The sequence below is a fragment of the Gossypium hirsutum genome, chromosome A01, assembly GCF_007990345.1.
Source record: "Gossypium hirsutum isolate 1008001.06 chromosome A01, Gossypium_hirsutum_v2.1, whole genome shotgun sequence".
Classification (NCBI taxonomy): Eukaryota; Viridiplantae; Streptophyta; class Magnoliopsida; order Malvales; family Malvaceae; genus Gossypium; species Gossypium hirsutum.
Window position 1 is genome coordinate 48,933,366 of NC_053424.1, and position 72,089 is coordinate 49,005,454.

Genomic DNA, 72,089 nt, shown 5'->3' on the forward strand with positions numbered 1-72,089 from the left:
TTTGAGCTTCGATTTGGTTAATTGCATGTGAATTTAGTTAATAGGACTTATGTGTGACACTTTGAAATGTGATGGGTTAATCTATAAGGATCTATTAGTGCATGTTATGAAAATAATGGGTTTGCATGTCGAATTTCCACCTATGACAAGTAGTGGCCGGCCATGCTATGGGTTAAAATGTATTATAAACATTTTATGTTAGTGTTTTATGTTAGAAATAATAAAATAAAGAACATGGGTAATAAAATAATAGTGGTTAGTAGGGGAGAAACAAAAAAATTAGCTAGGTTGCTCCTCCATTGCCGTGAATTGAAGGAAGAAGAAGAGGGGAAGTTCGGCCAAGGTGGTTCTTTAGATTAAGGTATGTTCAATGTTGCTTTTAGAGGTTTACACATCCTTTGGAGGGTTAGCCTACTTCTATTTATCTCATGGATGAAATTGGAGTTGTTGGAGAGTTAGGATTCGGCTAAGAGGCTTCAAAATTTTAGTTGATGCCTTGATACTACTAGCATGTTAGCTATATAGATGTGTTAAGTTACTTGAAATGTTAGATAAATTTGAACTCCCTACCAAATTCTTTAGGCAACCCATGTTAGAAATTTCGGTATTGAGATGTCTAGATCTTTCGGCCATTGTAGCTATGGAGGAATAAAGTTTTTGTTTCTTGTTAAATTGGATGAATCTTGTTGTATGAGTGCTTGAACAAACTATGATTAAATGGATGCATAGATTCAAAGTGGGAAGAATTGGCTATTATATTTGATGCTAATGCCGAATATGAAGATGATGAACTTGAATAAATAATATTCAGCTAGCATGATAAGTTATGAAATATTAAGTAGATGATATAATTGATTGGTGAAGTGGCTAATAGGGATTTTTAATGAAATTATGCCAAGGCCGAATGTATCATGAAGTAAATAAAAATGCTAAATGTGCATTATGTGCTTATATGTGTATTCGGCCAGGGAAGTTTGATATGAAGCTTTGATAGGTTTGAGAGATGGATGACCGAATGAGCTATAGGTTATGTATGGATGAATTTTATGCATATGTGTGTGTGTGGCATTAGTAGTTAATGGCATTCGGCATTGTTTAATTAAAATTAGAAATGAATGCTTGAAAGTTAAATAGGTCGCTCTAATGACCAAATATGCTAAAAGCTAATATATGGACAAATGATACGAATGAATTGGTTTTTTGAAATGTATATGGTTGTCGTATGTATGTATTTGATTGAGAAGTAAATTTGTTTGATTTAGCTCAAGAGCTTAGAGGATCAAAGATGGATAAGGGCAAGGAAAAAGTGATCGAATAGCCGTTGAAATCGTTCGACAACATCCGAGGTAAGTCTTTGAGTAATGAAATTTAGCTCACAATTTAATAAGGCAATTATTTGTCTATGAGCATAATAATTAACTTGTGACTTGACGATTCTACTTGAATTACATGGTAAAATAAATAAGTAAGGTATTTACTTGTAGCCGAATGGTTATAGAAATCTTGTGGATTAACGAAAAGGGATTATGTTATTTGTGTGGGATTAATGAATCGATCGATGTATGGTTAGTAAACATGCTGTAATTGTATTCGAGTATCAGGAATGATATCCAGATGTGATATGATATATATATGCATATACGTGTGAATGCTAATCGGGGTCTGAATCCGAGCTTGGTCTCGAAGGGCTTTTGAGCCAGTGCTAATAACTGAACTTAGTTTCAAAGGGCTTTTTAGAGCCAGTGTCATAACCGGACTTAGTTCCGAAGGGCCTTCGAGCCAGTAGTCTAATCCGAGCTTGGTCTCGAAGGGCTTTTGAGCCGGTGCTAAGAGTCGGACTTTATTTCGAAGGATGTTGCACCAGCATAATATTTGAGGGTGAAAACCCGTAAGTGTTCTTACGAGAAATCATATAATACATGCTGGAATAATTTTAATCACATGCGCTACTTACTGTAAGACAACCAGGTAAGTAATTTACCCTTGTTGAGAATGTGAATATACTTCAATTATGACTTTGAAATTCGATGGGAATGCTTAGCACATTATTTAAATCATCCGAACGTTTATGATCTGATTATGATGTATGAGTTCCGAATATGAGAGTTCAATGTCATAGTTATGAATGTGTGTGCATATGCATGAAATGGACAGGGACATTTGAGATGAGAGCATTCGGTTGTGGATTGGAGTTGGCCGGATAAATTGGTTTTTGTGATATTAATGATAAAAGTGATATCTCGGTTATGTTTCTATTCGGCCAAGGGATGAACAAATAAACTTGATATTATTATGCCATTCCTTTAAATGATTTCATTGCTTAAAACTTACTAAGCATCGAAATGCTTATTCTTTGCTTTAATTCTCTGTTTTATAGATTTTGCTCTTCAGCTATCGGACTCGGGATTGTCAAAGTCGAAGTCGTCCACACTATCTAAGCCACTTTTTGGTACTCTTTTAGTTCAATTTTGAAAAACGGCATGTATAGGGCTGACCCTTGTTGTTAATTAAGTACCCTTTTGTAATGTGTATTCGTATAGCCATGCGAAAATGGCTCGTATATTTCAAAGTATAACATTATGGTCTTGTGATATGGTTATTAAGTGGTGTGGAAATGTTTGGTAATGACTAGCCATTGGAATGGCCAATCATGGTCCTATTGGTGCTACGTACGTCATGGCTAATCGGGATTACCCTTGATAATAATGTATGTCAATTTGCTAGTTGATTCATGGAAAACTATGAAATAGGTGAAATCTGCCTTAAAATAGATGCTGACAGCAGTAGTGATGTGAGTTTTAAAAATCACTAAAAATAGTAGAAATGTAATTAAATAATGAATAAATTATGTAAACGAACCTTGATGAGTCTATTTTCATATGGAAGAAGCGAAACGACCATATGAGCCGTATTTTATGAGATGTTTAAGTTTTTGTGAAACAGGGCCAAAACGACTACTGAATCCCCTGTTCTGATTTTGAAAATTTACCCTAAATTAACCAGAGACAATTAGAAGTCATGATTCATATTTATAGATTCCTTTTTGAGTCTAGTTTCATTAGAAACAAACGGCATAAGTATTGAAGCTCTGTACAGGGAGATATCTAAGTCGTAATGCATGAAGGTCAGAATAGTCGAACCCTGAAACAGGAGAGACTTTAACTAATAAACTGTACTAATTGGCTAGACCAAAAATTCTAGAAAAAAATTTGTAGATGGACATATAAGTCTAGTTTCAGGGAAAATTTACGGAATCAGTTTTCAAGTTTTGGAACTCGAGATATGATTTTTAAGGTGACAGTGACGCAGTTAACCAGCTTGTCTGGAAATTTTAAAATGCACTGTGTAAGTAAATGAATTAAGTCCGTTAGCACCTCGTGTTTGACTCCGGCAACGGTCTCGAGTACGGGGTGTTACAACATGTCTGAGACATGCATCGGCCAAATTATGAGAGCCAGTGTAAGACCATCTCTGGGATATGGCATCAGCATTGAGACGAGTGCTAGTGTAAGACCATCTCTGGGATATGGCATCAGCATTGAGACGAGTGCTAGTGTAAGACATGTCTAGCACATGCATCGGCCTCGAGATGTAAGCCAGTGTAAGACATGTCTGGGACATGCATCGGCTACGAGATGTGTCAGTGTAAGACCATTTCTGGGATATGGCATCGACACAAATATGCAAGAGCTTCTGTAAAACCATGTCTAGGACATGGCATCGGCACTTGCACCCATGTTTGAGGCTAAAAAAGTATCTGATAATGTCCCAAATGGTTCAACGGTGAAAGTATGATTTCAAGTTAACAAGGAAAGTATAATCGTATTGTGAGTGGTACAGGTACCTATATGATATGTATGAAATGTGAGCTCAATATATTCTATATGAGGTGCATTGAATATTGTTGAGTAAGTTTTGCTTATGCCACTTGTGTATTATGATGCTTATTGATGGATAATAAAGTTATGTTATATATTTATTTATGTGAAACTTACTAAGCTTTATGCTTACTCCCTCTCCTTTTTCATTTTCTTATAGTGCCACCTATCTAGCTTAAGGACCAAAGGAAGTTAGAGATATCGATCACACTATCAATTGAAGTTTTTGGTATAGTTTGATTTATATTTTTGAATATGACATGTATAGGGCTTAGACTTTACTAATTTTTGCGTAATTGAGAACTGGCCAAATGTGTTGGCTTGGGTTGGAAACCCTTTATTTTGTATTAAGCCTTGAATGATGGTTATTATTCATTTTGATTTATATACAAAGATGTTATTTTCATGGATGAGTAAAATGCAAAAATGGAATGTTATTTATTGTGGTTGATTTGGTTGTATGAGATAGCTTTATATTGGTTTTGGTTGCCATTTAGCAGGTTGTGTAAATAAGGGTGGCTAAAAGGCTTGGTAAATAGCCTTATATTGTCTACACAGGTAGACACACGGATGTGTGTCTAGGTCGTGTGACACACACGGTTTGCCTTATGGGCATGTAGTCCGGCTGTGTGTCCCCTGCACGTAACAATTTCCAGTCAGTATTTATGACAGTAAACACACGAGCAGAGACACAGCCGTGTGTCTCAGCTGTGTGAGGAGCACAGCCTAGCACATGGGTGTGTGCCTTGGCCGTGTGACATTTTGAGGATGCTGACGTCAGAAACAGAATGTCCATATTTTTACACATGGGCTAGGACACAGGCCAGGGACAAGAGCGTCTGCCAGGCCGTGTAAAAACCCCTGTAGGTGTGCATTTATAATTAATGCTACACGGGCGTGTACCCTGTTCTAAAGCCAAATTTTCTATAAATGGTTTAAGGATTCGGGTTGATCCCGAATATTTTTTAATGGTCGATTTGGGGCTCATAGGCCCATAATAAGAAGTTTAGAGTAGAAATTGAAAAGTTCTTAAGTGGACCAAGTCTTTGATGACTTGGGAACGTTTATGTACATGAGATCGAATTAGGTAATGCCTTGTATTTCACTTCGGCGTGGGTTACGAGTATGGGGTGTTACATTTAGTAGTATCAGAGCTATGGTTTAGTCTGTTCTAGGACTAACCTAGCGAGAGTACGAGTCTAGCTATACATGCCATAACTGTATATTGATAGTGTGACGATTTCTGACGATTATAAACTGTATTTTCATATAGTAAATGGATCCTGATAAAGCTAGGGCAGACGACATGGAGAGTAACGCGCCGACTCCCGCTGAAGGGACCATGCCAGTTGAGAGTGAGCCCATGGCTATGGGCCAATACGGAGGGGCTAGAAAAGCCTATCTCCAAATGATGGACGCTTGGTACACGGAGTTCGTTCGTGCGAATCTGAACACTCCACCTCCCCTATCTCCTCCGGTTCCTCAGTATGCCCCTATAGCTCCGCAAGGCGCGGACTTGATTAGAAGAGAGAAGCCATTGGTAGACAAGATTAAAAAGCAATGGGTTGAGGAATTCCGGGCTAACTTAGATGACGACCCAGAGAAAGTAGAGTTTTGGTTAGAGAATGTCATCAGGGTATTTGATGAACTGTCGTGTACGCCTGAAGAGTGCGTAAAATGACAGTATCGCTCTTACGAGATTCGGCTTACTAATGGTGGAACACTTTCGTGTCTATGGTATCAAGAGAGAGAGTAACTCGATAATTCTTCCAGGAAGAGTTTCAAAAGAAGTATATTAGCCAGAGGTTTATAGACCAGAAAAGGAAGAAATTTCTAGAGTTGAAGTAAGGTTATAATAATATGACGGAGTATGAACGTGAATTTGTAAAACTCAGCAAGTATACGCGAGAGTGCGTATCCACAAAAGCTACCATGTGCAAAAGGTTTGAAGATGGTTTAAATGAGGATATCTGAGTATTTGTTAGCATTTTAGAGCTAAGAGAATTTGTGGTGCTCGTTGAAAGAGCATGCAAGGCAAAAGAATTGGTTAAAGAGGGGAGAAAGGCAGCTATTGAGTCACAGGATTCGAGAAAAAGACAAATAGGGAAATCGCATCAGTCCTCATCTAAGAAATCTAAAGAATTCTCTACTCGATCGAATGCTTCGGTGGGGTTCACGAATAGGATCAAGAACCAGTAGAACATGGCCTCTAGAGCCTAGGCCACCTCTAACACGAGTGTCGACAGTGCTCGACCAAATAAGCCAGAATGTTCGCAATGTGGTAAACGCCACTGCGACGAGTGCCGATGTAAAGAAAAAGGGTACTTCAAATGTGGGTCACTGGACCACTTCATTCGAGACTATCCTGAAATGGAAGAAAGAAAGAGAAAACAAGAAGTGAATGCGAGTAGTACTCTATTGAAGAGTAGACCACAAAAGAACTCTTAAAGTGGGGCTACTAGCAGAGGTGCGCCAAGAGATGCGGCAGTAAGGTCTGAGGGCAGAGTCTCTGCAAGAACTTATGCTATTCATGCCTGTGAAGAGGTAAAGTCTCTTGACGTGATCACGGGTACCTTTTCTATCCATGATATATCTGTTGTTGCTTTAATTGACTCAGGGTATACTTACTCTTATATTTGTATGGAATTAGTACCTCGTATGAACATGATAATAGAGTCCATTGAGTTTGTGGTAAGAGTATCCAACCCTTTACGTAGACATATGCTAGTGGATCAAGTATGTAGGAATTCTCCTTTAACAATTAGAGATTATTGTTTTCCGGCTAACTTGATGTTATTGTTGTTTAATGAATTCGATGTAATCCTTGGGATGGATTGGTTGACTTCTCATAGTGTTGTAGTGGATTGTGGGAGAAAAGTGATTGAGTTGAAATGTGAAAACGGGAATATTCTTCGAGTTGGACCAGATGAGTCGGATAATTTGCCTGTAATAGCATCGTCTTTGACTGCTGAGAAATATTTGAAGAAAGGATATGAGGCTTATCTCACTTTTGTGCTTAATATTCAAGTATCTGAATTGAATATAGAATCAGTACCAGTGGTTTGTGAGTTTACAGACGTGTTTCCGGAGGAATTACCTAGATTACCTTCAGTGAGGGAAGTTGAGTTTGGAATCAAGTTGGTCCCTAGTACGGCACCCATCTTGATTGCTCCGTATAAGATGGCTCCTACAGAGTTAAAAGAGTTGAAAACTCAACTACAAAAGTTAACTGACAAGGGCTTTGCGAGACCAACATTTTCTACGTAAGGTGCTCCGGTGCTCTTTGTGAAAAAGAAAGATGGGTTGATGAGGTTATGTATCGACTATAGACAGCTCAATAAGGTAACGGTGAAAAACAAGTATCCTTTGCTGAGGATTGATGACATGTTTGATGAGTTAAAGGGAGCCACAGTATTTTCCAAGATTGACCTGAGGTCAGAATACTACCAGTTAAGGGTAAAAGAGCAAGATGTATCAAAGACTGCGTTTCGGAAAATATATGGGCATTATGAGTTCCTTGTCATGCCCTTTGGTTTGACTAATGCCTCGACAGTGTTTATGGATTTGATGAATCGCATTTTTCGGCTGTATCTGGATAAGTTCATGGTAGTCTTTATCGACAATATATTGATTTACTCGCGTGATGAGAGTGAGCACGCGAAGCATTTGAGGACTGTATTACAGATTCTGAGAGACAAACAGTTGTACGCCAAGTTCAATAAGAGCAAATTCTGGCTTAAGGAGGTTGGATTTCTAAGACACATTGTGTCGGGTGATGGGATTAGAGTAGACCTAAGTAAAGTCTCGGCTATTGTTGAATGGAAACCGCCGAAGAATGTGTGACAGCCCTAATTTGGCCCTAGTCGGAAAGTGGTTTCAGGATCATAAAACCGAGTCCCAAAAATAATCAAATGTTATATTATGTGTTTATTTCATGTGAAAGTGCATGTGTGAAAATCCCATGCTTTGATTCTGCCATTTGTGAGTGAAAATTATGAAATAGGACTTATGTGAAAATTTTTGAAAATGCTATAGGCTAATATGTAGTGGCCTAATAAATAGTAGTGCAAAATAGGATGATTTGCATGTCAAACTCCCCATTTTATGTGTAGTGACCGGCCATGGTGTTAATGGTAGACAACATGTGCAAATTTTTTTATTGAAGTTATGGCATAAGTATGGCAAAAATAATATATGTTATTTTGTGTCATAAAATGTTTAGTAATAGAATAACAAAAAGGAAGAAAAGGAAGGTTTTTGTTCATTCTTGTTCATGAAAGCTGAAAATAGAAGAGAAAGGAGAGGAAAAGAGCTCTTGAATGTTCGGTCTCTTGGGGAAGAAAAATCTAAGGTAAGTTCATGGTAGTTTGCTTCTATCTTGATGTTCATGAGTTCTTCTTGATTTTACCCTAACTCATGAAGCATATTCTGATTTTTGGTTGTGTTGTGAGCATTCGGTCATGAATTAAAATGAAGGAAATGGTTGTTGTTTCATGTCCTTTTGATGAAAAATGGAAGATAGGTCCAAGCAAATGAGCATGCATGTGCCTTAGATGCTAAGGGAAAAATCGGCTAACATTTTGTGCTTTAAAATGATGAAATGAAGATTATGCTTAAGTAAAATTATAGATATGTGATGATTGATTGGTGATATGCATGTTTAAATAACATGCATGCAAGGTATGTGTGAAAGAGTGATTTGGTAATAAATCTGTTTGGGACAGCAACAGTAATGTGATTTTGGAAAATCACCATAAATTGTGGGAGATGAGTTAGAATCTGAATAAATTATGTAATTAAAGCTTAATGAGTCTAGTTTCTTATAAAAGAAACCGTGTAAGCAAAAGAATTTTCGATAATAAGATATTTGAAGTGATGTGGGACAGGGTCAGAATGACTTCTAGATCCTCTGTTCTATTTTTATAAAATCATTATAAATTGTACAAAAATTTTCATAAGATGAAATTTATATTCTTAAACTCCTTAATGAGTCTAGTTTCAAATGAAATAAACGAGAACATATTTTTAGTTCTGTACAATGAGAAATTTGATTCGTAGTGAGGAGTGGTCAGATTAGTCAAACAGTGAAACAGGGGAAACTTTAAGAAAAATCTGGTATTGATTGGCCAAACCTAAAATTATGAAAATTTTATGGATGAAATATATATGAGTCTATCTTCAGGTAAAATTAACGACACTTTATTTGGAGTTTCGTAGCTCCAGTTATAAATGATTTAGTGACTATTGCTCAGGAAGAGAGCTTGCAGTGAAATTATGATTATGTGGTAAACATTGACAAAAATTTGTTAATGAGTTGCTTATTGATTTCTTATAAGCTTACTATGATCAGTAGGTGTGAAAGTCAAATATATATATGAATATATTATATTTTGAAAGTAATGCTCGAATAGTCGAATAATGACTAGTTTAAAATCTTTGAATTTAAGCTCAAGAGCATAGAGGGGCAAAATTCGGATAAGGGAAAAGAGAAAGTAATCGAATAGCCGTTGTAATCGTTTGGAAACATTCAAGGTAAGTTCTTAAGTGTTTAAGCTTGATTCCTTTTTATATGCTCAAGAGTTAAATTAATATGGAAAAGGGAATGCAAATTTTATTTAGTTAATGTGCCGAATATGTAATGATTTAAGGCTATAAGCCGATTATGGCTATTATGCTTAAGTTGAATTGGATTTGGAAATTTGATGCACTAAATGAGTGTTACAATGAATAAACTGTGCCGTTTATGTGCTGGTGGAGATATCACAATTTGTGATTATTAAATGCCTAAAGGAAACCATGATGTGTATAAAATTATTATTATTAGTCCTTTGTGTTAGCCGAATATGGCTTGGCACTAAAGTGATTAAATGTGAACTTTGATGAGGTAAACTATTAAAAGTGTGGTGCTATAAGACTATGGGCTAATACGATATGTGGATTCGTTTCGTAAAGTAAATTATTAAGGTATGTGATATCTACTTATGCATGTTAAATCGATTGGAATTGAATCATGAATGTGAATTGCGAAGCATAGGTAAAATGCCTATGACATATATGTGAGTAAGGGTAAAACCATCGTAAATTATCGATAAGGATGGGCTATGTGCGGAACCATCTTATAATTGCTAATTTGAAAGGTTGTGTGTAAATCAGTGAGCAATATGTATATATTAGATGAATCGTGATCTTTTGGTTCTACTTGAATTAAGTTGTGCGATAAATAATTTATGTATATGACTTATAGTCGAATGGTCACTATGGGTTAAGTTTGAATGGTGAAATGGATATGTGATATTTATGAATGACTTTTGAACCTAAATGTAAACGATGGTGTTCATATGGAGCTTATACCCGAATGTTGCAAATGACTACGAATGTGATATGTTGAATGAGATGTATTAATATATGATTAAATATGCATGATATTTGATGTGTATTCGGGTTAAATCCCGCAGGCTTCGTGCTGGTATTATATCTGGGATAAATCCCACAAGCCTAGTGCTGGTATTATATTCGAGCCTTCGTGCCTAGCAGGCTTAGTGCCGGTGATGTGTATTCGGGCCTTCGTGCCTAGCAGGCTTAGTGCCGGTGATGTGTATTCAGGCCTTCGTGCCTAGTAGGCTTCGTGCCGGTGATGTGTATTCTGGCCTTCGTGCCTAGCAGGCGTAATGCCGGTGAAATGATATGTTATGTGAATTCGGTGTTCCTTGTAAGATAAGGGTTTAGCCGAATGTTAAAGATGAAATGATAGTGTATTGTATCATGCTTATATGGCCTAATGGCAAGTATAACATGTTGGTAAAAATGCAATATGCTTTTATAATCGAATGATAAGTTTGAAATGAACGAGAGTGAAGTGTTATGCATAAGCTATCAAATGCTAAGTGCGAAAATGAGATGAAAGAAAAGTGTTTGAGATGTATAATTATATACGTTTGAATGATGTTAGTACTTAATTGATATGAATATGTTATATGGAACTTGTTGACTTGATTATTCGGGCCTTTGAGCTTAGCAAACTATAATGCCGGTGAGATACTATTCGGGCCTTCGAGCCTAGCAGGCTATAATACCGGTGAACTGATATCGGGCCTCGAGCCTAACAGGCGAAATACCGGTGATTTGAGAAAAGTCCATGACTAAGGTACCTCGTGTTAGGTTGACAAATGAATACATTCAGTACGTTAAGTGGGCCAGGTACGCATTATGTACTCATATGTGAGTTTGATCTGCAATGAATCATAAGCGTGCATTGTGATACATACGTGAATAAATGTTATAACTATATCTATGATCATGATACACTGGGTCAGGGTGTGAAAGTATGTGAAAGTATTCGATTTAATTATGTTATACGAATTCAGATTAAGTGTGATAAGAATGCTGAACGTGCATTTTATGTTTGTGTGTATTCGGCCAGATGGCAATATACCTAGAATATGGCCACTTAAGAAATTGAATAATCGAAGTATAATTGCATTTATTTGTTTGCATTGCTTAAGACTTACTAAGCTTATGAAAGCTTACTCCGTTGTTACATTCCTCTGTTTTATAGATTGTTGACTTCGGTTACCTGCTCAGGTTGGAGTTCGCCGGAGATATTATCACACTGTCGAGCTCATGCTATTGGTGTAAGTAAATCCTAGTATTTTGAGTCTATGGCATGTATAGGGTTTTAATATTGAGTATGTGATATTATAATTTAGCCAAAGGTGTTGGCTAGTGATGTTTTGGGCCTCGTAAGCCCATATATGGGACAGATTGCACGTGAAAAGAAAAGTTTTAAATTGATTGAAATTTTTCGGCACTGTTTTTGTGTGATTGACTGAGTTTAAGTCGGGCAACACCTCGAACCCTGTTCTGGTGAGGGATACGGGCGAGGGGTGTTACAAAATGTGACTAAGGTCCGAAGCTTTTTGGGTTTGGTCGGATAATATAGGCGGTTTGTAAATGGATTTTCTATGATAGCTACTTCGATGACGAGACTGCTGCAAAAAGATGTCAAGTTCGAATGGACAGAAAAGTACCAACCGAGTTTCGAGTAATTAAAGGCTTTGTTGACCAAAGCCGCAGTGTAAGTACAACTGGAGTCGGGTAAGGAATTTGTGATATATAGTGACGCCTCCTTGAATTTTTTGGGGTGCATGCTTATGCAATAAGGCAAGGTTATCGCCTATGCCTCAGGACAGCTGAAACAACATAAGAAAAATTACCTGACACATAATTTAGAGTTGGCCGCCATCGTGTTCGCATTGAAGATTTGGAGGCACCATTTGTATGGCGAGATATGCCAAGTATTCATTGATCACAAAAGTCTCAAGTATTTAATGACGTAGAATGAATTGAATCTACAACAACGAAGGTGGCTAGAGCTAATAAAGGATTATGAGCTGATAATTGACTATCACTCGGGAAAGGCGAATGTAGTCACTGACGCTTTGAGTAGAAATTCATTGTTTGCCTTAAGAGCCATAAATCCTAAGTTGACGGTATCTAATGATGGTTTAATTCTAGCAGAGTTGGGAGCTAGACCGATATTTCTCCAAGAGGTCCGTGAAGCTCAGAAAGGAGTTGCAAGTGAAGATGGCTCAATGCGAGACGGGAAAAGAATTTTAATTTCGTATTAGTACCGAGGGGTGTATAATGTTCAGAGATAGAGTTTGTGTACCCAAGAACAATGAACTTATTCAAGAGATTTAGAGTTTGTGTACCCAAGAACAATAAACTTATTCAAGAGATTCTGCGAGAGGCAAGTAGTAGTTGTTTGTCAGTCTACCCGGGCAGTGTAAAAATGTACCACAACCTAAAGAAAATGTACTGGTAGTCAAGGATGAAAAGATATATTTCAGAGTTTGTTTCCAAGTGTCTTGTATGTCAGGAAGTGAAGGCTGAACACCAAGTACCTTCGGGTCTACTTCAGCCTATACTGGTCCATGAGTGGAAGTGGAATCGGATCACTATGGATTTTATGATGGGTTTGCCGATAACCCCGAAGAAAAATGATGTTGTTTGGGTTGTTGTGGATAGGTTAACAAAGTCAACCCATTTTATACCAGTGCGTACCGACTACTCTCTTGAGAGATTGGCTGAATTGTACGTTTCCGAGATTGTGAGACTACACAGGGTGCCCTTGTCGATTGTTTCAGATAGGGATCATAGATTTACCTCGAAATTTTGGAAAAAGTTACAAGAGGCTTTAAAAACAAAGTTGAGTTTTAGCACAACATTTCACCCATAAACAAACGGCCAGTTGAAAATAGTGATTCACATTTTAGAAGACATGTTACGGTGTTGTGTTCTTAAGTTTCAAGGCAGTTGGGAAAGGTACTTGCCGTTGGTTGAATTCGCCTACAACAATAGTTATCAGACAAGTCTAAAAATGGTGCCTTATGAAGCTTTGTATGGGCGAAAATGTCAAACGCCCTTATTTTGGACTGAGCTCAAAGAGAGTCAAATTCATGGGGTTGATTTAATCAAAGAGACTGAAGAAAAAGTTAAAGTGATTCGTGACTGTTTAAAGGTCGAATAGACAGAAATCCTACGTGGATTTGAAACGAAAGGAAATTGAGTTTCAAGTCGGCGATAAGGTGTTTTTGAAAGTATCTCCGTGGAGGAAAGTCCTCAGATTTGGTAGAAGAGGCAAGTTGAGTCCTCGTTTCATAGGACCTTATGAGGTTATCAAGAGAGTATGACCTGTTGCCTATCGATTAGCTTTGCCACCAGAATTGGAAAAGATTTACAACGTATTTCATGTGTCCATGCTACACTGATATAGATCAGACCCTTCACACATGATTGCACTGACAAAGGTTGAGATTTATCCAGACATGACTTATGGCGAAGAACCAGTCAAGATATTGGCTCGGGAAGTCAAACAGTTAAGAAATAAGAGTATTGCACTCGTGAAAGTTTTGTGGCATAGACATGGAGTCGAGGAAGCCACATTGGAACCCGAGGAGACTATGAGAGATTAGTATTCAAACTTATTCACTAGTAAGATTTTCGGGGACGAAAATCCCTAAAGGGGGAGAAATGTAATAGTCTGATTTAGGACCTAGTCAGAATAGTGGTCTCGGGACCACAAATCTAGAGTTGAATAAATTATTTTATAATTTCTTAGATGTTATAGCATGTTTTTAGGAGTGCATGAAAAATTTCGTGAGTTAATTGTGATGTTTGTAAGCCCGATTGTGAAGGACTAAATAACATCAAATGCAAAAGTCTTATTTTGATTTCTAAAAGTGACAAATAGCTAGAGAACCTAAATTGGGGGTCTTTAAAGGGCAATTAGGCCCTTTAGGGAGGCATGGCTGGCCATAGGAGACAAGGGTAGTCAAATTTTCAAAATTTGGTAGGTTAGGTGGCTTATTTTGACTAAAATAGGAGAAATTAAAAGAGAGACGATATCATCCTTTTTTTCATCTTCTTTTTCTACCGAAAATTAGCCATTGAAGGTGGTTTGACAGCTTAAAAATTTCAGCAACTTTAAGCCTTCACAAGTAAGTGATTTTCCAACCCTTTATTGAATATTTTTGTACTTTTGATACCCTTAAAGCATGAGCTTTCAAATGAGGGTACTATTTTGCAAAATTATTAAGAGTGTAGGGTTTTGTCATAAAGGGGTTTGTAATGCTTGCTAAGTTTTTATGGAAGAAAATAAGTCTTAGGTGTATTATGAACAATTTTTGTGAAAGGTGTCAATATAAAAACACCTAAAAGGACTATATTGCATAAGTTGTAAAATAGATGTTAAGTATATGAAATAGTGGGAATTTGGAGTTGCTATAGAAGTAAAAAGGATTCGAATAGGCTTAAGATGCGAAGAAATTCGATAAAAATCGATTTTTAGGCTTAAGGGTAAAATGGTAATTTTGTAAAAGTTTAGGGGTGAATTGGTCATTTTACCCAATTATGAATTGTAGAGTGCCTAGATTGATAAAATGACTAAATAAGTGCATTTTGTTATTATAGATCAATAAATACCGAATCCAAACCTAGACCGGAGGAAAGCCAAGCAAAGCGACTAAATCGACTAGTCACTACATTTTGTAATCCGAAGTAAGTTGTATGTAAATAATACAACTGCATTGATAATATATGCGTTTGAATTGCATTGAAATTATTATAGTATGAATTGCTTGATTTTGGAAATAAGAGAATATGATGAGAATAGAGATAGTAGAATTCCCGAATGAACCTTAGGAAATAAATCGGATATTCATGCCATGACGTTTGGGTCACTTGCGTGAGATAGTGTAAGACATGTTTGGGACATACATCGGCCACATTATGAGAGCCAGTGTAAGACCATGTCTGGGATATGGCATTGGCATTGAAACGAGTGCTAGTGTAAGACATGCCTGGGACATGCACCGGCTACGAGATGTGTCAGTGTAAGACCATGTCTGGGACATGGCATCGGTACAGATATGCTAGAGCTTGTGTAAGACCATGTTTGGGACATGGCATTGACACCTGCACCCATGTTTAAGGCTAAATGAGTATCCAATAATGTCCAAAATGGTTCAACGGTGAAAGTATGATTTCAAGTTAATAAGGAAAGTATAACCGAGTTGTGAATGGTACAAGTACCTATATGATATGTATGAAATGTGAGATCAATATATGCTATATGAGGTGTATTGAATATTGATGAGTAAGTTTTGCTTATGCCACTTCTGTATTATGATGCTTGTTGATGGTTAAAAAAGTTATGTTGTATATTTATTTAGGTGCAACTTACTAAGCTTTATACTTACTCCCTCTCTTCTTTCATTTTCTTATAGTACTGCCTATCTAGTTCAAGGACCAAAGGAAGTCAGAGATATCGATTACACTATCAATCGAAGTTTTCGGTATAGTTTGATTTATATTTTTGAATATGGCATGTATAGGGCTTAGACTTTACTAATTTTTGTGTCATTAAGAACTAGCCAAATGTGTTGGCTTGGGTTGGAAACCCTTCATTTTGTATTAAACCTTGAATGATAGTTATTATTCATTTTGATTTATATGCAAATATGTTATTTTCATGGATGAGTAAAATGCACAAATGGAATGTTATTTATTGTGGCTGATTTGGTTGTATGAGATAACCTTATATTGATTTTGGTTGCCATTAAGCAGGTTGTGTAAATAAGGGTGGCTAAAAGGCTTGGTAAATAGCATTATATTGTCCACACGGGTGTGTGTCTAGGCCGTGTGTGACACGCGGTCTGCCTTATGGACTTGTGGTTCGGCCGTGTGTCCCTTGCACATAAAAATTTCAAGTCAGTATGCATGATAGTAAGCACACGGATAGAGACACGACCGTGTAGGGAACACGGCCTAGCACATGGGCGTATGCCTTGGCCGTGTGACATTTTGGGGATGCTGACATCAGAAATAGAATGTCCATGTTTTTGCACACCGGCTAGGACATGGGCGTGTCATGGCCGTGTGAAGGACACGGGCCAGGGACACAGGCGTGTGCCAGGCCATGTGAAAACCTCTATAGGTGTGCATTTAGAATTAATGGCTACACGGGCATGTGCCTTGTTCCAGAGCCAAATTTTCTATAGATGGTTTAAGGACCCGGGTTGATCCCGAATAGTTTTCAATGGTTGATTTGGGGCTCGTAGGCCCATAATAAGAAGTTTAAAGTAGAAATTGAAAAGTTCTTAAGTAGACCAATTCTTGACGACTTGGGGAATGTTTATGTACATGAGATCGAATTAGGTAATGCCTCGTATTCTGCTCCGACATGGGTTAAGTAGACAATACACACGTTAGCAAACATATAACTAATTATAAATAAACACATGAAATAAAATATAAAAAGAACTATTTATAATTAATTTATCAAATACGAAAATTAAATAAAACCATAACAAAAGAAGAAATTGAAATAAACAAGAATCGAGATTTTACAAAACATTGAGGCCTATGAAAGACAATTTCCTTAAAACAGATTCGGTCGCTCCTCCGGTACTTGAAGAAACGTTGGTTGAATGTTTCTCAGGATACAACAACAACAGTGATCAAAGTAGTAGCACCTCTACAACAATCAACGAACGAACTTTGCTTTTTTCTATCACTGGAACGTTTGAAAAAAATACGGAGAGGAAAAGGAAGAGTTTTGAGAGTAAAAGAGTCTCAGTGTGAGAGAGTATGAATGTGTAAAATTGTACAGAGTACACAGCCTTTTATAGGCATTTAAGATGGTGGAAAATTTGGAAATAACCAAAAAAATCTGCCATTAAAGAGCCAAAAGATCAATTTGATTTAAAAATTAAATCAAATCAGATAATGCCCATATATAAGCAGATTATGTCTGCTGAGGAAAATAAATTCGAGTTGGGCTTAAAATATCTGTAGGTTGATTTGGGCTCAATTAGTCCAAACATTTCGTGTCACCCACGTCATGCAAATGCGCCTCAACCTCGTCAGGTTTGGGCCTACACCCACTTGAGCGCGAAGCAAGGTTATAAGCTTAGTCATTCAATTATTTTTTAAGAGGGTTTACATATATAAACCTGTCTCACACTTTGGTATTTAACCAATGTGGGATCTAAGCCTTCATTTTTTCTCAACAATATTTTCAAGTAGCTTACTTTGAGCATCAATTTCTCATTCATCACTTAACCATTTTGAGCATATGATATACCATAGTAAAGGTTTCATGGATTAGAATAAGAAACCATAATTTTATGATTCTACTCTCTATCTTTACCTATTGAGAATATGCCTCAAATTTTCCATAAAAATGTAATTTTTCCAACAACCTTGTTTGCTCAAAAGATCCACTAATGTGCATTGAGAGCATTCCCCTAATGTGGGCTATTCCCTTACCATAAAGGTTTTGGTTTAGATTGCAAATGATTTATAGATCAATGAAAAGGGCATATGTAAGTCGATAATGATGAATAGTGAATCAATGAGGTGAGGACTTTTTCAATGATAGGGCTATGTATGAAATGAGATTAGTTAAGGTTTGGTAGTAAGAGAATGGTGAAGATAATAAAGTTGTGGGATATATGGAGTTTTGGAATAATTCATTGTTAGCATACATTTCTTTTCACTTTTCTTATGGTAAATAAAAAATACGAAGTAGAGAAGAAGGAGATTAAGTTGGACAAGACGAATTAGGTGGCGCTTATGTAGCAAATTTAACATTCCACATCACCTTTCCATTAAAGGTGTAATACTTGTTAACGAATAAGTGACCATGTATAACCTAATAATGCTAGTGACCAAAGCATAACATTTCATAATTAAGTGGCAAAAAAAAAACTCTAATGATTGAGTGACCTAACCTAAAATATTTGACAAAAAAAAGCTACAATAAATATCTAAATTTATAGGTTTATATCAAGATTTAATCTCTAAATTATACTTGTTTCCTACTTTTGTACCTAAAGTTTTTTTTTTTTGTCCCTTTTTGGTATTTAAACAACTATTTTCTAACAGTTTTGTGTTAAAAAAGTTAAAGGTGTTTAAAAAAGGTGATACATCTAATAAACGAGACCATGCCATGTGTTTAACTTTTTCCTATATAATTAATGACATGGCCATTACCTGATGTTGTGGTTGTTGGTCATTAACTGATTGTTTACCAATGTTGATTGGCATTGATCGACATTGATCGCTTACCGATTTAATATGTTTCTTAAAAATGGAATTTTTAGAATTTTTACATTTTTTTTCTTTTTGAATTATTTTTATTTTATATAATTTATATTATAAAAATATTTTTAAATTTCAATAAATTTTTAATTTAATATTTTTATATTTTATATAAAATTTTTAGGATTATATATTATAAATAATTTTGAATATAATAAATTTTTTATAATTTTATATATTTTTTAAAGTTTCACTATCACAAATATAGCATAAGTTATATGTCGAGCTATTACAAAGAAAAATCAAACCACTATTGAATTAAAAAAAAAGATTTAAACTATTACAAAGCATAACAAACGAAGAATAGGAAAAAAAAAAGACAAAAACTCATCCATAGCATACACATACATACATGTTGCGAGTAAATAGCACACATGGTAATTACAAATGGTAGCACGTGTGCCTAGATACTCAAAGACATCTTCTTAATCAAAAACACCAAAACTTGACTGTTAATTTTATATATTTTTTAGATATTATATATTTTAAAATCTTTTAATAGATGCTATGTCATCAATTACCATATGGCATATTCTAATTAGTTAGGTGTATTACCTATTTTTTATAATAATATTAAGTTTTTGAATGAAAAACTTCAAGGAAATAATAATTTAAATACTAAAATGAAAAAAAAAAGGTTTTGATACCATAATTAAAAATATATATATAATTCAAAGGCTAAAGGCCGAATTTATATAATTAACTGCAAATCCATTTGACCACTTCTAGAAGCCATTTACTTATTCTAGAAATTCACATATAAATCGTGCTAACTATAATATTTTTTATTATTAATGTTTGTTTTTCCTTTTACATAAACTTTCCTGGAAAGCAAATATAATAACGCAAATAAATAAATATATTTCTAAGTGACGCGATATTACATTATACAACACCAATCATACATATTTTATATAATCAACAAATGATGACATTGAATTTTTAAAACAAAATTTAAATTTAAATTTTGCAGACCATATTATTAAGAAATACAATTACAAACCTTAAGTAAGTATCGTAAAACGGACATTAAAAATATAAAATAAATACAACAACATATATGAAAATTTTGAATTTTGGAATAATTCTTTAAATTTCAAAATATTTTATTTTTTTAATTATATTTTTTAATTAAGTTTTAACTATGATTTCATTGCAATTAATATAATAAAATTTTAAACAAAAAATTTAAAATTAAGATTTTTACACAAATCATAAAATAATATAATTGCAGGCAATAATGAAATATAATAATATTTTTTAATTATTATATAAACATCGTTTAAATATAAAGATTTATATATATAAACCTTTAAAAATCTAATCATTAAGTTTAAAATTTTATGGATATATTATATTCAAAATATTACAAAACATACTATATTTCAAAATAATTTATATAAATAGTAAACATGTGCTTGGTATGGGTAAAGAAAATCCTTAAAAAATATATAAAACAATAAAAATATTATATTATATTATATTGTATTAATTTATGTAAATGTTTTTTGGGGTATCAAATTTATAGAAATGTTAAGGTTTGAGAAAGGCAATTTGGCTTGCGTGTTTCTTCTTTAATATATAATCTAAAATTTTGGGTTGAACTTTCGTACAGACGAGTTTTTTGACATCGAATTGAAAGCAACGTGGAGCTTTTATTATTATTAGTTTTTAATGGTACGTAACTTTACTACTTTAATCTTTTGTAAATTAATATATATATAACATATTTAATGTAACTAATATTTAAAATAAATAATATTTAGAAATAAAAAATTAAAAATAATATAAAATTAAGTATGAAAGATATTTACATTAAATTAATAAACACATTTAATAATAGTGATTAAAATTAATTACCAATATCTTATATGGTAATTCTTTTTACTTTTTAAAAAATCTCTTTCATCCGTTTACGATGTCAAGTATAATAATAATAAGGTAATTTCTTTTTTTAAAAAAAGTACTTGCTTTGCATGGAATATGCAACTTATAAAAAAATAAATTAAAATGATTTTACATACATGTGTTATTGTCGTTCGAAATTTTTTATTTTTAAGATACTTATGCTACTAATGAATGCTATTTATAGATTTAAATTTTAAGGGATAAATCCCGAAATTATATATAAACTATAATTTAATGTGCAATCGTATAATGAATTTTGATTTTCTGTAATTTTATACATTAAATTTTGATTTGATCCAATTCTTGTAAATTATTAATAAAAATTATTGATATAACATCATTTTATGTTTATATATTGCATACATAAATAATTATATTTACCTAATATAAAAATAAATTGATGTATTTATTTCTTGAAATGTGTATATTAAATCAAAATTATTTCAAGTATACATTTGAACCACAATTAGAGTTTCACATGTATAATTGCACAAAATTAAGGTTCATGTATACAATTGCATATTAAATCAATGTTCATGTATAATTCTGAGATTTATCCCAAATTTTAATTTTAATTGATATACTCCAACACTAATTAAGTGATAATTAAAAGATAAAATCAATCTCTATTTATATACTTAGACTTCTATTCAAGTTATAATTTTATGTTATAACAAAGGGGCTTTTTCTTACAATTTTTTAAATAAAATGAAATTCAAAATGAAATTAAAGAAAGATAAGTTTTTGGCCCGCCTATAATCTATAATATAGAAAAAATTCGCTAAATTTATCGTACAAACTTTTCATTGATCTATTTTTTTTCATTGGGACTCAATCCAAATCACGATGTCATTTTCTTGTTCCTAAATGGGTTTCATCAATTTTTTACTCAATTCTTCTAGGTTTATGCTCTACTCCGAGTAAAGATCCGCTCGATTTTGGTTTGCGCATATAGGACAAATGACCCAATACCACATATTTAACTATGATTTCGTTTCTTTTTTTTATTTTAATTTAATTCCTTTTTAAACTTATTTTTAAATAGAGTTATAACTAATAATTCTAAATTAAATTATAAGTATTTTAAATGTGAATTTAGTAATACGATAAAAAATAAAGAATATTCTTGTTAGTTCAAAAGTTTTTTCAAACTCATACTTTTATACATGTTATAGATATGATGTTTGATAGTTTTATTATCATTTGATTTATGCTTATTTGTATAAGTTTTAATTTTTTTTAACCACTAACTTCTAATGCCACGTGTGTTGCACATGATTTTAAATATTTTTTAGTTCATTAAATAATATATTTTTATAATATCAAATATATATTTGAGCTAAGTAAATGAGGATTAATTTAATTTATACTAAATGCCAAATAGTTTTGAAAAATAAGTGAGAAAATAAATTAATGTTTTAAAATTTATGAAAAAAAAATTGAATTAACATATAAAACTATTAAAACAAAATACAAATCATATATACTATAGCAATACAAGGTTAAAAAAAATAATGTTCACATTACTGTTTTTTTGACACATGACACATGACACTCTATATTTGATGCACTTATTTGCAATTTAGGTAAATTACTCTTTTACTCCTTACATTTTAACTTTTATTTCATGGCTTTTGTTTAATTTTTTTAATATTTTATTTAATTGAATTAAAATTAATGTTATAATATTAAAATTAATGAATAATAAATTGTTAAGCTTAAAATATAGTTAAAAAAAAGACATACATATTAATAACATTTATCAAATTAAATTTATATTTTTCAAATATAATAAGAGCTATTATTTTAATTGATTAAATTAGAGTAAAGATAAATATAAATTTTTAAAAACATAATATTAAAAATTTTAATATTAAAATAAATATATAAAATAAATAATTTGTAAGAAATTAATTATAATGCTATTTAAATTATATTATATTAATATTAGTATTCCATGATTATTTTTTGTATTATTTTAATATTAAATATTTTTAAAATTAAATAACGTTAACATAATCTATTCTAAATTAGTTAAATAGTTTTTAAAAATATTTTATAATTACATTAAATTTCAGTTTATTGATTTTTTTAAGAAGTTCATTAAAAATTATAAAAAAACTAATATTATAAAAATATTATAAATTTAATATACACAACTAACCAATACAAATTAGTTGAAAAAGTAAATACAAAAAATATTTATACTAAATTAATGATCACATTTAATAATATATATTTTTAAAATTTGACTTTATTTTCAAAACAAATCCAAAAAGACTTTTCACTTGCACCAAATAAAAAATTGATAAATAAAAAACACATTTAAGATTATTTGTTTTGCACATTATAAACAACTTACATTTGAACTTACCAGGTAAAATTAGTGACAATTGAAGTGTCAAGGACTAATCGGCAGTTTTCTCCTTTCTTTGATTATCTATCTTGATTTATACCGTAATTCATTTCAAATTATCAACCTCAATTACTTGATAACAACCCATTCTTTGCATATGACAATTTAATTTCATTTTTATAATTTCACTAAAGTTTTACATTTTATTTAATTTAGTTCCTAAAACTAAAATAACAATAACTTTTACATTTGAGCTTCGTTTTACAAACCTATTTCAATTTCATCCTTCTAAGACTCTCTACAGTCCATAATTATAGAAATTTCATATCAATTTTGTAATATTTTCATTTTAGTCTCTATACTCATAACTAACAAATTTCACTTTGAAATTTAGTCATTAATCATATCTAAGCTTACAATCAAATCATTTAATATCAAAAGCTTCAAGAACCATAATATTTCAAAAACTTTAGCAATTTTACGATTCAATACCTAAATTAACTAAATCAAATTTTCAAAACCTCAAAAACATAAAATTTACCAAAAACGTAACTCAAAATTACTTACATGCATAAGTCGAATGCTTGGAATATTTGAAGCTTTTTCCTCCCTCTTCAATGGTGATGAAACGGTGGAAGAAGATAAGAAGGAAGAAAATTCTCTTTCTTTCCACTTTTGTTTCTTTTGTTTATTATTATTAATTCTTAATTTTTAACCAATTTTCATAACAAAATAAGGCCAAAATTTATGTCTTAATCGCCCATGCCATAACATTAGGGTCTATTTGCCACATAAACCCTTGAACAATTTCTTTTTAAGCCATTTAATTACAAAATTTCAGTAATGATTAATTTTTATAATTTTTACGATTTAATCTTTATAACCTAATTAATTATTCAACCAATAAAATTTTCAGACTGAAAATCAATATAACATTATAATAAGCTCGTGAATATAAAATAATAATATTTATTGACTTGATCATCAAAAAACAGGATTCTAAAATTGTCATTTCTGGTATCATTAAAAATGAATTGGTACATTAAGAGCACAATTTATCTCTATAGAATGTAATTTCTTTGTCTTCATTCAGAGCTTTTTCTTGGAAAGCCACCACTTCTACCTTGAAACCATTCTGTAGTATAAGATTTCGGAAGTAGCGAATAAGTCATTTAGTGAATAGGTATATTATTTTTATTCCACCTAACGTCAAGAATTTTTTGAATTACGTTAAAAACCTTTGAGTGTCCAGTTATCAAGTCTTGATCTTCATGATAAAAAATTGTTTCTTTATTATTATTATTATTATTATTATTTTATCATTGAGTCTTAATTATCAAGTCTTACTTCCCTGAAAAATTCAATCATATACACTGTGTGAACTTTAACAGAAAATTAATTTTGTCCTATCATGTTTCACTAACTAATAAATCCATGAGTTTTCTTGCTTTCAGTTTAATGGGGTCTTTTTTTCCATTAACCCTAAACCCTTTCCAATCTAGGTCCAACATCGTTTTTCCAAAGCTTCTTTTGCTTTCAACCACAAAAATGTTAGAAGCAAATCTAGTTTCGGCTACCTTCAATAACATCACATTTGAATATCTATTGAAAATAGATTGTGACAAGTTATGGTCTAGGATAAAGTAGTTCACTTCACGCACCTCATCCGCCAAATCATTCACCCATCTGCATTCCGAATAGTGAGATGATTGATCAAAATACTCACAGATAGTTTTTAATGTCAAGTTCAAGCAATCAACAACTCAAGGAGTCCAAAAAATATGAGGAAATTTTTATTCAATTAACGTTCCTGTACTTTTGAAATCGGATAGATTTGCACGACATTTTGTGGTGTGATTTTTTCGATGCCCTGGATGAACAAGCTTGCTATATATTCCGCCATCTTTAATTTTGTCACTTGAATCAACAGCCATGATAAACATTGCACCACCCAAAGAAGCCGCCATTATGTTAATTAGAGGCCTTTGTTGAAGATCAGACCGGCCATTAGAACATATAGAAGTTCTTTTGCTCCATGTGTCTCGTATAGGTTCAAGAAGCCTATCAACAGATGCCCTCTCTTGAGTTCATAACGGCATCCGAAGTCGATCAAATGTAAGAGGTACATAGTTGGCTAAATTAGAATTTGCTAACTTTTGAGCCCAACTTCGAAATCAATGATATTTTACAAAATTGAAAGGTATGGGACTGGTGTAAAATGCTTGACCCCAATCCTTATCTGCTACATTGAAAACCAACTCCAAAGCTCCTTTCCTTTTCTTAGGCGGAACTAGATTAGACCGTTGGGGAAGTGACATGTAATATGTTTTCTATTTTGATGTTACGATTATATTTGCTTTCTTCCGTTCAGCACTTTCATGTTCTCTTCTAAGCTCTCGAAGTATTTCATTATTAACACCATTTTTTAACCCTAGTCATAGCTGTTGGCAATTGGCCCACTGTTATTTTGTCAAATAAATGGGCTGGATCTGCATTTAAAAAAAAAAAAAAAAACTCCCTCATTGACAAGAAAAACCCTAGGAACTAAAAGTAAACTCACGAGAAGATCTTCTTATCTCTTACTGCCGATTACCGTTGGGGGCTTTCCCCATCAGTTTTTCTTTTCTTTTCCTCCAGCAACTACTTTATCAGAGGTTGTAGACGATCGCCGACGCCGCTGCCACCGCCGTGTATCTTCTTCCTTTCTTTTTCCTTTCGATTTCGCCGGATCTGATCCGTGTCCAGTGTCGGATCGTGTCGAACTGTATAGTCCGGGTGCCGGAGGTGACGAGGATGGAAGGTATTGGAAATGGAATACCAACCGGGGACAAAATCATATTGAGGGGCTTGAAATTTCATGGTTTCCATGGAGTAAAGCCTGAAGAGAAAAAACTGGGTCAGAAGTTCTTGGTGGATGTAGATGCTTGGATGGATCTTCGGAAAGCCGGTGAATCTGACAACTTATCGGACACCCTTAGTTACACCGATATTTACCGGTGAGTAACCGAAAAGACATTGAATTGAATCTTTTAGCTTATGTTTTGGTTTTAATTAGAATTTTGGCGACTTTTATGTAATAGGATAGTGAAGGAAGTTGTGGAAGGGCCATCTCATGATCTTTTGGAATCAGTGGCTCAAATGATTGCATCAAAAACCTTCACAAATCACTCTCAAATATCTGCAGTTCGAGTAAAGGTTGGGAAGCCTCATGTTGCTGTTCATGGCTGTCTCGACTACCTTGGAGTTGAGATTATCAGATATAGAACCATCGATGCGCCTAACTGACCTGAATATATATCATCCTTTGAGCAGTCCGTCACGTGGATGTGGTAACAGATCATCTTTCATCCATGCTTGGTACCTCAGGTTTCTCATTCACTTAAATTAATGTATTTGTGTTTTTTCTTCTTCATGTTTGTTTATAGTGTAATGGAATGTGTCCGAGTTGTGACCGTATTGAAGTTCGATGCCTATGGTCGTATTTAATATCGTATTACTTTTTTTTTTTTAATTTATGAAATACTCCTTTTACATAAAAGAAAAGACTGTATATGAGTTATTTTTTTTTAGATATTACGGTGATTTTTATATGAATATATTGACAATATAGATTGTTAAAATATCAATTTTTTTTTCAATTATCTCTATCTATAATGGGAATATGAAATTGGTATCAACAATATGATATCTCCATGATCTATTTAAGACTTGAATTTTATTGTTACTAGAATATGCCCTCACTTCGCTTCGGGTAAATGAAGTAAAATTTAGATTAATTTGTAATATATGTAACAAATTATATGGAACACAAAACAATTTAAAACATGAAAAAAGTATATAAAATAATTAAAACACGGGGTATCATGAAAAGTTCATGACACAAATATTAAGCTTATTAAAATCTATGTAAGGTGAAATAAGGAATATATGGAAACACTCACGTATGATAATATTTGGGTGCAAATCTTAAGATATGTTTCAAATTTAAAAGGAGTATGTATCCTGAGTTATATGTATAGCTATTAACTACTTAGGGAACTATACCTTATAAATAAACTTATAAATAAAAAAGAACCGTTTCCAAATGAGAGAAGTAGAAATAAACCGCAACCGTCAGCATTGTTTAAACTAATTTTAATTCATAAAATATATTTTATATTTATCATTTGAATTCATTTACTTAATAAAAATAAATTTGATTTCTATAATAAATTTCAAACTCAATTCATTGTCTAAATTTGAATTAAGAATTTTCAAATTAAATCTTAATTAGGCCTAAGAAATCTCAAGACGGAAGCATGAAGTATGTCTTTATTGGTGGGACCCTTCTTCGCAGTTGTCCTAAGAACCCACCCAACATCACGTATTTTGCGGTTCAAGAAGAAGAGATATCAAAGAGATGTAATTTCGATTTTATTGCTGAGTGGGGTTCATTTATTTTGCTTTTGGGGGATCTCAAATCAAGTGGCTTTTTGCATTTTTATCAAGATCAAGATAGAGAGAGCCATTGGAGGTTGAGGAAGTGAAGTTTACGTTTCATTGAGATCTGCAGCATTTTCGTTTTGGGTTGCTGGGTTTTTACTTTTCTGATTCTGGCTTCTTCCCAGAATTCTGATTGGACAACAAAGTTTTGGTTTCATTCTCATTCAGCTTCATGTAAGTTGACCTTCTTTGATTTCAGGCTTATTTGTCTTTGGCTCAAATTCTGCACATTGTCCCTTACAGCTGCATATGCATATGCATTTGCATTTTCATTTGTTTAACATCGTAAAAATCGTGAAGTTCTTAATCGAATTGGTTTTTATTCGCAAGGTTAGTTTCTCCTCCAAGTGCTTAAGAGGGAGCTGAATACTGTTTATTTACAGAGGTAAATATGGAAAAGAAAAATGCAATCTCTCGATACAGAGAGAGGCTGGACAAGACATTGTCTTGTACTGAACTGACTGATCCCGAAATGCTTAAAACCCTAGTCAAGAATCAGATTTTATGATATGCACAGGATGAGAAAGAAGGTTAATAGCATTTAAACTGCAATTGATATGGGTCCTTTAGTCCCTCTATGCACATTTTCTTTTAATTTTTCTTTGGCCGACAGATTTTAGTGAAGATTTACTGGGCAATAGGGCTCGGGCTTGGGAAGTATCGAATCTTCTAGACATGTTAAGGAGTACTTGTATTGATGATCGTAACGTTTCAAAATCCAGTGAAACATCACATGGTGAATGGAAAGTATGGTCTATTAGATGGACACTCTGTGGTTCTCTTGTATAAATTTCTCTGAAAATGCCTTATCAACTTGTTTTGACAGTTGAAGCACGATAATGAAGAGTTCCGTGTTATGTACCGTGAAGGACCTCATGGCACTCCGTTTCATACATTACTTGTTGAAGGCTATGTCGATGGGCCTTTGGATGTCTGTAAGTTCAGCTCATACTTTAATTACTTTATCAATTTAATCCAAAATTATGAGAACAAAGATTATGCAATTAATTTAAGACTTTTCAATACCGGTCATAAATGTATAAAACAACTTTTAAACCAGCTGTTTGCTTCGTTGTAGGTTTATGTATCTCTTGGGAGTCAGCTCTCTACAAGAAATGGTAAGAATTGTTATTTTCCACTTAATTCGAGTGCAGAATCGACATTTTCTTTCTTTATATCCTTGGTTTAACTAATATGATCTATCATGTTTCCAAATTATGTACACTTTTATCAATTTTACTTTCGGATCCGATCCTAAACCATGACGCACGCGTGGTATTCTTTTTACTTTTTCCCAGGTGGCCTCAGTCTAGTTTTCCACCTTTCAAAGTAAATAGTTCTACTTGTTTACAAAAGGTCCGAATTGGTGAACAGATATCTCTAGTAAGGTTTGTTGAGCCTAAAACCCAAAATTTTTATTTAATTTGTTTCCCTTTTTTTTTCTTAATACTGTGTTGAGGCCTGAAATTGTAAAATGCTTGCTTGTTTTTGTATTTTCGGGAGAAGGATGAAGGTTGCATGGCCACTGTCAGCTAGGGAGGCTCTAGTACACTTTTTCTTCTTCGAGTACTTTCAAGAATATCTGATTGTCGTTCTCGTCAACACCGTAGTGACTTCAAATACTTGGATATACTTTCATCGACTTTGCAATTGGCTTTCTTCCCGTACATCAGGAAATATAGCTAAAATATGTCTATGTTTTTGCTTGTAGATCTCAGATGTGAGCAGCATTAATAAAGCATCACATGGATTTACTAATAACGGAATTCCTGAAGCGAAGGATGTTGTAAGGATTGACATGGTTGGAGGCTTCGCTTTGCAGAAGGTGAACAATGAAAGAAGCAATTTTAGGTGAGTTGTTGTAATACTTTTTAAGTTGTCATACGAAGATAGGAAAGTAGATTATTCTGTATCATTTCAGAAAGGGCTTAGGTCTTTGTTAGTACAAGCACTGCAGGAGTTTTGACTGCAAAGATAGTGGACTTGAAACCCGAACAGGTCATGTGCTTGAGGAGTTTGCTTTTTGAACATCCTGAAACATTTGGTGTTGGCATTAGCTAAATCCTGGTCTTCTGATGGTTCATTTTGGTTTCGAGATATGATTAGGAGAGAGCCTGAAATTGGGATGACAAGATTTATCTGGTTCAGTATTTATATGATTCGAAAAGTCCTGTCACAAGGAATTTTTATATTCCTCTCGTATACTTCAGTTGTTTTCCTCTAAATGTTGAAGTTTTGTTAATTTTGTAGGACAATTGCAAACATGGATATGAAGCTGGATTTTGTCCTTCCATCCCTTATAAACTTCATCTCAAGGCAGCTTGTTGGAAATGGCTTCAGACTCTATCAAAAGGTCATACATTCTCCTAATACGACATCTTAATTTCCCCCGAACACCCAGTTTAATTTTTTTTTCTCTTCTTAAATTCTAAAATAACTTATGTTACTTGGACTAGAAAGTGATTGTCAAATATGCTTATGCTTTACTTTTTCAAAGTTTTTCCATATATTTGAAGAATTATATCCTGATACCCATGTTCAAATACCTGTTTGATACTCTTGCCGGACATGGGTACTTTAGGGAAAATGAAGACTTTGAGCAATGAAATCCTGAGTATAGATGGATAGAACTGATTATTCATCATAAAAGGTTTCATTGCTGAGGGCATTCGGAACTTTTTTCACAATGCAGATTATTACTAGGAATGAATAAATCTCTCAGATTTTTGGGTTTGCAATGCTTATAGACTGTGGCTTCTGTGTCGAACCGTGACAAAGATTACAGCAAGGCCTTGGGAGACCCTTTATTTGCACTAATACGTGAAGCACTTTACGCCAGTAACAAAGCGGGTGAAGTTCTTGAAGTACACGAGCCTAAAAGTGAAGCCCTCCTTTTGCGGAATGAGAGTTTAATTGAACGCATACAAGATGACACGCATGATATCGGGAAGGTTTGTGCTAATGACCATGCCGTTGAAATTCCACCCCAGAAAGAACAAGACACAGTGATAAAATCTTTTGGTGAAATTGAGGAAGAAGAAACTGAAGGGAGTACACAACCAGAGGAGGGCGATAACATTACATTGGTCCTGAGGTGCAAGATGCTCTAAGAACACTAGATAAGGTAATTTTATTAGTACAGCAACATGGATTTAATTCCCGAACCAGTTTCTCTGATGAAGAAACTGCAAATTTGGAAGAGGGTGCTGTTTATTTAAAAGCTGAGGACAATGTTAAAGCCACCTCCGAACAGTCTGTGGAAAATCTGGAGATGACTTTGGATAAGTCCCAGAATAGCAGTGACATTAGCGATACGAGGTAACCCTGTTAATATATTTTGACATATTTTCATATCCTTTTGCCATTACCATTGGTCTCCAATTTTCTTGTCAACTAAATCACAATTGCAAATGATCGGCATTGTCTTTGGGTTTACCGGTTTCCATCTGTGGATGTAATGCAGGGATGAAGATTCAAATTCTTTTGCTAGGGAAGCTAACCATAACAAAGAAGTAACGGTTTCACCATTGCCAAATGTATTGAAACCCTTTGAGACTAACCAGGTTGCTTTGAGTTCCTACAGGAATGGAACTGTGGAGGTAAATGGGTTCCATGAAAATGGTCTAACTGAAGTTAAAAAGTTGAGTAACCGGAGAAAGCATAGGTTAGGTTGCTTCGGCTTCAATTCCGGGTAATGTATGGTCTGATGCCTCAACCGAGATGGCTAGGACTAGATAACTTCATCAGCAAGCACCACTTTTTGAACCGCAGAGAAAAGGGAAGACTTGAGAGTGGATTTTCTAACATCGTATATTGAATCATCCCCATGAATAATATAATTTAATATAATGTATACCATAAGCTTTTTATTTTCTTCTCTTATCTATAATGTAATATAATGTACAATAAGTGCGAAAATGTTGTAAATCCATTGATGTTTATAACTCCATTAAATTTATCTTATTGTAACTCCTAATCAATAAATGTTCATAACTCTTAAATTTATTATCTTATAATCCTTAAATTATTTATAGGGTACGTTAATGTTGGTCTTGAATGCTTTGTAATTTATTGCACTTGAAAGTCTTATAAATAAAGGGCGTGTATAATTTTATTATATCCTAAGTGAAAGCTAAATCATCCTTTTATTTTTTTTTATCCTTTTATTTTGTTCATTCTATAATTCTCTTGGTTTATAATACATCGTCAGCACGAAATTGCTCAAAAGAAAAAAAAAATCTTATGTATTGAAGATTAGACTTATCCTCTATGATTTTCCATTTGAAGCTTTATACACAAGATGCAACAATTTGCAAGTAGTTTTTTTTTCATATTAGATTTTTATTTTTCTTAATTATTGATTAACTATGATGATTTTATTTAATTTGTTCTATTTATACATTTTAAGGATTGTGTCATATTTTATGGACTGTTTGCAGTTGCTATTGAAACTTTTGCAGAAGATAAGAAACTAAGGTAAATTTATGTTAGAATAGTGGCTTGAATCCTTATTTAAATAAAATACAGTGGTAAAATAAAATAAAAGTAAAATCTATATAGAACTACACTTCTTTTATTTTATTTTAGAAAAATGTTTTTTAAACCTTATTAAACTTCATCTATTTGATATTGATTAGAATAAGGTATTTCAATCTTACTACACTCCTATTAGAATATGATTTTATAAGCCTATAAATAGACATAGTCTACTCCTCTTGTAATCATTCGAATTCGACATAGTGAATTTTCTTCTCTTCTGCTCGTGGTTTTTTCCCGAAAGGTTTTCCACGTAAAAATCTGTATGTTCTTTATTTTTATTTCTCTTTTCTTTGCGGTATATTGTCATTACCGATATTTTATTTTTAAAAATTGGTATCAGAGCTTCCGGGTTGTTCATCTCAATCACGGTAATGACGTTTTTGAAGTATGAAATTCCGCTGTTAGATCGCAACACCATATTCGCGTTGTGGCAAATAAAGATGCAAACAGTTCTTGCACAGATGGACTTAAAGGAAGCCCTGCTAGGGGTAAATAAGATGCCTTCGACATTGACGGAGGAAGAGAAGAAGTGCAAAGATTAAAAGATGTTAACACAGTTACATCTGCATTTGTCTAACGAAATTTTGTAGGATGTGATGAAGGAGAAGACCACCGTTGGATTATGAAAGAGACTGGAACAAATATGTATGTCGAAAACTATAACAGTAAGCTGCATATGAAGCAACGTCTTTATGCTCATCATTTGAAGGAAGATGCATCTGTGCACGAACACTTAACAGTGTTAAAAGAAATTCTCTCAAACTTGGAGGCCATGGAGGTTTAGTATGAGAAGGAAGATTAGGGTTGATTCTACTTTGTTCGTTGCCCCCGTCTTATTCAACCTTTAGAGACACAATTTTATATAGCTGCGAGTCTCTCACAGTTGATGAGGTTTATGATTCTTTGACCTTATATGATAATATGAAACATCTTGTTTAAAATTGACTCTTAGGGAGAGAGTCTCATTATTCGTGGGAGATAAGATCGGAATGCTGATGATGATCGTGGAAGGACATAAGAACGGAATCATTGCGGTAAATCTAAAGGTAGGTTAAAGTCGTCAAATAGAGGTAAAACTTGTAACTTCTGCAAAAAGAAAGGGCACATTAAATCTGAGTGCTATAAGTTTCGGTGAAGTTGATGTTATAGAAGACTACAATGATTGTGAACTTCTAGTCGCTTCTATCAACAATTTTAAAGTGAGTGACGAGTGGATCCTTGATTCGAGCTGCACCTTCCACATGAGTCCCAATTGGGATTGGCTTACAACTTACAAAACAATTTCTGAAGGTGTTGTTTTGATGAGAAATAATGTTTTGTGTAAAATCGCAGGTGTTGGAACAATTAAAGTTAAGATGTTTGATGGAGTTGCCAAAACACTTAGTGACGTACGACATGTTGCGAAATTGAAGAGAAATTTAATTTCGTTGAGTACTCTTGATTCAAAAGGTACAAATACACAGCTGAAATTAGGGTTTTGAAGATTTCCAAAGGTTCCCTTATTGTGATGAAAGTGCAGAGAAAGCCTGTCAACTTATATGTTCTGCGAGGTTCTACCGTTACTGGTGATGCAGCTGTCACTTCCTCTTCCTTGTCAGATGATAATATTACTAAACTTTGGCATATGTGCCTAGGGCACATGAGTGAGAGTGACATGGCAGAATTGAGCAAAATAGGACTTCTTGATGGGCAAGGAATTTACAAACTGAAGTTCTGTGAGCATTGCATTTTTGGGAAGCAAAAGAGAATCCATAGCACAAAGGGAACGTTGAAGTATATTCATTATGGTCTGTGGGGGCTATCCAAAGTGCCTTCGAGAGGTGGAGCTAATTATATGCTAACTTTTATTGATGATTTTTCCAGAAAAGTTTGAGCGTTCTTTTTTAAGCAGAAAAGCGATATGTTTTCCACATTTAAGTCTTGGAAAACTATGATTGAAAAACAGACGAGAAAACAAATAAAATACCTCCGCACAGACAATGGCTTAGAGTTCTATTCTGATGAGTTAATAAACTATGCAAGTCAGAAGGGATCGTGAAACACTTGATAGTTCGTCATACTTCACAGAAAAACGAGGTTGCAGAACGAATGAATAGAACGATCATGGAGAAGATTCGATGTATGTTTTCAAATGCCAACTTACCAAAGTCATTTTGGGCCAAAGCAGCCTCTACTGCATGTTTTTTGATCAATCGATCTCCATCCGTTGCCATTGAGAAAAAAACTCCACAAGAGGTATGGTCTGGTAATCCTGCTGACTATTCTGATTTAAAGATCTTTGGGTGTCCTACATATGCTCATGTTGATAATGAAAAATTGGAACCAAGATCAATTAAATGTGTTTTTCTTAGTTATAAAGTTGGTATAAAAGGGTGTAAGTTATGGTGTCTTGAAAATAGAAAAGTTGTGATAGTAGAGATGTTGTTTTTGATGAAACTGTTATGCTACCTAACTTATCTCTCAAAGACTCTTCCAATAAAGAAAATCAAAAGTAGGTGGAGTAGTAGATTAATCTAGATCTACAACAGAGCCGATTCCTCAAGCTAGTACAAAAATTCATAATAGAGTTGCTTCTTCACCACAATACTCTATCGCCAAAAACAGAATTAGAAGAGAGATTAAACCTCCAAAGAAGTATGTTGAGGCTGATTTAGTTGTTTATGCTTTAAATGTGGCTGAAAATATATATGTAAACCAAGAGCCATTTAATTATTCTGAGACGGTTAGCTGTGAAGACTCAGAAAAGTGGATGTTTGCTATGCAAGAGGAGATGGAATCACTCCACAAAAATAGAACATGGGATCTTGTGAAACTTCCTAAAGGTAAAAAGGTTGTTCTTTGTAAATGGGTGTTTAAAAAAAAAAGAAGAGACTCCAGGAGTTGAAGAACCCAAATATAAAGCAAAGCTTGTTGCAAAGGGTTATAGTCAAATTCCAGGAGTGGACTTCACAGATGTGTTCTCTCCAGTTGTGAAGCATAGTTCGATTTGAGCTTTGCTTGGTATTATGACCATGCATGATTTGGAGTTTGAGCAATTAGATATAAAAACTGTATTTTTGCATGGAGAACTTGAGAAGGATATTTACATGCAACAACCAGAGGGTTTTACAGTCTCAGAAAAAGAGGACTATGTTTACTTGCTAAAAAAAATCCCTTTACGATTTGAAACAGTCACTAAGACAATGGCACAAGAGGTCTAATTCCTTTATGACTTCTCATGATTTCAAAAGAAGTAGCTTTGACAGTTGTGTTTACTTTAAGAAAAACAGTGATGGTTCTTTTGTGTATCTACTCATTTATGTTAATGACATGTTGATAGTATCAAAAGATAAATGAGAGATAAGAAAGGTCAAAACCCAACTAAGTGAAGAATTTGAGATGAAAGATTTGGGACCAGCAAAGAAGATACTTGGTATGAAGATTCTTAGAGATAGAAAATCAAGTAAATTGTACCTAAGTCAGAAGAGGTACATTGAGAAAGTTCTTTGCAGGTTCAAAATGCAGAGTGCAAAGCCTGTTAGTACTCCTTTAGTAGCCCATTTCAGACTTTCATCAGCTTTTATCCACAATTAGATGATGAGATTGAGTACATGTCACATGTTTCATACTCTAGTACAGTGGGATCTCTCATGTATGCTATGGTTGTTCACGTCCAGATTTGTCATATGTAGTCAGTACAGTTAGCAGATACATGGCGAATCCCGGTAAAGAACACTGGAAAACAATTCAGTTGGTTTTAAGATACTTACGAGATATTACTAATGTTTGCTTACAGTTTGGAAGAATTAGAGATGGAGTCATTAGGTATGTTGATGCTGATTTTGCTAGAGACCTTGATAGAAGAAAATCTCTTACAGGTTATATCTTTACAATCAGAGGTTGTGCAATCAGTTGGAAAGCCACTTTGCAAACCATAGTCACTTTGTCTACCACTGAAGTTGAGTACATGGCGATTATTGAGGCTTGTAAAGAAGTCATTTGGTTGAAAGGACTCTTTAGTGAACTCAATGAAGACCTTCAAATCAGTACAATATTTTATGACAGTCAAAGTGCCACCTTTTTTACAAAAGATTAAATGTTTCATGAGAGAACAAAACACATTAATGTTTGATATGATTTTGTTCATGATATTATTGCTCGTGGTGATATTGTTGTGAGAAAAATTAGTACTCATGAAAATCCTGTAGATATGATGACTAAGTCACTTCATATAACCAAGTTTAAGTATTGCTTAGACTTTGTTGGTGTTCATTGTTGAAGTTAAACCCTTAAGGGGTTTTATGGAAGAGATGAAGAACTTGTTCGTTAAGAGTTCGCGATGAAGAACTTGTTCATTAAGAATTTGTGTCAAGGTAGAGATTGTTAGAATTGAGTTACTCGAATCATTATTTAAATAAAATAAAGTAGTAAAATAAAATAAAAGTAAAATCCATATAGAACTATACTTCTTTTATTTTATTTTAGAATAAAGTTTTTTAAACCTTATTAAACTTCATCTATTTGATTTTGATTAAAATAAGGTGTTTCAATCTTACTACACCCTATTAGAATATGATTTTACAAGCCTATAAATAGACATAACCTATTAGAATATGATTTTACAAGCCTATAAATAGACATAGTTTACCCCTCTTGTAATCATTCAAATTCGACATATTGAATTTTCTTTTCCTCTACCCATGGTTTTTCCCGAAAGGGTTTCTACATAAAAATTTGTGTGTTCTTTATTTTTATTTCTCTTTTCTTTACAATATATTGTCATTACCGACATTCTATTTTTATAATTTACTTATCATATCACGTGCCTATATTTTATCTAGATTTTTGTTCATAAAAAAATGTTTTTTAATATATATTGTTTGATAATTGCTTAATGATTATGTATGAATGATGATAAATTAATTTTAATTTTATAAATTGATAAATTTGTAAATCACAATCCATAATATTATCGATCACCTTTATTAATCTAAGGCCTAAGGTTCATCATAATTTGTGACCTTGCATCGATTCTTAGTCATCATTAAAATAGTTGTTTTATGTGTTTATTTGATGGTTTCAATTTGAATATACATATATATTCTTAATTTTAGACATTATATATTTTTGGACTTTAATATTTTTAAAAATTCTTTTAATCAACAATGATTAAAATTATTACATATATTAATAAAATCAAAATTATTTTACATCAAGCATGATGGTTTTAAGTCCATTTAAGGACAAACTTTGAGGAATGTCTTAATTGATTTTTGGGCTAATTCTATTGTAGAATTTCAAGTTTAATTACAACCAAATCTTTAATTCTTGAATGATCTTAGTTGACAATATTTACTATTGCAAAGTGCATTTTATGCATTTTATATTATTCATTTAGCAATTGATTAGTGAGATGGCTTGAGCAATTGTAAGTGGAAAAGTTTTAGTAAACATGATATGTAGGGTTTTGAAGTTAATTTCATGCATGTTTGCGATGATTTATGAAATTTTTGTTAACACTAGCGTTATATTGGGTTTGATATTTTAGATGTTAGTTTTATCTATGCATTTGATTTACAATAAAATCCATGTATGTCTTGGCTATTTCTTTCTAGTTAATTAATGATATAAAACTCTTGAGAAAATGATTTTAAAAGTATTTTGAATTTTTCACATGCTATTTTATGGTTAAATAACAAAATATTTATCCCTCTAGTTTTGCTTCATTCCTTGAAGTGAATGTAGCAATACATAACAATTACGATAATGGAATCTATTGTATTGATATGGATGATTCACAATGTTGATAAATGTTCATTCTTAGAATAGAATTATCAATGACATATACTAATTAATCATTACTTGAAGCGGATGATTATGATCTTATTGGTAAATAATATGATATATGCTTATATTATTGTCTAAATTATTTTTTGCACATCCCTTGAAGTGAATATTTGTAATAAATATAATAAATTTTGTAATCACTTTTGATCATTAAAGTCAATTTGGACATTTGAAGATTTTGGCATATTTTTTAAAGCGAATATTGCATATAATCATTTGCAAATTATATTTCTTTTATTGAGTTGTTGACATTATGGACTTCACATTGATTTAGACATTTCTAAAATTAAATGTCATAGTCTGTTTATATAATGATACAAAGTAAAATGAATAACAATAAAATTATCAATTGTCACAATTTATATTAACATTATTAGTACAATTGAAAAACATATTAAAGTAAACCAAAAGTTTATCGATACAAATACATTTACTACTTGTTGTGACTAGCTGTATCATCCTGGATCATATATAATGTGAAAATTAATTGAGAATTCAAATGAACATTCATTAAAGAACTAGAAGATTCTTTAATTTAAAAAAATTCTCATGTGTTGCTTGTTCTCAATGAAAATTGATTATTAAAAACTCAATAGCTAAAGTTGAGATTTAATGTCTTGCATTTCTGAAATGAATGTGGACTCATTTATCCATATATGGATGTTTTTGATATTATATGATTTTGGTAGATGCATATACAAAATAGTCACATATGTGTTATCAACTCGTAACTTGTTGTTTGCGAGATTGCTTGTTTAAATGAATTGTTTTAATTAAATGATTAGTTTTAGATTATTGAATTAAAACAATTCATTTTGCTAATGTTGATGAGTTTATATCTTAGACTTTTATTGATTGTTTTATATGACTTTGAAATTTTTTTGTAAAGTCTATTATTATATGTATAATGGTTTAAAGAAATTATTGATTTAACGTCTCTAGTTAATATTTAAACCATTAGCTATGAGAATAAAGCTTCCTATTTCAACATAAAATTATGTTGATATATGTGCTACAACACTTATATGCATCAAGCCAATAAGTTATAAATACTCCCCGTTACAATTGACTTTTGGTCATGAGTTAAATATTTCTCATCCTAAAATTTTTGTATGTGTGTGTTTCAATTGCTCCACCAAAATGTACAAAAATGGGTCTTTATAGGAGGTTCAGAATGTACAATGATATGAGTCTCCTTATATTATTAAATATTGTTTAGCTATTAATTGGAGATTTAGTTATGACATGAGTTGTCGATTATTATGAGATAGATTTCCCAATATTACGGGGAGAGAATAAAAAGTTGGTTGAATAAAATACTTGGAATGAATTGTCATTATAAAAAATTCTCATGCAAAGCAATGTGAAACAAAAGTTTAACAAATAATTCATTTTACAAATAAACTACCAGATACATTTACTGACCTAATTAGAATAACCTAATTAGAATAACCAAATGTTATACATTGGCTAATGTTTTAATTTGAATTGAAGTCCCAATAGGACAATTTATTAAAGTAAACGAAAGTAATGCATGCCTAAATCATAATAATTATTGGTTCCAAAGATAAAAATTTTCGTAAAAAGAGAAGAGAAAACATTTAAGATGGTCATATAGTGGAGACGAGGGTGTTCCTGAAGAGACCTATAACACAACTAATTATAAAAATCAAGAAGAGATTCAAGTACTTAAAAGTTAAAATGAAAATAATGAAAATAAAGAGATCTTAATAAGTTATGTCAATAGGGAAAATATGGAACCAAAATATAAAACTAGTAGTTGACAACATTTTTTGTAACAGCCCGATTTTGGGCCTAGTCGGAATAGTGATCTCGGGACCACCAATCCGAAGTTATAGAAATTATTTTATTATTATTTTGATATTATAGCATGTTTTTAAGAGTGCATGAAAAATTTGATAAAGTAATTTTAGCGTTTGTAAGCTTAATTGCGTAAAAGGACTAAATCGCATAAAGTGAAAAAGTCCTAATTTGATAGCTAAAGGTGTCAAATAACTAGAGAATAAAATTTGGGGGTCTTTAAAGGGCAATTAGACCCTTTTAAAAGAGCTTGGCCGGCCATGAGGCAAAGAAGAGTAAATGGTCAAAATGTTAGGTAAGTGATGACATATTATGTGATAAAATAATACCTTACTTGCCTAGCCTTCATCTTTTTCACCTATTCTTTCTTCTTAACCGAAAATATCATCCAAGGGAAGAGTTTTGAAGCTTGAAATTTTCAGCAACTTATCATCTCTAGAAGTAAGTGATTTCCATACCCTTTGTTGATGATTTTTGCATTTTTGAGACCCTTAAAGCATAAGCTTTCAAATGAGGGTACTATTTTGCAAAATGATTAATAGTTTAGGGTTTTTCCATGAAAGGATTTGTAATTTTTTCTGAGTTTTTGTGGAAGAAAATGAGTCTTGGGTGTCTTATAAACAACTTTTGTGAAAGGTGTTAGCATGAAAACACCTAAAAGGACTATTTTGCATAAGTTGTAAAATAGATGATAAGTGTGTGCAATAGTGGGAATTTGGAGTTACTATAAGAGTAGAAAGGGTTCGGCTATGCTTAAGATGTGAAGAAATTCGATAAAAATTGATTTTTGGGTTTAGGGGTAAAATGGTCATTTTACAAAAGTCTAGGGGCAAATTAGTCATTTTGTCCAACTATAAATTGTAGAGTGCCTATGTTGATAAAGTGATTAAATAAGTACATTTTGTTATTATAGATAAAGAAATACCGAATTCGAACCTAGACCGGGGGAAAGCTAAGCAAATCGACTAGTCGCCACATTTTGTAATTCGAGGTAAGTTGTATGTAAATAATACAACTACATTGATAATATATGTGTTTGAATTGTATTGAATTTTTTATAGCATAAATTGCTTGATTGTGAAAATGAGAAAATGTGATGAGAATATAGATAGTAGAATTCCCGAATGAACATTAAGAAATAAATCGGGATTCATGCCATGATGTTTGGGGTCACTTGTGTGAGCTAGTGTAAGACATGTCTGGTACATGCATCGGCCACATTATGAGAGCCAGTATAAGACCATATCTGGGACATGGTATCGACATTGAGACGAGCGCTAGTGTAAGACATGTCTGAGACATGCATCGGCCTCAAGATGTAAGCCAGTGTAAGACATGTCTGGGACATGCATCGGCCATGAAATGTGTCAGTGTAAGACCATGTCTGGGACATGGCATCGGCACCTTACCCCATGTTTGAGGCTTATAGAATATCCGATAGTGTTCCAAATGGTTCAACGGTGAAAGTTATGATTTCTAGTTAATGAGGAAAGTATAACCATGTTGTGAGTGATACAGGTACCTATTTGGTATGTATAAACTGTGAACCCAATATGTACTACTTGATGTGTATTGGATATTGATGAGTAAGTTTTGCTTATGCCCACTTGTAAGTTATGAGCTTGTTGATGAATGGTAAAGTTGTGTTGTATATTTATTTATGTGCAACTTACTAAGCTTTAAGCTTACTCCTTCTCATTTTCTATTTTCTTATAGTGCCGCCTATCTAGCTCAAGGACCAACGAAAGTCAGAGATATCGATCACACTATCAATCGAAGTATTCGGTATAGTTTGATTTATATTTTTTAATATGGCAAGTATAGGGAATTAGACTTGTGTTTTGTGTTATTATTAATTTGGCCAAATGTGTTGGCTTGGGATAAATCCCTCATTTTGTATTAAGCCTTAAATGATGGCTAATATTTATTTTGATTTATATACAAAGATGTTATTTTCATGGTTGAGTAAAATGCACAAATGGAATGTTGTTTATTGTGGCTGATTTGGTAGCATAAGATAACCTTATATTGGTTTTGGTTGGCATTGTGCAGGTTGTGTAAATAAGGGTGGCTAAGAGGCTTGGTAAATAGCCTTATATTGTCCACACGGGTAGACACACGGGCGTGTGTCTAGGCCGTGTGTGACACATGGTCTGCCTTATGGGCATGTGGTCCGACCGTGTGTCCCTTGCACGTAAAATTTTCAAGTTAGTATGCATGGTAGTAAATACACGGGCAGAGATACAGTCGTGTGTCTCAGCCGTGTGAAGGATACAGCCTAGCACACGGACGTGTGCCTTGGCCGTGTAACATTTTGGGCTTGCTGACTTCAGAAACAGAATGTCTAGGTTTTTGCACAAGGGCTAGGACATGAGCGTGTCATGGCCGTGTGAAAGACACGGGCCAAGGACACGGACGTGTGCTAGGCTGTGTAAAAACCCCTGTAGGTGTGCATTTAGAATTAATTCCATACGGGTGGAGGACACGGGCATGTCATCGTATTGTTTAGGTCGTGTGAGATACACGGGCCATCAGCATGACCATGTCGAATTGTCCACACGGTCGTGTGCCCTGTTTCTAAGACAAATTTTCTATAGATGGCCTAAGGCCGGGGTTAATCCCGAATAGTTTCCAATGGTTGATTTGGGGCTCGTAGGCCCATAATAAGAAGTTTAAAGTAGAAATTGAAAAAGTTCTAAATTGAACCATGTCTTGGTGACTTGGGGAACGTTTTTGTGCATAAGATCGAGTTAGGTAATGCCTCGTATTCCACTCCAACGTTGGTTATAGGTATGAGGTGTTACATTTTTTCTTATAATGTTGCTATTGAAATAACAAATGAAATGAAGATCTTAAGCCCAAATCTGTTGAGGAACGTAGAAATAGAAAAGATTGGTCAGATTGGAAAGACGTAATTCAAGCAAAATTAAATTCACTTGTTAAACATGATGTTTTTGGACTTATAGACCAAACACCTAAAGATGTAAAGCTGGTAAGATATAAATGGGTATTTGTGCAAAGACAAAATTAGAAAAATGAACTTGTAATATATAAAGCACGACCTATAGCACAATGATTTTCGCAAAGGCCGGACATTGATTGCGAAAAGACATATTTTTCTATAGTGGATGCAATCACGTTTAGATATCTTATTATTCTGGCAATACGTGAAAATTTTGGCGTGCGTCTAATGGATGTTATTACAGCCTATTTGGTACACTTTATAGTGAAATTTATATGAAACTTTCTGAAGGATTTAAAATCTCAGAAGGATAGTTTCTAAGGAAAGTTGCTCGATTAGATTAAAAAAATCTAGACGTATGTGGTACAATCGTCTTAGTGAATATTTGTTAAAAAATATTCTAAAAATGATCCAATTTTTCAGTGTGTCTTTCTAAAAAGGTCCGGATCGAATTTTGTGATAATTGTTATATTTGATGATCTAAATATTGTTAGAAATCTTGAAGAGCTTCAAAATGTAGTTTATTATTTAAAAAAGAATTTAAGATGAAAGATATTGGAAAAACAAAGTTTTATCTTGGCCTGTAGATCAAGCATTTAAAAGATCGAATTCATGTCCATCAAACAACTTATACGGAAAAAATCTTAAAGAAATTTTACATGGATAAAGCACATCCATTGAGTACCCTGATGGTTGTACGATTGTTAGATGTGAATAAAGATAAATTTCGTCATTGCGAGAATAATGAAGATTTTATTGGTCCTGAAGTATCATATCTAAGTTTCATAGGGGTATTGACGTATCTTACAAGCAACATAAGACCTAATATAGCTTTTACTGTAAACTTGCTAGCAATATTTAGTTTTTCTCCACCACATAGACATTGGAATGTAATTAAAAATGTATTTAGATATCTCAAATGGACTATTGACATGAGGTTATTTTATTCAAATGATTCAAAATCCCTATTAGTCAGCCATGTTAATGCTAGATATTTATTGAATCCACATAAAGGTCGATCTCAAAAAGAATATTTATTTACATATGGAGGTACTGTCATATTATGGCATTCAAAGTAGACATTACCTACCACCTCTTCAAATCATGCAGAAATAATTGCAATACATGAGACAAGCTAAAAGTGTGTTTGACTAAGGTTATGAATCCAACATATCCAAAAGATATGTAATTTGGCTTTATAGGAAAAGATGTCAACTATCTTATATAAAGATAATGCAACATGTATAGCTCAATTGAAGGGTGGTTACATTAAATGTGATACAACGAAACATATTTCATCAAAATTATTCTTCACCTATGATCTTAAGAAGAAATGTGATATAGAAGTTCAACAAATTCGTTCTAGTGATACTTTAGCAGATCTTTTTACTAAGGTATTGCCACCTTAAATGTTTGAAAGACTACTACACAAGATTGGAATACGTTGACTTAAATATGTAATGTGATGTTGCCGTTAGGGGAGTCAAAAACACGTTGTACTCTTTTCCTTTAACCAGGGTTTTGTCCACTGAGTTTTCCTGGTAAAGGTTTTTAACGAGACAGCTTGTAATAATAGATTATGTACTCTTTTCCTTCATTAGGTTTTTATCCCATAGGGTTTTTCCTAATAAAGTTTTTTATGAGACATTTTCATTGATGAACATCCAAGGGTGAGTGTTATAAATCCATGATAAATGGATGTCCATAACCCCCTCAAATTTATCCTATTGTAATCCCTAAAGAATGAATGTCCATAACCCCTAAATTCATTATATTGTAACCCCTAAGTCATTTATAGGGTATCTTAATGTTGGTCCTTAATGCTTTGTAATTCATGGTACTTGAAGCCTTATAAATAAAGGGCATGTACAAGCTTATTGTATCCCAAGTAAAAGTTGATTTTGGTTCATATGTATATATGAAAATTTGATTTTGATTTAACTATACACATTTAAAGAAATAAATAAATGTATTTTTTTCATATTGGATTCATATAATTATTTGTGTATACAATATATTAACGTAAAGTAATACTAACGGGATAATATTGTTAGTGATTTGTGATAATTTAATCAAATTAAAATTTTATGTATAAAATCACACAAAATTAAAATTTATGTATGACATTACAAATTATATCAAAGTGGTAAAAAGACCTCTCCAGTCCTCAATTTAGAAATTGAGCAAATTAGTCTCTCTTAAAAAAATCAGAGTAATTTAATCCTTGTCAATTTTGAATATGAGCAATTAAGGACAATTAATCATGGAGTTAAGGTCTTTCGTCAATTGTGCATAATTGTGATTGGTATATTAACAAAATTAGCTCTCGATGTTTATATATTTTGTTAATTTGGTCTTGATTCTAAGAAAATCAACAAATTTAACTTCAATATTTACACATTTACAAAAATATTGCAAGTTAAATTTATTGAATTATGATCAAATTGGTAGAATGTGTAAATCATGATATCTAAATTTGTTATTATACCAATTAAATTTATGTAAAATTGACGAAAATTATTGTCGCCATGATTAATTGTACTTAATTGCTCACTTTTAAAATTGACATGGATTGAATTACTTCAATTTTTTAAAACAGAAATCAATTTATTGAATATTAAAATTGAGACAGACTAAAGAAAATTGTTTAGGTATCAAATAAAATGACAATATTCTATATAGAATTCAATGCATGGACAACACTATTAGAATCATTAAAATCTTGATACAAAACTTAATAAATCATAAACTAGGATCTGTCATGTCAAATCATCAATAATAAATCAAGAACAAAACTAGATGCAGAAGAGCACCTGAATCATCGATTTCTTGAAATCTACAGGTCTTGCGGTTTTGATATTCCAAATTAGCACACAAGCAATTTTAAGAAGGCAAATCACTCTTTTCTAAAGATGGGATATTAGATTAGCTATGTATACTTTGGGGACCATAGCCCTAATATATAACTTTTTCACATTAACCCTAATTTCTAACCTAATTTCTAATCAGTCCATCATCAATTAGAAATTAGTTACCAAAGTATTTACACATATTTGACTCATACTTTATTTAATAACTAAATCACAATAAACCTTAACCAAATCAGATCAGTTTTAATTTGAGCTAACCTTTTATGATAGTAAATAATAACATGTAATTAATTATATTATATATGTGATGCCCATATTTTCCAACAATCTCCCACTTGGACCATATATATACAATGATTACCTTATAATTACATGTCATTATATAACTTTACTAGCACAAAACCTTACTACCATATCCAAAATGTATTCCAAACAATCTCGTCCATTAATTATGTTAACATAGAACCAAGGCGACTTTCGTTTCATATATCATAAATAAATGTATCATTGATCACGTGTATTAACACAACCAAATGACATAGATCAAGTATGGATCTGTAGCATGAAAATTACATGCAATATGATCCAAACATGTCTATTTTCAACTGGTCCTCTTTAACCTCTGTGAGATCAAACTTTACCAAAATTAGACTGTGAAGAAACCAAATAAACTTTATTTCTGCAAAAAATAGACTTAATATCCATAAACTAAAATAACTGAAAATGTGTCTATAACATAAAAGCAATTAAAAGTACAAACTCCCACTAAAACCAAATATTATTAACTGACATTACACCCATATGAGCAGTGTGCTCATGAAAAACCTTGGTTGGTAGTCCCTTAGTAAGCAGGTCCGCAATCATGGAGTTTGTCCCAATATGCTTTATAGGCACCTAACTACTTTAACAACCATGAACTTAAAGTCTATGTACTTTGACTTTGATGTGCTCTTGTTTTTTATTGGAATAAAGGACTACCAATTATTGTCACAATTTGCACCCTAGTGACAAATTTTTTTTATCAATATTCCATCAAAATCGAAGTCTATATACCTAATGATCTCTAACTTATCAGACCTCCGATATGTGAGCATGTAACTTTTGTTCTCTAAAGATACCTCATAACCCTTTTGGCTACTATCCAATGGTCCATGCGAAGGTTGCTTAAATATCTGTCTAACATCCCAACAATGTATTCAATGCCTGAACGTGTACGTACTTAAGCATACATTAGACTCCCCACTCTTGAGACATAAGAAATCTTATGCATTTCCTTAATCTCAAAATCATTCTTAGGGTATTAGTCGAGACTTAACTTATTATTGACAAGCAGTATGTCATTAACATATAAAACCAAATATAAAACCTTACTCCCACTGAACTTGTGGTATATACAATTATCAACCAAATTCATATCTAAACCGAATAAGATAATCATCATTTGGTAAAATTTGTAATACTATTGACGAGAAGTCTACTTAAGCCCATAGATGGAGTTTTGTAATTTGCAAATCATTAACTTTGTATTATCAAACACAAAGTTTTCTAGTTGAACCATATAAATGTATGATCAATGTTATCATTGAGAAACTTTTAACTTAACATTCATCTGATGCAACTTAAGGTCAAAATATTCCACTAAAGCTATTATAATCCTTTCTTTAGTGGATCATCTTAATGTCATTCGTTTTTGAGGTTGTTGAGATTGTTCTTCTAGAACAATTACCTCATCTTGAATAGGAAGTTGTTCAACATTGTCTTGTTGACGTTCTAGATTCACTTCTTGATCAATGATAGGTATGAGAACTTGAACATCGTTAAAAGTAATAGTAGGAATTAAGTTAAAATTCAATTCCTCCTCAAATACAATGTCTCTAACCTTATTTCTCTTTCCAAACTCAAAATCCTTAAAAAAATGTTGCAATTCCCGTATAAAAAATATTCCTAATTGTGGCTATCTTTAGAGGCACTGGCCAAATGGACACTTTCAGACTTATCATGTTTCAACATTTCTTCCTCTTGCACACAATGAGAAATGGGCTCATTTAGAGTCCATTTCTCCTTTTGACAATTGTAACTAATTTTAAATTGGTTAAACTATGTAGGAAACGATACCAAAACCATAAGAACAAACAATTCCTCAGAAAGCTTGATCTTAAGTGCCTTAAGTCTTGAAGCAACATGGAACATCTCCATAATGTACTCCCTCACATTTTTTGATCCTTGTACTTCATAAACATCAAAGAAGCCAGAAGTGATGCCATCCCAACCTTATCATTTTTAGCAAAACGTTTTTCAATTTCGTTAAGGAAACCCTTGGTCTGAGTAATCTCTTTAGATTCTGTGCCCCTAAAGGCTTCTAGAATGCTATGCTTCATGATCATTAGACTCATGCATTTTGAATAATCCCACCTCTCAAAATCCCTTTTAACATCAGGAGTGTTTTCTGTAGTGAGAGATGCAGGTTGTTCTTCTCTTAGTGCAAGGTCTATGTCCATATAGCCAAGCACTACAAGTAAGTGTGTTTTCCATTCCTTGAAATTGGTCTCATTAAGCGAGTATAGAATTGATGCTAATGAATATTATGACAGTAGAAGATGAACTAGTTGATTATAGAACAAAATAGATAAAAACAAGCTCACATAAATATTCATTTTATAAGTAAACAATAAATTCGAAATAGTGGCTCCAATCCCAATATACCAAACACTACATTAATATTAATAGTAAGCGATATTCTTGTTGTAGCAATCAAACATTGACAATAAATTATGTCAAACAATGAATCAATCTTTGGACTAACTTATTACTCACATAAAGTACATTATAATTGTCACACATTTATCACCACATATGTCCTTGAAATTCTGCCAAATTGTAACTTACTTTTGGATCAATTAATAAACACACGAATCACAAAAACATATAATCATCTTGATATTTTAAATAAACTAATCTATGTAAAAGAGGTCACTTTGGTGACATTTTGTTTCAACTAATCTATTTAAGATATTAGACATCCTTAATTAAATCCCAAAGCTAAAATTTGAAATTGTTTGCTTCAAAATATTTCAAATTTAAACCAAAATAATTTGAATAAAGGTAAACCCTATCTCAAGATATCGAATACTCCATTAATATTTCATCTTTGGACAAAATATTAACTTGTAAGTGATATCTTGTTGTAGTAATCAAACACTGACAATAATAACATGTTGAACAATAAACTTCCTTTTGGTCGATTTACTACTCACATGTAAACCGAATAATCGTCATATGTTTATTACCATAGTTGCACATATAATTTGTTAAATATTAACTTTCCTTTGGGCCGATCAATATTAACGTAGCTTAAGTTAGATACACGCAACCTTTTATATTTTAAAACAAAATAATTTCAATATCAGAGATCACTTTGGCAACTTAATATTTCAATTAAGTTATTTTAAAATATCTATAATTATATCAATATTCAAATTTAAAATTTACCCAAAAGTCAAAAGTTAAAACTAAAATTTTTAATTGCAGTACAGTTTTCAAAATAATCCAAAATAATTTTATCTTAATAGTGCAATAAAAAAATCGAAAACCTTAATGTTTGATTGTTTTTTTCAAAACCATATATGTTAAAATTAAATTCGGCCAAAGTTTATAACCGTACCGTTAAAATTAATTTCAATTCATGCAAAATAAAATCATGTGTTATTCCCTTAAATTCATTGATATGTATATGCATATAATAAGATATTTCCAACTTGGCTTTTGCATCTACATATAACTCCAAACTAAATATATGATTAAACTGGTTAGCATGAAAACACTTTATTCTTAAGCATATAAACACTTTCCTATCCATTGCTTGAATTTGGCGGAATCTGGGATGCTTCTTCCCCGCGAAACCTTTCATGTTATTATTATTATTATTATTATTATTATTATTATTATTAAGAAAACCCTAAAAATCTGGATCCATAATTAACCAATTTTCAAATTTTCAAACATAAATCTCAATCATCAACATGTATTATTCGAAATATCAAGATAATATGTTGAATCCATAAAATTTTAAGAAGAAATCAATTCATTTAAAAAATAATTTATTCTTTATAATTTGATACAACGAAATTCGGATGCCACTTGTTAGAATTGTTAAATTCTTGATATAAAACGTAATAAATCATAAACCAGAATCTATTATGTCAAATCGTCAAGAATAAGTTAAGAACAAAACTAGATGCGAAACCGTACTTAAATTCATCGATTTCTTGAAATTTACGAATCTTGTAGTTTTAATCTTCCAAATTAACACACAAGTAATTTTGAGAAAGTGGCTGACTCTTTTCTAAAAATGGGATAATAAAAAAGTTAGCTATGTGTAATTTGGGGACCATAACCAACTTTTGCACATGAACTTAATTTCTAATCAATCCATCATCAATTAGAAATTAGTTACTAGAGTGTTTACGTATATTGGACCCATACTTTATTTAATAACTAAATCTCAATAAACCTTAACCAAATCAAATCACTTTTAATTTAGGCTAACATTTTATGATAGTAGATAATAACATGTAATTAATTATATTATATATGTTATATCCATATTTTCCTACAATTTATCAAGTGACCACATATATATACTAATTACTTTATAATTATATATAATATTAAAATTATTATCGCAATGATTAATTGTTGTTAATTAAAGTAGTTGAATTTTTTTAACAGAAATCAATTTATTGCTGAAGAAATTTATTTAGGTATCAAATAAAATGACAATATTCCATACATAATTCAATGCGTGGACAACACAACCCTATTCCCTACCTGTTATAGAAAAAAAAAATCAACTAAGACATTAATGTCATATTAATCTGAGCCGTCAATACAATGTTGGTAAATGATCAAGCTATAACCACTGAAACCAGGCTGGTCGTGAGTTATACCTTATCAAACCCATTTAAACCCGTAAAAGTTTGAAACAAATCTAACAGAAAAACCTGTCTTTTTCTTTTTTCTTTCTTCCTCTTTCCTTCCATTTTCTTTCTCTTTTGAATGGGGAAAGAAAATAAAAAAATTAGCAGAAAAATCAACATTTTCCTTTTCTTTGATTATACAAATTATTGAACAAGTACATTATTTTTCATATATAATCCTTCTACTATTAAAAACACCCAAATCCATTCATCTTGCTTATTTTTCATTTGGTTTTTAATTATTTGTCAAATTCATATTTCTCCATTGTTTATGATTTTCAAATACTTGTTCCGGCACAGGATTTGTCGATTCTGATTGTTTATTTACATTGGGTTATTGGGCATTTCTTCTTTTTTATTAATGATCATTGGTTATTGTAGGGAGTTTTTTTAGTATATTAGGAAGCCCTCAAAAGGATCCCATTTTTTTTTAATGAAATTGATTTAGATTAGAGGGATAATTCTTGTCTTTGATTCATTACATTCATCATTCAATCATTGGTGTGAAGATATAAGGGTGGTTTAGATTGGCTAAAGCTCCATTATTCTTTTGGGTGTTATTTTTGTTTCAAAAAAAGTAGAGCCTTTAGGGAGATAAGAAATGGGGTTATAGTTAATGGGTGAATTTAGATATTATTGGATGGTTAAGGAAGAAGAAAGTGTGAGAAATTAAGAGGTCAAATGGGGAATAGCTGTGCCAAATCGGCCGCAACGGAGGAAGATGAAAATGAAGATAACAAACAAGATGGTAATGAAGGTGAAGCTAAAGATCCGGGTCAGTCTGAAAGTAAAGAACCGGAGGAATCCGGATCGGTTCGGAAACAACCTCCGGAAGAAATGAAGATTGTTAGAGAAGAAGACAAAACAGGGAAGGAACAAGAATCAAAATCCACTGAAAAAGCCGCTGAAATGACCCAAAGACAACAATCAAAATCTCACCCTCAAAGACTTAACTCCAAGCCCTCCCAACTTGCAGGATTTAACAAGGAAGGGTCCAAGACAGGGAATAAAACCCGAAAAGCTCATAATGTGAAGAGGCAATCATGTGCAGGGTTGCAGGTTGGCTCTGTCTTGCAAACCAAGACAGGTCATTTGAAGGAATACTATAACTTGGGGAGGAAGTTAGGTCAAGGACAGTTCGGGACGACTTTCCTTTGCATCGAGAAAGGTACCGGGAAAGAGTACGCTTGCAAGTCGATCGCGAAGAGGAAGCTCACGACGACTGAGGATGTGGATGATGTGAAGAGAGAAATTCAGATAATGCATCATTTGGCAGGGCACCCTAATGTTATATCCATCAAAGGGTCTTATGAGGATAACATGGCTGTTCATGTTGTGATGGAGTTGTGTGCAGGGGGTGAACTTTTCGACCGGATAGTAAAGAGAGGGCATTATAGTGAAAGAAAGGCAGCTGAGATAGCAAGGATTATTGTTGCTGTTGTAGAAGCTTGCCATTCCATGGGAGTAATGCATAGGGATCTTAAGCCTGAAAATTTTCTCTTTGTGAATAATGAGGAGGATTCACCTCTTAAAGCCATTGATTTCGGATTATCCATATTCTTCAAGCCTGGTATTTTCAAAACCACTCTCTTTTATTTTAGTATGAAATTTTAGCCCACTAGATGGTCTGCTTCATTTATAGGAATTAAGAGTTTAGTCTTTAGACTTCCCCACTATGTTGTGTTTCTTAAAGGTCTTAAAACTTTTTAGGGGATATCTTAAACGATGTTGTTGGAAGCCCGTATTATGTCGCACCTGAGGTTTTACGAAAGCATTATGGTCCAGAAGCGGATGTGTGGAGTGCTGGGGTGATCACTTACATTCTCTTAAGTGGGGTGCCTCCATTTTGGGGTGGTAAGTATTCATCAGATGTAATATTCTTATTACCATTTGAACTCTTCACTTTTTTTGAGCAATTTTATTTTGAATATTTGTTCTATTTCGGGGTTTTTTGTTTTGGATATAGAAACTGAACAAGAAATATTTAATGAGGTTTTGAATGGAGAGCTTGACTTCTCATCTGATCCCTGGCCTAATATCTCCGAAAGTGCTAAAGATTTAGTGACGAAAATGCTCGACAGAGATACGAAGAGGCGGATAAAGGCTCACGAAGTACTACGTAAGGATTGTTTAAACTTAAAATCTCAGTTTGTCTTCCTTTCTGATCTTGTCATGTGTGGCTATTAGCAGGTCATAATTTCATGTCACTAATCAAAATCATCCGAATTCTCGAGACTAATGGATTAAGCTTGATGATCTTTTTATGTTTTCACTATGGGATTTTGAGGTTTTTGGTAACTTGCAGGCCACCCTTGGGTTCAGGTTGATGGGGTAGCACCCGACAAGCCACTTGATTCCGTTGTCTTAAGCCGCATGAAACAATTTTCTGCAATGGATAAGCTCAAGAAAATGGCCTTGAGAGTAAGTTTCTCTCATTGACAACGGCCTCCAGAAAAGATACTGAAATGGAAACTCTTTTCAGTGCAGAAATCCCACTTGCAAATGATAACTTATTTGGTTCGAATCTCCATTATTTCATTGTTTTTTTTAGGTCATCGCCCAAAGGCTTTCTGAAGAAGAAATTGCCGGGTTGAAAGAAATGTTCAAGATGATAGACACTGATAATAGTGGCCAAATCACCTATGATGAACTTAAAGAAGGATTGAAAAGATTTGGTGCTAATCTTGCTGAATCCGAATTCCGTGCTCTAATGCAGGCTGTAAGTTACTCTTGACTTTTTTCATAAAGAATCCATGTCACACTCGAGTCCAAACATAGATGCTAACAGCTTGAAGTAAATCGAGACCATTATCTTACCAATTTGAAATGATTTTGTTTTTTGGGAATCACAGGCAGATATTAATAACAGTGGTACAATTGATTACGAAGAGTTCGTAACTGCAACATTGCATCTAAACAAGATTGAGAGGGAAGACAATCTGTTGGCAGCCTTCTCGTATTTCGACAGAGACAGCAGCGGCTACATCACTCTGGATGAGCTTCAAAAAGCTTGTCAAGAGTTTGGTATTCAAGACATCCACCTCGACGAAATAATGCGAGAAGTCGATCAAGACAACGTAAACATCTCTCTAATACTTCTCCTACATTCATATGTGAACTTGTGTGTTTTCGAACGATTCAATCTGCAAAAGTAATCGAATTCCTAGTGAACAGGTTTCCATGTTTGACTCATTTTATGTTAGGGTTTTTTTTTTTTTTTCAGGATGGTCGGATTGATTACAACGAATTTGTAGCCATGATGCAGGAAGGCAATCCTAAACTTGGTAAAAAAGGTAAATAATAGATATTTTGACAAAGATAATGTATTTTTCTTAGGGCATTTCATTTAGTGTTTCATTTTTTTTTTCAAACTTTTTAGAGTTTAGCTCAAAGTTTGAGGATCATCACAAGAAAAATTGAGTTTCCTTATTTGTGATTGTGACTAAAATTGTTGTATACACAATTTTGCTTCCCATCTATTGTTTCATGTTGTTGTTTTCAACTTTTATTTTATTTTTTATAGTAACACTTTAAAACTCTCATCTTTTGTTCTCCTCATTTTGGTTGACTCATTCAAAATTTGGTTTTTTTTTTTAAAATTTTAGTGCATTGTCTTAAAATAAATCTCTACTCATAATGGAGATAATCTCCACATGATTAGGGATTATAATTGATTTGTATATATATATTATTTTTGGATGACAAATTAACAAATAGAATTTATTTTTAAAATAACATTAATAAAACGTAAAACGAACAAAAAATATTTATTTTTAAAAAATTAAAATCAATTCAATATTTTATTTTTTATCAAAAAAATTCTTTAATTGAATTAAACTCCTTACTCGTTAATTGAATAAAATTTATTAATATATCCCTTTAATGAAAATGTTTTGAAGAAATTAAACATTTTACTTATAACTTAGATCAATTTTATAAATAATAAAAGGGAAAAATATCAAAATTGTACATAAACTTTGATTTTATGTAATTCTATATATAAATTTTTGATTTGGTTCAATTTTCTCAAATCACAAAAATATTACCGAATTAACACTATTTTACATTGATATATTGCATACACAAAAATTTATATTAATCAAATATAAAAATAAATAAATGTATGTATTTTTTATTTAAATGTGTATACTTAAATTAAAATCAAAGTTCTATGCGTATAATTGCAGAAAAACAAATCCATGTATCAAATTATACATTAGACCAAAGTTAATGTATAAATTTAATATTTATCTCATACTAAAAATATTTAAATTTTCAATTTTTAATAAAAAAAATTAACAATGATACTTTTATTAACGCCATAAATGAATTGAGTTTGAATGAATGGGCCTTGTTAATATTTATTGTTTATTTTAAATATACTCATGTTTGTTAAGAATTTCAAATTTTGTATTAATGTTCATTTATTTTAAATACATGTCCATATTTATTTATTAAATTAAACAAATATATTTATGAACATTAAACGAACATGTTCAACTATTAAACGGATATGTTCATGAATATATATACATGTTTAGAAACAATTAAAACTCTATTAATGAGTTATAAACAAACAAACCATAAATAAACATGTTTCTTTTTAAATATAAGATAATTAAAAATAGATATTAATAACTATATTACTAATAAATAGAATAAAATAAAAAATAATTATATAATATTTAATTTATTAAAAGAAGATGTTTATGAATTCATGTTTATTTAATTTGATCAATGAAGAAAAATCAAACACTTTGTTTATTTATCACTTTTATCATTCATATTTGTATAAATTTATATTAGGGTAGATTATATTTCAAATTTTAGTTTAGTTACTTAAATATCAAAATATATTTATTTACAAATATTTTTAATTATATTAAAATAAAAATAATAAATGGGGTTTTTAAAGACAAGTCTTTGAGACTATTACCAATCCAAAATTGGCTTTAGAGATTCCATTTTTTACTAATTCCTTTAAAAAGTTACAATTTATTGGAAAAGTTTTGGTTCAATAAATACTCTACTTTTTTTTTTTGGTAAAAAGAAAAACAAGCTAGCAATTAAACTAATTACACAAGAAAATTTTGAGCAAAAATAATTATCTCTTGCTTGAACAACAGTAGAGATAGTTAACACCTCCCTTGGAATCTCTGTAAACACCTTCAAACTATGGTTCGTATCAAAGGCCGTTTTAGCAATGCAATTAACAATTTTATTATAGTCTCTATGAATATGTTGCAACTCCCATAATCCTATATTCGCCAACATATAATAGATAAGTCTAATAAGGGCAGAGCTTGAATTCGTCAGAAAAGATTCCTAAATGGCCTTGACCACCTCCAAACTATCTGTTTCAATCATAACTCTGGCATATCTTCTATCTTGGAAAGTTTCAAACCATCAAAAATACCCCAAAACATACTCCTAGGTGCCTATTATATCCCATAATCCACTCCCTGTTTCCATTTCTCCAGACTTTTCCCACTACAGCCTTTCCAAATTCTACTTGAACTACACCATCAGTATAAAGGCTAATCCAATTCTCCAGCATCTGGTCTGTTGGTCCTGGTGACTATTGCCTAGGCAATTCCTTCATACAAAAAGAAACGAATTGTTTTGCCCAAGTGTATGAAACTCTAACTATCTCACTTGCAGTCCAATAAACCCCCTGAAAAATAAAAAGATTTCAATTTTTCCATATTCTTCATGCTAGTAAACCAAATAAGCTCCACCAAGCCACCTTACCAATGACGAAATTGGCAAAACTGTGAACATTAGACTTAACCCATTGAATAAGGTCACCTACAAAGAAACCCACTAGCTTCATCTGGAAGAACCTACCTCCAATTTTTTTAGTTGCAGGACAGTCTCTGATAACATTCAAAATAGCTTTAGAGTGGTGTCCACATAAACCACAAGAGCTATCAGACCCTGTGCCCCACTTAACCTGTTCTACGTTAGTAAGTAGATGTTGATTTAAAACAAGTCATATAAAAAATCTGACTCTATAGGGTCCTTCAAATTTCCACGGTATATTCCACTCTCTATCCCTTGGTTTCCATGACCTTCCTCATATTTTCCAATAAACACATTTACGGGAAAAAATTCCTGTTGAAGTCTAAGCCCAAATGATCCTATCAAGACCGGCAAACGGATGTGGTGGAGGGAGACCCACAATACGTTTAATAATTTCCTCCGAGAGCCAAAAACTAAATAGTTCCAAATCCCAATAACCCTCATCATTAATCATCTCACTACGCAAAGAGTCCAAATTGATATTAGCTTGGTCTGGTATTCTATAGATCAAAGGGCCCATATCCGGGATCCACGGGTCCTTCCAACATCTGACAGTGTCCCCATTACCAATGACCACAACAAATTCTCATGAAGTAAGGGCGAAGTCTTGGAAATGGCTCTCCAAATAAAAGAGCATCTCCCCTTGATATATTGTCCGGTAAAGCCTTTTTCAAACCATACTTAGATCTAAGAATACGAACCCAAAGAGCATCCATTTTGGAGACTAAATTATACCCTAATTTCATCATAAACGAAATATTCTAGTCTATCAAGTGTCTAAAACGAAGTCCTCCACAAGAACGGGGTTGACAAACAGAATCCCAACTGACTAACGTCGTATTCTGCCGGCCATCAAAAGAGCCCCAAATAAATTGTCTGACGATCCCCTCGATTTCATCACACAGTCCTTTTGGAATTATCATGAACTGTATAAAATAATTAGGAATAAATAGTAGATCTGTCTGCGTTAAAGTGGCTCTGCCAGTTATAAATAATTTCCTAGCATCCCATCTATTTAATTTATTGCGGATCTTATCTTCAACAAAATGCAATGTACTATTTGAAATCTTTTCAAAAAGGAAGGGCACACCTGGATACATACCAAGATTATGCACCCTATGAAAGCCAAGAACACTACTCAACTGCAAACCAGTGGCATCATCTACTCCTTTAGAGAAATAAATATAAGTTTTTCTAGCATTAATCCAGTGATCAGAATACTCACAGAATCTTTCTAAGAGACTTTTGAGAACCATACTTTGCTGAAGATATACCTGATTAAAAATGATAAGATTATTTGCAAAGAAAAGGTGTGATAGAAATTGGCCAGATCTTGATAAACGACAGGCCTCTAATAATTACCATCAATGGCATGAAAAATGCTATGTCCAAGCTATAATGGGCACCCTTGATGAATGCCCCTCACTGGTCTAAACTTCAATGTTGGGCTCCCATTCCAAAGTACCTACATAGTAGAACTCAGGATAGCAGAAATTATAACATTAATAAGAATTTCAAGAATACCTGTAGCTCGAAGAGTAGCCTCAATAAACTCCTAATGAACTCTGTCATAAACTTTTTCCAGATCATTTTTGACAACCATCCAATTTCTATTCATATGCTTGCTTTTCAATGAACGAATGACCTCTTGAACAATAAGGATATTATCAGTAATATTACGTCCTGCAATAAAACTTGCCTGTTCCTGACCAAAAATGTTAAGAAACATCATTTTAAATCAATTAGCAATAACCTTCATCGCCAATTTATACATCACTGAACAGAGGCTAATAGGGTGAAATTGAGAGAAATTCTCATGACCAGGAACTTTAGGTATGATGACTAACAAAGTATTATTTAATTCTGGCTCAATACATTTACCAACAAAGATCAATTTAACCCACTTACAAATACCCGGTCTAATTAAGTTCCATTGATTCTAGAAGAACATTGCCTGAAAACCATCACTCCTAGGAGCCTTCAAAGGAGTCATATCGAAAAGTACTGGTTTTATTTCATCATTTGTCACCTCCTTTCCTAGAAGTTGAATATGACAATCTTCAAGGTTAGGAAAGAAACTTGAAGGCAGATTTCTCATGAGTTCAAGTTACTCGCCGTATAACTTTTGGAAAAACTTGATAGCTTCTAGTTGAAGGGCTTTAGCATCATAAATCCATTCATCATTTTCTCCCTTTAAAGTAGTCATACGGTTCTATAAACAGTTGTATTCCACTTCTTGAGATCACTCGAAAGATGAAAGATTTGCTAAATTTTCATTAAAATCCCACTGATCTTTAACAAAGTCTAGAAACCTCGAGTGCTCCAACCAACCAACTAAAAGTCTAAAAGGTCTCTCCTTAGGAGTTTAAAGATCCAGTCTCAAAGATAAGAAAAGTGATCTATGGTCAGACTTAAGCCTTGGAAGATGAGTAACCAAACTATTAGGGAATATATTCAGCCAAGCACCATTCTTAATAATTCTATCCAACCTCTCAAAAGTCCCTATCTACACCAAGTGAAGGATGGGCCTCTAAAGCCCAAATAATATAAAGAAGTAGAGTCCATAAAACTACCAAATAGAGAGCACCTTCGCCTTCTAACCTGTCCCCCTCTCTTTTCACTGCCAAACAAGATGGCATTGAAGTCCCCAATAGTGAGCCAAAGAGCACCCCCAAAGGCATAGTAGCATTTAACCCTTCCTAGAGCAATTTCTGTTTTTGTCTGTCAAGACTGCCATAAACAAAAACAATAAAGATAGGTTGGCAAAGAGACTGACCAAGGACCCGAACCAAAATAAATTGTGGATGGCTATGAACAACCTCAACACTAACCAAGTCCTTCCAACCTACCCAAATCCCCCATGAAAATCCAATTGCTTCCACTCAGTGAGAAAAATGGAATCCCAATTTGGCAATGATGTTATAAGCTTCTGTACCACTAAATCTAGTCCCTAGTAGATTGATGATATCCAGTTTATAATCCAAATTATACTCACGAAAAATAAACAGAAATTTATACCAATGCAACCTTGACAATTCCACGAAAAAAAATTGACAAATTCATATCAAAATGATAGTAAAAAAAAAAGAAACAGGAGAAAAAAACCAAACCTTACTAAATAGAGGGAGATGGGTTTTGTGCTCCTTTCCCATTCCCTATCAGAATTCCTGAGTCACCAATACCATCAATTTGTGAATTAATAAGTTCAACCATGGATTTTATGGTATCCGAGAGTGGAACTCAGGAATTTCCAGAAGCCTTGAACCTTTCTCCACGACCCCGAAGAGTTTGGTTAAGGACCCTACCATTCTTATTCGAATAAACTTTACCTCCAGTCCCACAACCTTTACCAACACGGATACCCTTCATTGTTTCAACCAAATTATTTTTATTTACTGGCTTTTCATCTAAAGAATCTTTATTTACCTTAAAGGAAATTACCGAGTGTCTCCCTGGTCAAGCACTCCATTTTGCAAAGAAACCTCCATACCTACTGGTCTTGTAAAAATTGGGTTAGAAAATGTCATTGAATTAGGACTGGTACCTCTCGAAATAGCCTCCCCAAATGAATTGGCAGCAGCACCAAAATTTGAATGGAGTAGCTCATTAGAAGTGACGGCCTACAGTTGACTTTCTTGGGCTGCGTCTGACTTAGCCAGGCTACTACCAGCTGAATTCAATTTATAGTTACCGCGGGGGCGCTTACTAGATGCATTATCCAGAAGCTTTCTCCTCTCCAGGCTTAGGCTGGCGTTGCCCAATTTTCTTCATTGGTCCCAAGCCCGACATGCACAATAAGCCCTGCAACCAAATTTTGTTTCTGACCAATATTAGATGGGCCGACCTTATATTTAGCCTTCCTATTTGAAACCCTCGAATCAGCCACCATAAAATTTCCTTTTAATTTTTCCTGGCCACTCAACACCAGTCTATTTTCAATCCTTAAATCCCCTTTAATTAAATATCTAGAATTCAAGGCACCAAAAAATTATTATCACTACAAGCATCCAAGGGCCATCGGCAGTCGTCTCTCCCGCATGTTGTATTTCAGTCATTGTTGAAATCGTCGTTTCCTCCGCCACATCCTTCTTATCCGGCAAGGAAACCTCTAAACCATGCCTCGAACAAACCTCTTTCATATGCCGATAACGCCCACAGGCAAAACACACCACCGGCAAGGATTCAAACTCTACTCGCTGGATTGTGTCGTTAATAGTAACTTGAGAGACCAACAATTTATCGAGATTAACATAGATCGCCATTCGCAAAAATTTCCCTCTCATTCAGCTATATGTGTTGAAGACAAGTTTAGCTACTTTACCAATCATCCCTCCAATCTCTTCAAGGATCCTTCTTTTATATAGAAATCCCGGAAGCCCTGGAAGTCTGCTCCACACCTTAACAACACTTGAATAGGTCTGCATCAGATTAAAATCCATAGTCCAGGGTTGCACCGTAAGGTACTGCCTGTAGATGATCCACGAACCTTGAGAGAGCACTTTTTCATAATCTTCTCTATTTTGAAATTTTGCTAGAAAATATCCATTTTCTATGTCCATTAACTGGAACAGAGATGAAGGTCGCCATAGAGTACTAACTCTGTTTTGCAATGTGTTATATCCAATGGAGCTCCCCAAAAGTTTTAGAACCACCGTAGTAGCCATATTTTTTATCAATAACTTACTGACCCTCTCAAAAAAGCTAATCGTGGGAATTCCGTTGACCAAAGATCTTATAATATCTCCATCCATAAATTCGATCTCATCTTTATCTTTATTCAAAGAGCCACCTTCCACACACCCTAAAAGTCTGTCTTTCCATGAAAGTGTAAACTCCGGTTCTAAATCCATAGCCATATTAGAATCTCTATCAGTATTCAAACTTTTGAAACGACTTTTTTGGTTGAACGATCCTCAGAGAAATCAGAGTTGTCACAATTCGCCATCAGAGCCTTTTATAAACAACTTTTAAAATGCTAAAGTTATTCCTTGTAAAATGAAATTTGAATAAATTAAAATTTAATAAATACTCTTTTTATTCATTCATAAAAAGCACATTTTCTTACATTGCTTCGCTATAGACAAAAACAAGACCAACAATTAATTTTATTCTCTCTATGTAATAATTGCTTATTTGCGACATTCACATAATTGATCCTTGCTGCATTAGGAGAGCTCTCTCCTTGGACCATCTTGCCATTCATTCTGTGCTAGCTATGTGAATCCATGGATGAATTCGAATGTGTAACATTATATTACGTTGTCAAAACAACTCAAAATATCTCAACTCATTTTATAATAATTATTCATGCATATAAGGATTAATTATAAGATTTTTATTATGCAAAGGAAAAATGTACTAATTCAGGGGCATAACTAAAAGTAAAATTACATTTTAACCCTCCTAAAAAAATTTCTGACTTCGCCCCTGTACTAATTCACATTCAAACAAACCCACACATAATGATTTGGGGTTATATGCGTTTATATGTGGAGTCAAGATTCGAATCCAAACCCTAAGTATCAAAATTCAACAGTGTGTTTCGAGACAGTGAAACTATGTCTCGAGACATACCAACCATGTTTTCATATTTTTTCTTCAAAGTTGACTGTCTTGAGACATTAGGGTTCATGTCCCAAATCTTGTCTCCAAACATAGTTTCTCTATTTCAAACCTTCAGCTTCGATGTTTAGATGTCTGGAGACAATGAAGCTCTTGTCTCGAGACTTAAAGCAAAGAAAATCTAGTTTAGCTTCAATGTTTTGTTGGCTCGAGACTTGAATCATGATGTTTCGAGATTTACTTGGTAAGTCTCGAGAACTGCACCTAAAAATGTACAATTTAATCATTTTTTTCATAATGTCTCAAGACATGTTTTTAATATCTCGATACCAAATGAAAACTTCACCTATAATTCACACTATATATCAATCAAATGAACTCCTAAACAACCCTAACTTAAGCCAACATGTTACCATTCATCATCCATCAAATTGACATATATAAACACATTTATAACACTTAAAATCATAAATAAGTATAATTATATATATTATAGCAATTTGAAATAATAATTATGGAATGTAATTCTGTACGACATCCTTAAATTTTTAGTGTTTGTCACTACAAATTAATTCCACGTGGAATTGCATTCAATAAGTTGAGGAATCATGATTTTTAAATTATGATATAAATAAAAGCAATCAATTAAAGAATTAAGTGTCTTTATTAGTATACCTTATCTTTACATATCCTACCTTTAAATTAATACATTTCTTTTAATTTAATAAACATTTATTTTTAAATAGTAAATAATTAATAATATTTAAAAAAAAACCTTTATGATATTGTTTAAATATTCGGTTCCCTTGTATCATAATAATATTATCAAAATAAAATAAACATTATTATTTATTTTAGAATTTTGTTTTAAGAAAATATAAATATATTCATTACTCCCTAAATTTGAAATGATTAAATTAGAAATAATAAAACATAAATATCAGTTGTTATTGTCCTCTAATACAAACATGCAAATTTATCTATTAAAAAATAAATATATTAATTTTTATTTTAAAAAATTGTTACATATTATAAATATTTTTAAAACTATTTATTAAATAGATCTAGAATCATTTCGAATTTACATACTTATTTTAAAAAATATATTAAAAAATTGGATGACATTTTTTTACATTAATTTAAACAAGATCTAAAAGAAAAAAAAATTGAATATTTTCCTCTTACCTGTATACATTAAAACAATTCAACTTAAATCTGACTAAAAACAATTAAACACATATCTGTCACTTAGTAAGTAAAATGTTAATTATTAAGAAATTAATTTAAATTATTGTTTTCTTATAATTTACTTTAAATATATTACAATTCAAATTATATTAAAAACATAATAAAATGTTAATTTCTATTATTTTTAATTATTTGTATCCAACCTTTAGTTCTATTAAATTTAAAAATAAAATTAATAAATTTTAAAAATTTATATGAAATTTAACATTTTTAAATAATGTTAAAATAATTTTAGAATAAACTTTATACAAAATTTAAAAGTTTTTAATTATTTTTAAAAAATTTAAAATATATATTTAAATATTTAAATATACTTTTAAAATATATTTTAATGTTGTTTACAAATTATTTTTATATCTCATATTTTTTAATATTTCTTACATATTTGTTGAAAATATTTTTTTTCCTAATAATTTAATGCCTTCTAAATTGTAACAATGTTAATCAATTTATGTCGAAAACAAATATATTTGTATAAAAATTCTTCAGTCATTATGTAGGGGATAGACCCGATTAAGCAACGAACAAAGTGGAGAAAATAAGAAACGAAAAGATCAACATGCAAATTTTAACGTGAAAAAACTCTTCTTTTGCATTTTAGTCCCTGAGTCTTCCATGTTTGCATTTTTGGCACCACTTCTCTCTTTCTTTACATGTTGGCCCATTATATCTTCAAATTCGTACTTTTTGCCTTTAAATTTCCTTTTGCCTCCAATTTAGTCCCTAAAAGATAAAATATCATAAAATAACCCAAATTAGTAGGATCATACTCAAAATAAACATGCAAATTTTAACATGAAAAAACTCCTCAATTGAGAATAAAAAACCAAGGGCAAAAGGATATTCCACAATAATAAATAATGAGTACAAGAGATGGAGAGAATTAAAGGAAAACTCGAAACCCACAAGAATAAACCCTTCAAAACAAAGAACAAAATTCTTTCAATTTCAATTTTTTGTTAGAGTAACTATGGTTCTTACCCCAGCTATTTTATTGATGCATCATTGAGAGCACCAAAAATATCATATTCCCTGTAAAATAGCAAAAATAACAGTAAAGGGGAAGTAGGGTCAATCCTTAGGGACCGGATTGTACGAATGCTCGTTTCTTGAAATCCTGAACAATTTCTTGGCAAAGAAAACCTGCATTCCTGAAAAATAAAAAATAGAATTAAGAATCTGCAAAAATAAAAATAGAATTTAAAGTGAATTAAAATTGCGAAATTAAATCAATTGCAGAAATTAAAATGAGGAATATAAAAAATAAATAGAGTTGGGAAAAGGGAAAGTTTCTTATGTGGCGAGATTCCAGCCTCCGGTTGTCTCGTTCCGCCTTGGGTTCAATCTTTGGCTTTTAAGTAACCATTCTCGAGCAAGATAAGCCAGTTATAGTGGAAGAGGACGCCTACGACCATCAGCTCCAAAGATTTAGACTTAAGATTTGGCGGAACCTGACTCTAGCTAATAATCGCTTTTGTGGGACTATCTTCTGCTAGATCACCACTTCCTAGTGGCGAATACCACACTATTTTGTGTCTTGGATTTGCCAACCTTTGACGCAGAAAGGCAACGAACTGACTATGTAACCTTCCTAAAACGTATTAAGCGGCAGTTCCTTGGACAAGTTGAAAAGATCACCTATTAAGGGACATGGACGGAAGCGTCAGTCCCGTAATACTGAGAAGCGATGAATACCTTGTTGAGGAGGCTAAGCGTGGATTCTAAGCCTCATTAACCTTTTTGGGGAATTTTGACAACCTTCAGCTAGATTGGTTTAGTGGCTCATGATTTTTGCGAAATAAATAAATAAAATAGATATAGGATTTTTATTGAAGAAAAGATGGAGAGAACAAAAGACAGTTTTTGAGAGAGGGAGTGATTACAGAAAAAAAAAAGAGATCCCCAATATGTGCCACTCCATCCCCTATTTATAATACTAGAAAACCTATTCCTAATTAAATACTAAATGATAAATACAAATAAAGATAATTAAAGATAAATGAAAATAAATCCTAAAATTAAATCTAAATAAAAATCCTTAATAATTATCCTAATATAATTAATATTAAAATAGAGTCTTGTGCTATAAAATCTCTTCTTTTGCATTTTAGTCCTTAAGTCATTCATGTTTGCATTTTTGGCACCACTTCTCTCTTTCTTTGCATGTTGACCCATTATATCTTCAAATTCACACTTTTTGCCTTTAAATTTTCTTTTGCCTCCAATGTAGTCCTTAAAAGATAAAATGTCATAAAATAACCCAAATTAGTAGGATCATACTTAAAATAAGCATGCAAATTTTAACGTGAAAAAAATCCTCAATTAAGAATAAAAAACCAAGGGCAAAAGGAGATTCCACAATAATAAATAATGAGTACAAAAGATGGAGAGAATTAAAGGAACTCGAAACCCACAAGAATAAACCCTTCAAAACAAAGAACAAAATTCTTTGAATTTCAAGTTTTTGTTAGAGTAACTATGGATCTTACCCCAACTATTTTATTGATGCGTCGTTGAAAGCACAAAAAATATCCTATTTCCTGTAAAATAGCAAAAATAACAGTAAAGAGGAAGTAGGGTCGAATCCTCAGGGACCGGATTGTACGAATGCTCGTTTCTTGAAATCCTGGACAATTTTTTGGCCAAGAAAACCTGCGTTCCTAAAAAATAAAAAATAGAATTAAGAATCTGCAAAAATAAAAACAGAATTTAAAGTGAATTGAAATTGCGAAATTAAATAAATTGCAGAAATTAAAATGAGGAATATAAGAAATAAATAGAGTTGGGAAAAGGGAAAGTCTCTTATGTGGCAAGATTCCAGCCTCCGGTTGTCTCGTTACACCTCGGGTTCAATCTTTGGTTTTTAAGTAACCATTCTCGAATAGGATAAGCCAGTTATAGTGGAAGAGGACGCCTACGACCACCAGCTCCAAAGATTTTGACTTAAGATTTGGCGGAACCTGACTCTAGCCAGTAATCACTTTTGTGGGACTATCTTCTGCTAGATCATCACTTCCAGCAGTGAATACCACACCGTTTTGTCTCTTGGATTTGCCAACCTCTGACGCAGAAAGCCAACGAACCGACTGTGTAACCTTCCCAAAATGTACAAAGCGATCGTTCCTTGCACAAGTTGAAAAGATCACCTATTAAGGGACATGGACGGAAGCATCAGCCCCGTAATGTGGAGAAGCGATGAATACCCTGTTGAGAAGGCTAAGTGCAGATTCTAAGCCTCATGAACCTTTTTGGGGAATTTTGACAACCTTCGGCTAGATTGGTTTAGTGGCTCATGATTTTTGCGAAATAAATAAATAAAATAGATATGGGATTTTTATTAAAGAAAAGATTGAGAGAACAAAAGACAAAGTTTTTGGGAGAGGGAGTGATTACAGAAAAAAAGAGATCCCCAATATGTGCCACTCCATCCCCTATTTATAGTACTAGAAAACCTATTCCTAATTAAATACTAAATGATAAATACAAATAAAGATAATTAAAGATAAATGAAAATAAATCCTAAAATTAAATCTAAATAAAAATCCTTAATAATTATCCTAATATAATTGAAATTAAAATAGAGTCTTGTGCTATAAAATCTCTTCTTTTGCATTTTAGTCCCTGGGTCTTCCATGTTTATATTTTTGGCACCACTTCTCTCTTTCTTTGCATGTTAGCCCATTATATCTTCAAATTCGCACTTTTTACTTTTAAATTTCGTTTTGCCTCCAATTTAGTCCCTAAAAGATAAAATATCATAAAATAACCCAAATTAGTAGGATCATACTCAAAATAAACATGCAAATTTTAACGTGAAAAAACTCCTCAATTGAGAATAAAAAACCAAGGGAAAAAGGAGATTCCACAATAATAAATAATGAGTACAAGAGATGGAGAGAATTAAAGGAAAACTCGAAACCCACAAGAATAAACCCTTCAAAACAAAGAACAAAATTCTTTCAATTTCAATTTTTTGTTAGAGTAACTATGGTTCTTACCCAAGCTATTTATTGATGCATCATTGAGAGCACCAAAAATATCCTATTCCTTGTAAAATAGCAAAAATAACAGTAAAGGGGAAGTAGGGTCAATCCTCAGGGACCGGATTGTACGAATGCTCGTTTCTTGAAATCCTGGACAATTTCTTGGCAAAGAAGACCTGAATTCCTAAAAAATAAAAAATAGAATTAAGAATATGCAAAAATAAAAACAGAATTTAAAGTAATTGAAATTGCGAAATTAAATCAATTGCAGAAATTAAAATGAGGAATATAAAAAATAAATAGAGTTGGAAAAAGGGAAAGTTTCTTATGTGGCGAGATTCCAGCCTCCGGTTGTCTCGTTCCGCCTTGGGTTCAATCTTTGGCTTTTAAGTAACCCTTCTCAAGTAGGATAAGCCAGTTATAGTGGAAGAAGACACCTATGACCACCAACTCCAAAGATTTAGACTTAAGATTTGGCGAAACCTGAATCTAGCCAATAATCGCTTTTGTGGGACTATCTTCTGTTAGATCACCACTTTCCAGCGGCGAATAACACACCATTTTGTCTCTTGGATTCGCCAACCTCTGACACAGAAAGCCAACGAACAGACTGTGTAACCTTCCCAAAACGTACAAAGCGGTCGTTCCTTACACAAGTTGAAAAGATCACCTATTAAGGGACATGGACAGAAGCGTCAGCCCAGTAATGCAGAGAAGCGATGAATACCCTGTTGAGAAGGCTAAGCGATAATTTTAAGCCTCATGAACCTTTTTGAGGAATTTTAACAACCTTCAGCTAAATTGGTTTAGTGGCTCATGATTTTTGGGAAATAAATAAATAAAATAGATATGGGATTTTTATTAAAAAAAGATGGAGAGAACAAAAGCCAGAGTTTTTGGGAGAGAGTGTAATTATAAAAAAAAAAAGATCTCCAATATGTGCCACTCCATCCCCTATTTATAGTACTAGAAAATTTATTCCTAATTAAATACTAAATGATAAATACAAATAAAGATAATTAAAGATAAATGAAAATAAATCCTAAAATTAAATCTAAATAAAAATCCTTAATAATTATCCTAATATAATTGAAATTAAAATAGAGTCTTGTGCTATAAAATCTCTTCTTTTGTATTTTAGTCCCCGAGTCTTCCATGTTTGCATTTTTGGTACCACTTCTCTCTTTCTTTGCATGTTGGCCCATTATATCTTCAAATTCGCACCTTTTGCCTTTAAATTTCCTTTTGCCTCCAATTTAGTCCTTAAAAGATAAAATATCATAAAATAACCCAAATTAGTAGTATCATACTCACATTCCCCCTACTTATCCCATGCTTGCCCTCAAGTATGGTTCCCGTCTACTGTGAAAATTAAATCATGCCTTGAAAGAAATACTACTCCAAAGTTTTATAAAAATTAGAAAAAATGCATACAAAAAATAAAGAGAACCCTTAGCTTGATTTAAGTAAAATTGAAAAAGTGTTCCAATTAACTCAAATAAAAATTAAGTTCGACTCGGATTATTTCATTAAAATTAGGTAACTTACCAAACCTATCAAGACACTTTATTTAATTCTCCCTTTAGTCTCCGAATTTTATTAATGCATCTTTCCTTTCTTTTTCTTTCTCTCTTTTTTTTTATTAATATTTCAATGTTATTTATTTACTTTCACTTAGGAATATACTGAACCTTTTGACACGAAGAGAGATGACAACACAAGCACCCCACCCCGGTTACTCAGCCCAACACATTCCTAATTTTATTATTCCTAAGAACATATCAAACCTTTTAACGCAAAGAAAGATGACAGCCAAGCAGCTCACCCCGGTTACTCAGCCCAACACATTCTTAGAAATTAATTCCGGTTAGCGGAGTTTTACCTAACACGTCACACAACCTTTTGACACGAAATAGGATGACAACCCAAGCACCCTACCCCGGTTACTCAGTTAGTCACGTCTTAAGCTTCACTCATAACCACGGAAACATTATTATTAAACGAAATTTTAATTTTGGAAGACTTAGGAAAAACAATCACGTGTCAAAAATAAGTTTCAGAAACCACATTAATAGTCATGAACATATTTTAAGCATGCAATTAGATTAAGTGTCCTTTTTGTATTTGGACTTAATCAAATTTACTAAAAGCAAAATAGGGTTGACTTTATCGATCATAATTATTCAGCCTAAAAGAAATAAAACAATGGAGATGAAATCAAACAGGCAAAATCATAACTAAATTAGTAGACAAGAAGCATGCATGTGGGTCAAACAGTGGGCAAGTTGTAGTCAAATTCTTGGGCATGAAAAGAAGCAGAATATGCTTAAAAAAAATTTATATGGGCAGCAACGACCAAAGTAGTAGCAGCAACAAAAACAACATATAAAACAACAGAAATAATAAGGAATGCCTCCCCCCACTTAAAACACATAGTTCTCGATGTGGAATAAATAAATAAATAGGTAGAAGAAAAGTTTAGAATAACTCCCCCTATAGTTACTGTCGTTCGTGCATAATGGCAATGAGTTCGGCTAGTTGCTGCCCAAAAGTGTCTAGTCGAGCCTCGATGCGTTCTAAGTGCTGCTCAATAGTCATCGAAGGAACGTGCTATTCCAAGCTGCAAGTTTTGTCTTTTCTCATTTTTTCTCCCTATTTTCGTTTCAGTTCATCTAGTTAGCAGAAGAGAATTTTTATTAATATCCAAAATAAAATAAATAATTAAGTAATAAATCATTAAGATAAAATAATAATAATTAAAATAAAATAATAAGGAAAAAATAAAATAAAAAAATAAAGAGAAATAAAAATTGGGTTGCCTCTAAATAAGTGCTTGTTTAAAGTCACTAGCTTGACGCCTAAACTAGTATTGGAGCTGTTCCAACTGAATTCCTTCATTTGTACGAGCTTGAGAATTCTCCTTTCCTGCCACATCCACCATATTTAGGTTTAATCGTCCTTTTGCCTCTTTCTTTGATTTTGTTTTTTTCTCTAAGAAATTCTTATGTGTGCCCATCAAGGGGTCAATCCCTTTTGAGTCCTATATGGTCCCATCATTTTCCAGAAATATGCATTTGAGATGCTCGGAAAGTGGTTTTAATTCCAAATCTGGTGCTAAGTTTAGTATTAATAGGAGCCAATAATTTATTAACAGAAAAATCATCAAACATCATTTTGGATTTATCTCCATAAGATGACTCAAAAGTTTATTCTACTGATAAGTCAATTATGTCGACTTGGTTTACGTCCAAGACTTCACTTAGGTGACTAATAGTGCCATAAATGTTAAACTTCATGATCTCCCCGTCAAAATCCATCGTGAGGGTTCCGCTTCGTACGTCAATCTTAGTATTTGCAGTACTAAGGAAAGGTCACTCCAACAAGATGTCTGAAGAACCAGGAGCGTTATCCTCCTCTATTTTTATCACATAGAAATCTGAAAGGAAGATAAGCCCATTGACTTTGACTAATACGTCTTCGAGGACTCCTCCAAGATGCACAATGGACCTATCTGCCAACTCAATGATAACACCTGTCTTTTTCAAAAAATCCACGTTAAGTGATTCATAAACAGAGAAAGGCATGACGTTTATGAAGGCCCCTAAATCACACGTAACCTTTTTAATTCCCAAATGGCCTATCTTACATGGTATTGCAAATATGCCTCTAGCTTTACATTTCGCTGGCATTGTCCGCTGTAATACTGCAGATACATTTTCACCAACATTTACCGTTTCATTACTAATTAATTTTCGTTTGTTGGTGTAGAGTTCTTTAAGGAACTTGACATACCGCGGAATTTTTCTGATGGCATCCAATAGTGGTAAATTGATATTGACATTTCTAAATGTTTCGAGGATCTCATTGTCTTTTTTACCTTTTTGAAACTGATTTAACCGTCCTGAAAATGGAGGTTAGATTTTCGAAAATGGAGTTTTTGCTTGGACCTGTACGTCATTTTCGGGATTTTCCTGGGCGTTTTCTTGGCCAAGATTCCTATCACGAATTGGTTCCAATATCTTTCCAATTCGCAAGGTCGCTGCATGTGCGTGTTGTCTTGGATTAGGTTCTGTTTGTGACGACAATTTCTCAATTGATATGGTAAATTCTCTTATAGATGCCTCAGTTTTCTGTTGAAAATCAAGCATATTAGCTGCTAATTTTTTTACCAAAGTTTCTAAAGAATTACCTGAATCTTATGGCTGCTGTGGAACTCGACTTTGGTATGGCTGGTTATATTGTAGATTGGCCCCATAACTCAAGTTAGGGTGGTCCCTCCATCTTGGGTTGTAGGTATTAGTGTAAGGGTCGTATCACCTTTGTGGTGGCCTAGGAAAGTTTCCCACAGCATCTAAATGAGCCATAGTATCATCATACAAACTGGGACATGCACCAGTTGGATGTTCAGGTGTAGCACATATTCCGCATACTTAAGCTGGTTTGGCTTTTTCTGCAACAAGAAAGCTCATAATATTAGTATGTCTATCAACTTTATCTTCTAAAGTTAAATTACTTAGTTGATGAACTCTCCTAGAGGACTCAGGATTGGCTCAGAATTGTTGAGTATTTGCAGCCATCGTGGAGATCAAGTCTCTTGCTTGTTGGGCAGTCATGTTAACCAACGCTCCTTCACTAGCGGTGTCTACCATATTATTTCCATGAATTTCAGGCCTTCATAAAAATATTGGACAAGAGATTATTCTATTATACCGTGTTATGGGCAATTTGCACACAACTTTTTAAATTGCTCCCAATAGTCATACAAAAACTCTGCATCTTTTTTGCCACAAAAACTCTGCATCTTTTTGCCTTATTCCCAAAATTTCTCTTCTTAACTCGGCTGCACGCGACGCTGGAAAAAACCTGTTGAGAAACAAACGAGAAAGATCAGTCAAAGTCGTTACAGATCCAAGAGGTAAATAAAATAATCATTCTCTAGCAGAATCTGCTAAGGAAAAAGGGAAAGCACGCAATTTAATTTGATCCTCAGTTACCCCTTGAGGTTTCATACTAAGGTAAACCATATGGAATTCTTTCAAAAGCTTGTGGGGATTTTCGTTTTGCAACCCCCGAAAAGTTGGCAATAGCTGGATCAAGCCTGACTTTAATTCAAAATCAATATCCATAGTAGGATATGCAATGCATAGTGGCGGTTGTTCTGTCGGAGCTTCTGCCAGTTGCCGAATTGTTTGAGCCATAGGTTGAGGTGCTA

General features: G+C 32.8%; 3 protein-coding genes and 1 long non-coding RNA gene across 12 annotated transcripts; 3 read left to right on the top strand and 1 right to left on the bottom strand.

The window, feature by feature from the left end:
• The first annotated feature begins 25,041 nt into the window (after nucleotides 1-25,041).
• LOC107918176 (dihydroneopterin aldolase 2) lies at nucleotides 25,042-27,778 on the top strand. 4 transcript variants are annotated; one of them, XR_001689961.2, is made up of 3 exons: nucleotides 25,042-25,802; nucleotides 25,887-26,172; nucleotides 27,143-27,778. XR_001689961.2 is itself a non-coding variant. In XM_016847704.2 (2 exons), the coding sequence occupies exons 1-2, from the start codon at nucleotides 25,600-25,602 to the stop codon at nucleotides 26,089-26,091; spliced, it is 408 nt and encodes a 135-aa protein (XP_016703193.1). In that variant the 5' UTR covers nucleotides 25,042-25,599; the 3' UTR covers nucleotides 26,092-26,344. The 4 variants fall into 4 exon arrangements, 1 of the variants encoding a protein (XP_016703193.1); XR_005925782.1 differs by having other exon boundaries at nucleotides 25,887-26,163; nucleotides 27,080-27,778; XR_001689960.2 differs by having other exon boundaries at nucleotides 27,080-27,740.
• Nucleotides 27,269-31,405, top strand: LOC107918174 (uncharacterized). 6 transcript variants are annotated; one of them, XM_041111577.1, is made up of 10 exons: nucleotides 27,329-27,462; nucleotides 27,902-28,024; nucleotides 28,115-28,223; nucleotides 28,367-28,406; nucleotides 28,587-28,676; nucleotides 28,795-28,894; nucleotides 29,000-29,139; nucleotides 29,539-29,641; nucleotides 30,036-30,606; nucleotides 30,752-31,405. In XM_041111577.1, exons 2-9 carry the CDS (start codon nucleotides 27,986-27,988, stop codon nucleotides 30,396-30,398), a joined length of 984 nt encoding a protein of 327 aa, XP_040967511.1. In that variant the 5' UTR covers nucleotides 27,329-27,462; nucleotides 27,902-27,985; the 3' UTR covers nucleotides 30,399-30,606; nucleotides 30,752-31,405. The 6 variants fall into 6 exon arrangements, with proteins under 6 accessions (XP_016703191.1, XP_040967511.1, XP_040967500.1 ...); XM_041111566.1 differs by having other exon boundaries at nucleotides 27,335-27,462; nucleotides 27,902-28,035; XM_016847699.2 differs by lacking the exon at nucleotides 27,329-27,462 and adding an exon at nucleotides 27,678-27,818 and having other exon boundaries at nucleotides 27,902-28,035.
• Nucleotides 31,406-50,340: 18,935 nt separating this feature from the next.
• LOC107916813 (calcium-dependent protein kinase 26) lies at nucleotides 50,341-53,776 on the top strand. The gene is made up of 7 exons (XM_016846188.2): nucleotides 50,341-51,852; nucleotides 51,993-52,136; nucleotides 52,249-52,401; nucleotides 52,588-52,703; nucleotides 52,834-53,001; nucleotides 53,135-53,359; nucleotides 53,506-53,776. Exons 1-7 carry the CDS (start codon nucleotides 50,964-50,966, stop codon nucleotides 53,581-53,583), a joined length of 1,773 nt encoding a protein of 590 aa, XP_016701677.2. The 5' UTR covers nucleotides 50,341-50,963; the 3' UTR covers nucleotides 53,584-53,776.
• A 1,422-nt stretch (nucleotides 53,777-55,198) lies between these two features.
• LOC107921355 (uncharacterized) lies at nucleotides 55,199-59,903 on the bottom strand. Its single transcript, XR_005925787.1, has 3 exons — nucleotides 59,195-59,903; nucleotides 57,447-58,814; nucleotides 55,199-57,358 (listed from the first exon to the last, which is right to left on the bottom strand). It is a non-coding gene; the product is annotated as an uncharacterized lncRNA (long non-coding RNA).
• Between the last annotated feature and the right edge of the window lie 12,186 nt (nucleotides 59,904-72,089).

Excerpts from the sequence above, each read along its gene's own strand:
- LOC107918176 (XM_016847704.2), top strand. The coding sequence starts at position 25,600 with ATGGAAGGTATTGGAAATGGAATACCAACCGGGGACAAAATCATATTG. Across the intron at positions 25,803-25,886 it reads AGTTACACCGATATTTACCG|GATAGTGAAGGAAGTTGTGG; the intron begins GTGAGTAACCGA and ends TTTATGTAATAG.
- LOC107918174 (XM_041111566.1), top strand. The coding sequence starts at position 27,964 with ATGTTAAGGAGTACTTGTATTGATGATCGTAACGTTTCAAAATCCAGT. Across the intron at positions 28,677-28,794 it reads GAACAGATATCTCTAGTAAG|GATGAAGGTTGCATGGCCAC; the intron begins GTTTGTTGAGCC and ends TTTCGGGAGAAG. Across the intron at positions 28,895-28,999 it reads TTGTCGTTCTCGTCAACACC|ATCTCAGATGTGAGCAGCAT; the intron begins GTAGTGACTTCA and ends TTTTGCTTGTAG.
- LOC107916813 (XM_016846188.2), top strand. The coding sequence starts at position 50,964 with ATGGGGAATAGCTGTGCCAAATCGGCCGCAACGGAGGAAGATGAAAAT. Across the intron at positions 51,853-51,992 it reads ATCCATATTCTTCAAGCCTG|GGGATATCTTAAACGATGTT; the intron begins GTATTTTCAAAA and ends AAAACTTTTTAG. Across the intron at positions 53,360-53,505 it reads GAGAAGTCGATCAAGACAAC|GATGGTCGGATTGATTACAA; the intron begins GTAAACATCTCT and ends TTTTTTTTTCAG.